The sequence below is a fragment of the Lotus japonicus genome, chromosome 3 (genome assembly GCF_012489685.1).
Source record: "Lotus japonicus ecotype B-129 chromosome 3, LjGifu_v1.2".
Taxonomy (NCBI): domain Eukaryota; kingdom Viridiplantae; phylum Streptophyta; class Magnoliopsida; order Fabales; family Fabaceae; genus Lotus; species Lotus japonicus.
In genome coordinates, this window is record NC_080043.1 from 59,491,265 (window position 1) to 59,562,688 (window position 71,424).

The 71,424-nt window shown below is 39.9% G+C and overlaps 4 protein-coding genes and 2 long non-coding RNA genes across 8 annotated transcripts; 1 reads left to right on the top strand and 5 right to left on the bottom strand.

The window, feature by feature from the left end:
* The first annotated feature begins 3,718 nt into the window (after positions 1 to 3,718).
* Positions 3,719 to 6,013, top strand: LOC130744435 (uncharacterized). Of its 3 annotated transcripts, XR_009021500.1 has the most exons (5): positions 3,719 to 4,141; positions 4,628 to 4,703; positions 4,812 to 4,856; positions 4,967 to 5,208; positions 5,608 to 6,013. It is a non-coding gene; the product is annotated as an uncharacterized LOC130744435 (long non-coding RNA). The 3 variants fall into 3 exon arrangements; XR_009021499.1 differs by lacking the exon at positions 4,812 to 4,856 and having other exon boundaries at positions 3,721 to 4,141; XR_009021498.1 differs by lacking the exons at positions 4,628 to 4,703; positions 4,812 to 4,856 and having other exon boundaries at positions 3,730 to 4,141.
* Positions 6,014 to 19,336: 13,323 nt separating this feature from the next.
* Positions 19,337 to 19,888, bottom strand: LOC130744428 (pre-mRNA-splicing factor sap145-like). The gene is made up of 3 exons (XM_057596614.1): positions 19,794 to 19,888; positions 19,577 to 19,696; positions 19,337 to 19,483 (listed from the first exon to the last, which is right to left on the bottom strand). Exons 1-3 carry the CDS (start codon positions 19,878 to 19,880, stop codon positions 19,337 to 19,339), a joined length of 354 nt encoding a protein of 117 aa, XP_057452597.1. The 5' UTR covers positions 19,881 to 19,888.
* A 2,504-nt stretch (positions 19,889 to 22,392) lies between these two features.
* On the bottom strand, positions 22,393 to 23,202 carry LOC130742482 (alpha carbonic anhydrase 4-like). The gene has a single exon (XM_057594587.1). The coding sequence runs from the start codon at positions 23,200 to 23,202 to the stop codon at positions 22,393 to 22,395; it is 810 nt and encodes a 269-aa protein (XP_057450570.1).
* Positions 23,203 to 24,192: 990 nt separating this feature from the next.
* LOC130744452 (uncharacterized) lies at positions 24,193 to 26,527 on the bottom strand. The gene is made up of 2 exons (XM_057596636.1): positions 25,793 to 26,527; positions 24,193 to 25,665 (listed from the first exon to the last, which is right to left on the bottom strand). Exons 1-2 carry the CDS (start codon positions 26,487 to 26,489, stop codon positions 24,440 to 24,442), a joined length of 1,923 nt encoding a protein of 640 aa, XP_057452619.1. The 5' UTR covers positions 26,490 to 26,527; the 3' UTR covers positions 24,193 to 24,439.
* A 78-nt stretch (positions 26,528 to 26,605) lies between these two features.
* Positions 26,606 to 32,991, bottom strand: LOC130744429 (uncharacterized). Its single transcript, XM_057596616.1, has 10 exons — positions 32,861 to 32,991; positions 32,557 to 32,720; positions 32,099 to 32,322; positions 31,787 to 31,989; positions 31,255 to 31,699; positions 30,809 to 31,168; positions 30,555 to 30,733; positions 27,439 to 30,420; positions 26,702 to 27,176; positions 26,606 to 26,613 (listed from the first exon to the last, which is right to left on the bottom strand). Exons 3-10 carry the CDS (start codon positions 32,298 to 32,300, stop codon positions 26,606 to 26,608), a joined length of 4,854 nt encoding a protein of 1,617 aa, XP_057452599.1. The 5' UTR covers positions 32,301 to 32,322; positions 32,557 to 32,720; positions 32,861 to 32,991.
* Positions 32,992 to 42,612: 9,621 nt separating this feature from the next.
* On the bottom strand, positions 42,613 to 44,288 carry LOC130749599 (uncharacterized). Its single transcript, XR_009022980.1, has 2 exons — positions 43,090 to 44,288; positions 42,613 to 42,979 (listed from the first exon to the last, which is right to left on the bottom strand). It is a non-coding gene; the product is annotated as an uncharacterized LOC130749599 (long non-coding RNA).
* Between the last annotated feature and the right edge of the window lie 27,136 nt (positions 44,289 to 71,424).

Consider the following 71,424-nt stretch of genomic DNA (forward strand, 5'->3'; position numbering starts at 1 on the left):
GGCTCAGTTTTCTATTCAGCTTCCCCGGCTGCAACCCGTTCTTGAAGGCACGCGCACAAGCATGCAGCTCTGATTCCACAATCTTGACGGACGCCGCGCTGAATCGTTTCACGTACTACTTCAGAGTGTCGCCCTCGGACTGGCGGACATTAAACTGATCCTCAATTGTTACCTGCTTGGTTTTACTGGCGGAAATCTGGACGAGGAACTTTGATGAGAAATCACAAAAATTCGTGATCGATCCTCGGGGTAGAGTTGTGAACCACGCCATGGTTGTGCCTTTGAATGTAGTTGGAAACATTCTACACTTTACTGCGTCGGAAGCGGCACTAATTACCATTTTTGTGTTAAAAACTAGAAGATGCTCCTTGGGATCAGCTTTCCCGCTATATGTCTCAAGGACAATATTCTTCATGTTATCCGGGATAGCCACCTCCCTCACCGCCGCCGAGAACGGTTCAAATTCAGCCACGGCTTCTGCTTCGCGCTCCCCTTCATCCTGTTGCTCGTAACGATAATATTCCAACTGTTCCTGTAAGTAATCGTTTCGCTGTCGTATATCATCGAATCTACGGACCAAGCGCCTCCAATCTTGTCCAGAGATCGGTGCTTGAGGTGCCGGAATCTCCTCTTCCGAAGCTCCGGGGGAATGCATCGGTGACCTCTGCTGCTCCGGTGAAGTTGGCGGAGAAGGTATTGGAGGCGTTGGAGAAGGAGGAGGTGGAGGTGGAGGCGGAGGAGTTAACTGATCTGTTTCTTCACGGTGAACCTGCTCGTGTTGCGGCCCGTCTCTCACGCGACGTGGAGGTGAACCGCGCTGCCGCGCCTGATCTTCGTCGCGTCGTCGACGACGTGTCTCCATCGATCTTTGCTAGTGAGACGAAGAACTCGACCAAAAATCTAAAAACCGAAGAAAATCACACAGAGAATCGAACTTCTCTGGATCAAATCACAATCCATGTAGTCCGGGAATCGAACTCTACCGTTCCCCACAGACGGCGCCAAATGTTCTATGCAAGAACATAGAGATGAGGTATAGTACCTAGAGTGTAAGGAACGTGATGTGAGATTCCTAGAGAGAATGAGAGCGTAACCGCTTTAGAGAGAGAAAGTAACTGAATTTCAATCTTGTTATTTCTCAAATGAGCTAAGAGTCCTTTACAATTGGTATTCATCCTCTATTTATAGATGTGGAGTTGGGCTTGACGCCTCTAACCTTTCCTATTGGGCCGGTTGGGCCTCGGGGAGGAGGCCCAAATCCCTGGTCCGCTCATCGCCCTAAGTTGGCGCTCCTGGGCGAGGGACCCTGGGGTCTCGAAAATCGTCCTCAAACTTCAAAATTAGCAAAAAACGGCCTCCAACTATACATGTTGTTGCACTTATGGTTTGCCGTTTGCCTTCCGTGAGAAAACTAAGGTGATAAGCTAATGTGGCTCCCTCACGCGTGTCTCACTTTCTTCAGAGAGCTTGATGACTGGACAAGTCACCTGCTTCTCACATGACTCTAAAAGGGTTCCATAGTGAAGAAGACGATGGAGGAGAGAGATGACCGTTGGAGCCTTCCAGAGTTACGTGAGAAACATGTGACTTGTCCAGTCATCAAGCTCTTTGATGAAAGTCACGTGAGACGCGCGTGAGGGAGCCACATCAGCTTCTCACGTTAGTTTTCTCACTGAAGGCAAACGGTAGACCAAAAGTGCAACAACAGGTATAGTTGGAGGACATTTTTTGCTAATTTTAAAGTTTGGGGACGATTTTCACAAGAATGCAATAGTTGGGCGACCAAAAGTGCAATTAAGCCAAACAAAACTAGAGACATGCATAGAAACAAGAGAGTATCATAAGCTTCAAAACAAGTTAAGATTGAAGTCTAACACTGAAGATGAAAAAGACAACTTCGTAAAATGATATTGAAAAGAATTTACGATTCTAATTACCACTACTAGAAAACACTCAAATTAGGACGGAATTTTGCGACGGAAAATAATTCCGTCCCAAAATAATTAAGTTGTGACGGATTTGGCGACACTTTCTCGTCGCTAAGTTTTTTTAGAACATTAATTTATCATTTTGGGACGGAATATGAATTTTGTCACAATTTAGGGACGAAATTAGGTAAATCGTCGCAAATTTGCGACGAACAAATCAATTCCGTCCCAATTGAAATATTTATTTTGGAGGGAAACAAGGCGCCAATTTTGGGGACGCAATAATTTAATTATTCCGTCCCAATTTGTGACGGAATTAGCAATAATTATCTGTCACAAATGTTTTTTGAAAATATAATCTTTTTTTGGGACGAAGTTTGTATTCTGTCACAATTTAGTGACGCAGTTATATACACCGTCGCAATGTGGGGACGCAATTTATATTCTGTCCCAACTTTGAATATTTAGTTTTGGAGGGAAACTAAGGCGCCAATATTGGGACGCAATAATTTAATTATTCCGTCCCAAATGGTGACGGAGTTAGCAATAATTATGCATCACAAATGTTTTTTGGAAATATAATCTTTTTTTTGGGACGGAGTTTGTATTCCGTCACAATTTAGTGACACAGTTGTATATACCCATCCTTGAACTTTGAGCATTATGGGGAAGGTAAAAAATGAAGTGTAGATATTTTAGTGAGTATGATGGATGTAGATGCTCTTATTTCACTTAACTCGCGGGTTGCATTCGCTGATCAAGATTTCTTACATATTAAAAATTTAATTAAAAGTGCAAAGAGAATAAGTTTTTAATATTGTTATTTGATGATATAAATATTTTTTTTTATATTTTACATTTTTTAATAACTAATAAATATTTATTTTTTATTTTACTTTTTATTTTTATTACTTGGTCAGTAGCATACAAGCGTGTTAAGCCTACTTATATTTTAGAAAACATAAAGATTGAGATCATAAAATTGGTGTGTCGTCTCATTCTATTTTATCTTTACATTCTTATTTGCATTAATTAAACTACTATTTTAATTAATTATTTTTTAGTAGTAGATTACTTGATCGAAGTAATGATGTATGGTTATAGTAAATGGATACTTCATTGGACCGCTCCTCTTTAGAAGAACTTTGTCTTCTCATATTTTATTGATCATGTAAGCACCGAAGGTGGGTGGTTACACGCAAGGGAACCATACCCAAAGGTTCGAGTATCAGAGACATTAAGATGTTTGGAGTGTCAAGATCAAAGATAGTGTTTAATCCGTAGCAATGAGATGCTTGACCTACCCTATGAGGTGTACTCGTGATTTGGACGAGCTTAAAAGTTTCAAGGCATGTGTTCGGGGTTCTCCCCAAGCATGGGTTTGAGGAATGCTTCCCCAAAAAATTTCATTATTTCCACCCCTCTACAAACCCTAAAATTGTTATTGACTCACTCAACAATATTTTAAAAAAATTAATTCCTAAAATGCCCTTAAATAAAAATAATCACCATCTAATATTGTGTTGGTTTAACACGCATTAATTAAAAAATGCTATCAACTGTTATGTTTATTTCTCAAGCTCTCTCCCCCTCTTTGTATTAAGGGTTGAAGTACACATTGTACTCCATTTAATGCATTATTTTAGCTTATTAAAAAAAATAACTTACATATTAACACCATTTCCCTACTGGGAAAAAAAACACAATTTCTGAATTTCTCAACACTTTCATTTGTAGTGGGTGTGTGAGAGTTGCTAGAGCTCTTTTAAAAAAATATCTGAAAATTGCCTCAAAAGCCCTAAACCCTAATTCTATCTTATCCTTCACCTATCATCCTCTGCTGTCACATCGCCCTTCTTCTTCTCTCTTCCTCTGCTCTCGATTCCACCACCTCCACTTTTGCCTCGCCTTCCACCTCGATTCTGCCGCCCCTCACCCTTGTCGTCTCCGTCTACAATGGCCGCAAGTGGCTCACCTGAGGCTTCTGCGCCGCCAAGCTAATGGGTCGTATCCTCTTCACTGTTCACCTCAACAACGCCCTATGTCGCCCCAACACCATCAACATCGGGTTGCTCATGCTTGCTAGGATCCGCGGTTCGTGTTCCAGTTCATTGACCAATCAGAGTGCAGCTCTATGGTTTCCCAGATTAAGGGGAATATCAGACAACCCGTTTGCAAGTCGAGTTCGGTTCTAGACGAACCTACAGATCCCCGTGAGTGGAATTTAGTTCAAAATTACTCACTCTATCTGCTATTGTGACCCATGTGTGTGAACCTTTCCGTTTTTGATTTCTTCATTTTCCTTTGTTTTTAATATTGTAATAGGACTGTGACTGCTTGTAAAATGTATACTGATAATCCATATTAACCCATCAGATACATGCATGTGTGTAATTTCATTCCTCCTTTCTGAATTTATTTTATTTAATATATGTAAGTATTACGGCTCAATGTTCAATTCTTAAAATGGGTGATTAGTATTGGGCAATAGTGTTTTGGTCATCCAGTTCTACTTTTTTAGGACTGTAAAGGAATGAAATAGACCACTTCATTGCCATCAATTCCATCAGATCATGATGCAGTCCCGAGTAAAATGGATTTGAGCATAAGTTAGTGACATTTGGGGTTATTGAACTAGTTCACTAGAAATGCATAAATCAAATTGCATTTTTGTTTAAACTATTTTGTCTTCATTTTAGGTGGTTCAAAACTGCAACTATTGGTGCAGCTTGCTTCAAATCTCTGGCATTAAGGTCTAGATCATTTTCTGTCATTGTAAGGATTTGTCTTTCTAGATTTGGTCTTTGACCCTTTGCAGTACTTCATTAATTCCATTGGTGCTCTCATAATTCTCTGATTCTATGATTTTTTATGAGTACTCAGGCTATGTCTCTGTCTTGGGTCATTTGCAAAGTTGAGTTAACAGAAGTAATGATGAACACTCCCACAATGGGGGACTTCTTCTATGCTCTCATCTTTCTATGCTTTCACTTGATTAACATGAAAAATGAAGCTTAACCTCAACTTTCATGTTTCAGCTTGTGCACTCATCTTTCATGGTTCATGATCATCAAAGCAATGATGGCTGCCCATGATATCCTGCTGGAGGACCTGAGAAGAATTAGGAAAGGAATTAACCAAGCTACTGGTGATTTTGACTGGAATTACTTTTAAACCAGTTGTAACCAAATCATTCAATGATACTTCACCAGCACATGCGGAAATTACTGATGATGAAGCACCACTTCAACTGTCTAACAGCGTGCAAATCAGTGCTGAGGTCTGACATTCTAGCAACATTAATGCTTCATTATCTGTTCTTTCTTGATATTTTAGACTTATTTCTCGTTTGATACTTTCTTCTTCCTTCAACAGTAATCTAAACAATATATCAATCATATTATTGTGGATTCCTTTCAACTTTTTCTTGGGATGATATATTAAACTCCAGTCTGTTGGGAATCAGCTCTTATATCTATGGAATACATTTCTGCAATTCCAAGATTTTATTTAAGTTTATTTTAGAGTAATTACAATCCATTTTGCCTGATAATTTTGGTGTATAATGCGTCATTCATGCTTGCATTGCTTGTTCGATTGGGTCTTTTCTTATTTAATTTTGATCAGCCTATCTTAGTTTGCTGGTTGTTTCCTAAAACATGTTTATTTGTTTCTTCAGATATGGAGCTTTACCATGAAGTCTGTGTGCTGTAAACATAAGGCAACAGGGGAGCATGCTATGAGACGATGTGAGTTCTTCCATGTGTAGAATTTGCTCCTTTAATTGCCAAATCTTTGGGTAGGAGATAAGCTTGTAATGTGAACCTATGTAGTTCCTTCATAAGTTTCTTTTGGTATTTTGGCTAACTGATTGTGTCTATCTATTCATCATAATTTTGAACACAAAATGTGGCATATTGTGGATCCACCTCATCAATTTTTCTTAGATATATAATTATATATCGGTGTTTGAGATAAATTAAAGCAAATAAGTGGACTGATGTTTGCCCAAGGAAAGGATTTGTTGTCATATTTGCATTTTGGTATCAGTTTATACTGCACATTGATTGGACTGACCCGAATAATTTTTTTTTTTAAAAAGTTCAAATTAGCGACGGAATATTCCGTCCCCAAACATACTTCACAGCTCAGTGACGGAATATGCCCATCGCACAATTTGGGACGGACTATGTTATTTTCCATTCCGTCACAGGAAAATATTTTTTCTGTCACCCATTCCGTCACAATAGCATTACCATAAAAAATGTAACTTACTGTATTCCGTCCCAAAAGTGCGTGTAAGGCCCAAGTTTTAACGCTTTGGATAAGTGAATAAAATAAATAAGTTATTTGATTAAGATAAATTTGGGAAGGAAAGAGGTTCAGGAAAAGTCCAAGAATGTATCGAAAAACCGAAAGAGTTATAGCACGACTAACATACGCTTAATCCTAGGTCGAAGGTATTAGTGAATAGTTAATTTACGCTTTAGGACACGATGGAAACTAATTCCAAAAATCCTCAGAGAAATGTTAGAACTTCTCTTTTCCGTCCTTAAACAACCATTTCGATGCGAAATCCTGGAATGTACGAACGTCAAATTCCAATTCTCGGAAGTTTGCCGAAACGGAATCCCTGATAGTTCGGAAAACCTAAGATCGACAGACGATGAAGACTTTTTCTATCCGGAAACTCAAACGAAGATTCCACCCGCGTTCTCCTACATCTCTCATCATTCCTAATCTTTCTTCAGAAGGAAGTTTTCTCATCCGACGATCACTGCAAAAAGTAGTTTTTCGGGATAAACCGACTTACACCGACTTATGCCGATTTTGGATCTTTTGGTTTAATTCCAAGAATTCTATTTTGAGTTCTGGAATTCTGTCGCCAGAACCTATCTTAGAATGCGCAGAGGAACGCGCAGGAAAAATCGGAATCGCAAAAAAATCATTTTTCCGTTTTTTTCCAAAACCTATAAATAGTTGAAAAATTAGATTTTTTTCACAAAACCCATTTTCCCCACCCCCCAAAGCCGCGAGTTTCTAGAGAGAGAGAGAGATCCGGATCTTCGTCGATTCTTGCCCGTTTGCTTCACCGTTCGTCACTAATCGAAGACCTCGAGGTAGGTAATCTATACTCTCCTTCGAATCGTCGTTTCTGTCCATTTCTCCTGCGACTTTCTGAGTTCAAAATTTTGAGGTTTTTGAAAAACTGTTCAAATCAGTTGATTTCAGCGTCTAAACTTCTTCCCTGCATGCTCCTGAGCGTGTTCTGCGGATTAGATTTTGTCAAATGTCGACGAAATGCCGCCGGGATCAATTTCTACCCTAAATACCCATTTTTCGCCAAAGTCGCAACCTTTACGCTCTAATCTATCGACTTGGCTTAGTGCTAGTAGGATTTGTCGTCATAAACGTCGTTGTGGACGTCCCCATCCAATTTGTTTTTCAAAAATCCAATTTTGAAATTCTGAGCTAAAAATAATGACCAAACTACCCCTATATCAGTTTTCGATCCGAAAATTTTTCCGAGCCTAGAACCGTCTTAGTTACGGCTTATGTTAACCTAGGAACCAAGTTTGATCGAAGAAAAATCGACCCTCCCAATTAAGGAAAGTGGCCGAGAGCTATATCAAGGGGGGAGGAGAATCCGATTTTTCGAAAACTTGTCTTAACGCGTTAGATTGTCGTACCACGGAGGTAGTAGTGTACTGTGTAACCCTAGGACTCTTTGATTGCTGAGTTTCTGACTCTTGGTGTTGATTTCTGTGATTTTTGCTTAAGGTTCGTTTGAGGAGATTCCAAGAAACCAAGGAGAAGAGCTTGAAGAACATTTGGAGGAGGAAGCTGGAAGACCCACCGGTGAGGGCTACTCTCTGAATTACTAGATAATGCTTTAGGTGTCGATGAAATTCGACTTGATTTATGTGTTATGCACCTAATTGCTAAATGTCTGAAATGATTTCTGAGGCTTCGGCCGAACTTGTTGAGTACTTGATGCCATGATATTGTGTGCTAAATGATTCACATGCTATGTGCTACATGGTTAACTTAGGATGTGTTGGAATATGCTGTTTATGTCTTTTGGTTGAGCTGTTTCAATGATGCTATTCCACTTGTACCTGAGATTCTGAAAAGTGAGGATTACGGGCAGGTCATGCCGAATTTTTATGAGATTTTGAGAGAGTTTTAAAAGGACGAACGGAGTTCGGACCTTGTCATGCTCCAATGGATCGAGACCTTCTCAGGGAATTACTTGGGTTTATGGGAACTTTGAACTCATAGGGAATACGATAAGACTAAAAAGAGCTATTTTTATAAAGAAATTCATAAGATATTAAACAACCTCTAAACCTTTAAATAAAGATAACAATCTCGGATGCAAGCTTTGGATTGAAGTTTAGTTTTGGAAAATGAGAAGTGTCGTCGGATCCAAGTGTTGGGAAGATTTCGAGTTTTGGGTATGTTGATACTCATTCGCTCTGGGAGCAGTTTGTTTAGCCATCCAAGGGATGAGCCGAGAAGCTTCACGGAGGTGTGAGACCTTGTGAATGCGTGATACTCCACTGAGGCGTGAGACCTTGTGGAAAGCATGGATCTTCACTGAGGCGTGAGACCTCGTGAACAGCATGATACTTCATTGAAGCGTGAGACTTCGTGCAAGTGTGTAAATTCACTGAGGCGTGAGACCTTGTGAAAGCATAAAACTTCACTGAAGCGTGAGACTTTGTGAATGTGTGAGACTCCACAGAAGCGTGAGACTTCGTGAGAGCATTGATGACTCGAAGAGTTGTCGTGAGTGGTTGCACTCTTTTGTTTATGATTAATTGTATTTTGTCGCAGAATCGACATTTACCTTAGGGTATTCTTTTAGAGACTTTAAGTTAATCTAGAACACGTGGCGACGTGTCGGGTGAGGTCGGAGACGTTGTTTGGCTAATCACTTGCATTCATGCACTCATTTTGAGGTTAATACACGGCGTGATACCGGACCTCGGTGGATTCCAAAATGGTCATAAGACCCGGATTTCCATATTTAGGACACTACGGTGGTCCTCAGTAGCAGACGGAATGGCAGACCTACGGGTTCACTGCTGATCTGACTACTTTTGTGTGGTGTAAGAGACACGCGAGCAGGAAGGTACCCACCGTGGCTGGTGTTAGGGCCGTCTCGTTGATGTCCATCCTTCTTCCGGAATGCATTTTGTTACCCAGCATTGCATTTCATGCAACATACATGCTAACTTAGTTGCTGAGTGTGATTGGTAACTGTTTATCCTATTTTTGAGGCATGCTACTTGTTTTTATGGCTCTTTATATTTATTGTGATACATGCAACCCTAGGAAGCTATCCCAAAACTTATAAGCCTGAGAGGCTAGTATTTATTATCCTATAATTATATCTGGTTTTATTAATTATATAATTCTTTGGAGTTGACCCTCGCGTCTGCTGTGTGTGTTTGGGCGGACTACGCCATTTGTCAGATGAGTATGGGGGATTGGTTTACCATGGTCAGCCCGTCAGGGGGGACCAGGTACGAGATGCTTGACCAAGACGACCCAGGTGCATGGGTGGTCGATCCCGAGGGCCACCGTGCGACCTACACCGGTCGGATCATGGAGGACCGTGTCGATCGATTCGGACGCTTGACGGAGGGAGTGATGAGGAGGCACATAGTGAGCTTCAACCTGCCTCCAGGAGTACACTGTGGACCCGGCTTGGGAGTACCTCCACCGCCACCATCTCCTCCAGATGATGAGGACCCTTCTGAGGAGTTGCCAGTAGGTGGGGCTTCGACGGAGTCTAGTCCGTCTACTGCTGCTGCTGTCGTTGCGGATCTCGTTCCGGGCCCCGAGCCCGAGAGTCCAGTGCGGGAGCGCATTAGGGTGGACAGAGAGGGCAGTGTTGAGTACGTCGACCTAGTCGTCCTGGATGCAGATTCGGATGACGACCGCGCTAGCATGTAGGATCGAGTGCTAGTGTGGGCTCCTCGGGTAGGGATAGTGTAGGAGTTGTGTCGATGCTCTGACCGTCATGCTTCCGTTTTGGGGACAGGGTAGTTTCCCTACCGGTAGCTTTTGTGTGGTTTCCTATGGAGATCACAGAGAGCTGGTTGGATTTAGGGGGTCTTTTCTTAGGCCGCTGGGCCAACTTGCTCTCAGTTTTTGTAGGTTAGTGTTGCGGACACAGTATCTTCATCTTGGACTGTACATATTGCCTTCGGGCGTTACTCTTTTCTGTCACCCGACACGAGGCATGTATATATAGTTGTATAGTAGTTCCTTTTATCTTCTGTTGGGGAGTTTTATTGCTTTTTGTCTTTAGTTATATTGTCGAAAAAAAATAATTCACGTTTTTCCGCTTAAAGTATTTTCTTTTGGTTACTAAAGTGACGCCACCGAAATCGGGGTGTTACATTTGTGGTATCAGAGCTTAGTCGAGTCTTTCGGGAGTCTTTGGGGAATAGGTCTTCTGTGCTAGGTTGTGTGACTCTGCAAAGAGTAAAAATTGATTGTCTGCCAAGCGATTTTTCGCTTAGAATTGTTTGAAGTTATTGCTTAATCATATTGTATAGTTATTTTGGATGCTATCTTATGATGAGCACTAACTGTTTGTTAATTTAGCAGAACATGGTGAACGCTAACCAACTAGCTGAGATGATGGCCACTATGGCCCAAGCTGTGACTGCACAGGCAAACGATAATGCTATGAGGCGTGCTGCTGAGGAGGCACGTGATCAGCACCAACGCCAGAGGGAAGTGACAATGGATCAGAACAGAGGCCTGAATGATTTTAGGAGACAGGATCCACCTAAGTTCTCGGGGGGTACGGACCCGGACAAAGCGGATCTCTGGATCCAGGAGATTGAAAAGATCTTCGGTGTATTGCAGACTGCTGAGGGGGCCAAGGTGGGAATGGCAACCTTTCTACTGTTGGGTGATGCTGAGTACTGGTGGAGAGGCGCCAGAGGAATGATGGAAGCAAACAACCTGGAAGTGAACTGGACTTCGTTTCGTGCTGCTTTTCTGGAAAAGTATTTTCCAGATAGTGCGCGGGACGAGCGTGAGTCGCAATTCCTGACACTTCGTCAGGGTAGCATGTCCATCCCGGAATATGCTGCCAAGCTGGAATCGTTGGCCAAGCACTTTCGATTCTTCCGCAATGGGGTCGATGAACCCTACATGTGCAAGTGCTTTGTGAATGGGCTGAGGCCCGATATTGAAGACTCGGTGAAACCGTTGGGGATCACTCGTTTTCAGACTTTGGTTGAGAAAGCCACTGAGGTGGAGATAATGAAGAACAGGAGACTGAACCGTGTTGGGACAGGAGGGCCGATGAGGTCGGGCTCTCAAAATTTTCAAGGCAGAGGGAGATTTCAGAGTAGGAAGCCGTATCAACGTCCTGCAGGTAGAGGAATTGCTTCAGGATCTTATAGGCCCATGGTGGGTACTGCTGGAGGTTCTGGAGGTCAGACTGTGAACAGGGAGATGACCTGTTACAGATGTGGGCAGCCTGGGCACTATGCCAATGCTTGTACTGACATGAGGCCCAAATGCTTTAACTGTAACAAGTTGGGGCATACTGCTGCTCAATGCAGAGCACCTAAGACAGAACCAGCTGTAAACACTGCTCGTGGGAAGCGTCCTGCTGCCAAGGCAAGAGTCTACACCATGGATGGTGAAGAAGCTGAAGATGTTGATGGTCTGATCAGGGGAGATTGCGAGATTGACGGTAATCTCCTAACTGTACTTTTTGATTCCGGAGCAACGCACTCTTTTATCTCTAGGGAATGTGCTACTAGATTAAAACTTCCCGTTACTGCTTTGAGTTTCGATCTTATAGTTACCACACCTGCCAAAACTCTGCTTGCCAATACTGCATGCATGTATTGCCCAGTAACCTATAGGGATAAAGTTTACCATGCTAACCTAGTGTGCCTAACTCTCAAGAACCTAGATGTTATCCTAGGGATGGACTGGTTGTCTCACTACCATTGTCTTCTGGACTGTAGCCGAAAGAGAGTGGTATTTCCTGACTCGGACCTTTCCGAGTATCTATCCGCCAATCATATTAATGTCTCTCTGAATGAAGGATCTCAAGAGTATTCAGTTTTGTTGAGCTTGGAGAGTAAAGGAAATTCGGAAGTGAGTAATATTCCAGTTGTGAGGGACTTCGCGGATGTTTTTCCTGTCGATGTACCTGGTTTGCCGCCTGTACGCGACATTGAGTTTGCTATTGACATCGTACCGGGAACAGGACCGATTTCGATTGCACCATATCGGATGGCACCTGCGGAATTGGTGGAGTTGAAGTCTCAACTTGAGGATCTTCTGTCGAAAGGATTCATCCGACCAAGCGTTTCACCTTGGGGAGCACCCGTCTTATTGGTGAAGAAGAAGGATGGGAAATCTAGACTTTGTGTCGACTATCGACAACTGAACAAAGTAACCGTCAAGAATAGGTATCCGCTACCCAGAATTGATGATTTGATGGATCAACTACGAGGAGCTGCGATATTCTCAAAGATAGACCTGAAGTCGGGTTACCATCAAATTAGAGTAAAGACTGAGGATATCCAGAAGACGGCATTCCGGACTCGTTATGGACACTATGAGTATCTAGTGATGCCATTTGGGGTGACAAACGCACCTGCTATCTTCATGGATTACATGAACAGGACATTCCATCCGTTCTTGGATCGATTCATCGTGGTGTTTATCGACGACATTCTGATCTACTCAAAGAACGTTGAAGATCATGAAGGGCACTTGCGTCAGGTTTTACAAGTGTTGAGAGAGACAAAGTTGTACGCCAACCCTTCTAAGTGTGAATTTTGGCTCGAAGAGGTAAAATTCTTGGGCCATGTGATTTCTAAAGAAGGTATAGCTGTGGATCCAGCAAAGGTAGAGACGGTGTTGTCATGGGAACGGCCAAAGACCGTGACTGAGATCAGGAGTTTTGTCGGTTTGGCGGGATACTATCGTCGCTTCATTGAGAATTTCGCCAAGATCGTTGGACCCTTGACTCAACTCACGAGAAAGGATCAACCTTTTGCATGGACCGAAGCGTGCGAAACTAGTTTTCAGACAATGAAGGAACGTTTGACGACGTCACCTGTACTCGTCTTACCGCAACCAGAGGAACCGTATGAAGTGTACTGTGATGCTTCGCATCAAGGTTTGGGATGTGTGCTGATGCAGCATCGGAAAGTGGTGGCTTATGCTTCACGACAACTGAAGACTCATGAGAAGAACTATCCGACTCATGACTTAGAACTTGCTGCCATTGTGTTTTCGTTGAAGATCTGGAGACATCACTTATATGGATGCAATTTCACCATATTTAGCGATCACAAGAGCTTGAAGTACTTGTTTGACCAGAAGGAGTTGAACATGAGACAACGACGTTGGATGGAGTTTCTCAAGGATTACGATTTTACCTTACAATACCATCCTGGAAAAGCTAATGTTGTTGCTGATGCATTGAGCAGGAAAATGCATATCTCGTCAATGATGGTGAAGGAGCTACAACTGCTGGAACAATTCCGAGATTTGAGTTTGGACGTAAGATTATCCGAGGGAGAACTGAGGTTCGGGATGATCAGGATTACCAATGGATTGATGGAAGAAATCCGAGACCAACAGTTACAAGATGAATTTTTACTCGGAAAAAGGAATTTGGTAATTCAGGGTAAGGACCCGGAATTCAAGGTAGGAAGTGACAATATCCTACGGTGTAAGGGTAGAGTTTGCGTACCCAACAACCCTGACCTAAGGAGGTTGATACTGGACGAAGGTCACAAAAGTAAGCTGAGCATTCACCCTGGAATGAAAAAGATGCACCAGGACTTGAAGGTGAATTTTTGGTGGCCAGGAATGAAAAGACAAGTGGCAGAATATGTAGCTGCATGTTTGACCTGTCAAAAGGCGAAGGTGGAACATCAGAAATCTGCGGGTATGCTACAAAGCTTGGATGTACCTCAATGGAAATGGGATAGCATATCGATGGATTTTGTCGTGGCATTACCAAGAACTCAAAGAGGATATGACTCGATTTGGGTAATCGTGGATCGACTGACTAAGTCGGCTCATTTCATACCGGTGAGAACTACGTACAACGTGGATAAGCTATCAGAGATTTATATAGCTGAGATTGTGCGACTTCATGGAGTGCCAACAAGTATCGTTTCCGATAGAGACCCGAAGTTTACTTCACATCTGTGGGGAGCTCTTCATGAGGCTTTGGGAACGAGGCTGAGATTAAGCTCTGCTTATCATCCACAGACTGATGGGCAAACTGAGAGAACTATCCAATCATTGGAGGATTTGCTACGAGCTTGCGTGTTAGACAATAAGGGCAGTTGGGACACCCTATTGCCACTGATTGAATTCACATATAACAACAGTTTTCATACGACCATAGGTATGGCACCGTATGAGGCATTGTATGGCCGCAAGTGTAGAACACCTTTATGTTGGTATCAAGATGGAGAGAATTTGTTAGTAGGACCGGAACTTCTGCAACAGACAACTGAGAAGATTAAACAGATCAGGGAAAAGATGAAGGCTTCTCAGAGTAGACAGAAGAGCTATGCAGATCAAAGGCGCAGAACCCTGGAATTTGAAGAAGGGGATCATGTGTTTTTGCGAGTTACCCAGACTACAGGAGTTGGTCGAGCAATCAAGTCAAGAAAGCTGACGCCAAAGTTCATTGGACCTTATCAGATTACTCGTCGTGTAGGACCGGTAGCTTATCAGATCGCACTACCGCCTTTTCTATCAAACGTTCACGATGTATTCCATGTGTCACAACTGCGGAAGTATATTGCTGATCCGATGCACGTCATCGAGCTGGATGACATTGAGTTGAAGGATAACTTGTCTTTCGAGACACCGCCAATCAGCATTGGTGACACAAGGGTAAAGCAGTTGAGGGGTAAAGAGATCGAGTTAGTGAAGGTTATTTGGAACAAGGACACCGGTGATGCAACGTGGGAGCTGAAGGAAAAGATCAAGGAACAGTATCCAGAACTTTTTACTGACCCTTAAGTTTCGAGGTCGAAACTTTCTTTTTGGAGGGTAGTAATGTAAGGCCCAAGTTTTAACGCTTTGGATAAGTGAATAAAATAAATAAGTTATTTGATTAAGATAAATTTGGGAAGGAAAGAGGTTCAGGAAAAGTCCAAGAATGTATCGAAAAACCGAAAGAGTTATAGCACGACTAACATACGCTTAATCCTAGGTCGAAGGTATTAGTGAATAGTTAATTTACGCTTTAGGACACGATGGAAACTAATTCCAAAAATCCTCAGAGAAATGTTAGAACTTCTCTTTTCCGTCCTTAAACAACCATTTCGATGCGAAATCCTGGAATGTACGAACGTCAAATTCCAATTCTCGGAAGTTTGCCGAAACGGAATCCCTGATAGTTCGGAAAACCTAAGATCGACAGACGATGAAGACTTTTTCTATCCGGAAACTCAAACGAAGATTCCACCCGCGTTCTCCTACATCTCTCATCATTCCTAATCTTTCTTCAGAAGGAAGTTTTCTCATCCGACGATCACTGCAAAAAGTAGTTTTTCGGGATAAACCGACTTACACCGACTTATGCCGATTTTGGATCTTTTGGTTTAATTCCAAGAATTCTATTTTGAGTTCTGGAATTCTGTCGCCAGAACCTATCTTAGAATGCGCAGAGGAACGCGCAGGAAAAATCGGAATCGCAAAAAAATCATTTTTCCGTTTTTTTCCAAAACCTATAAATAGTTGAAAAATTAGATTTTTTTCACAAAACCCATTTTCCCCACCCCCCAAAGCCGCGAGTTTCTAGAGAGAGAGAGAGATCCGGATCTTCGTCGATTCTTGCCCGTTTGCTTCACCGTTCGTCACTAATCGAAGACCTCGAGGTAGGTAATCTATACTCTCCTTCGAATCGTCGTTTCTGTCCATTTCTCCTGCGACTTTCTGAGTTCAAAATTTTGAGGTTTTTGAAAAACTGTTCAAATCAGTTGATTTCAGCGTCTAAACTTCTTCCCTGCATGCTCCTGAGCGTGTTCTGCGGATTAGATTTTGTCAAATGTCGACGAAATGCCGCCGGGATCAATTTCTACCCTAAATACCCATTTTTCGCCAAAGTCGCAACCTTTACGCTCTAATCTATCGACTTGGCTTAGTGCTAGTAGGATTTGTCGTCATAAACGTCGTTGTGGACGTCCCCATCCAATTTGTTTTTCAAAAATCCAATTTTGAAATTCTGAGCTAAAAATAATGACCAAACTACCCCTATATCAGTTTTCGATCCGAAAATTTTTCCGAGCCTAGAACCGTCTTAGTTACGGCTTATGTTAACCTAGGAACCAAGTTTGATCGAAGAAAAATCGACCCTCCCAATTAAGGAAAGTGGCCGAGAGCTATATCAAGGGGGGAGGAGAATCCGATTTTTCGAAAACTTGTCTTAACGCGTTAGATTGTCGTACCACGGAGGTAGTAGTGTACTGTGTAACCCTAGGACTCTTTGATTGCTGAGTTTCTGACTCTTGGTGTTGATTTCTGTGATTTTTGCTTAAGGTTCGTTTGAGGAGATTCCAAGAAACCAAGGAGAAGAGCTTGAAGAACATTTGGAGGAGGAAGCTGGAAGACCCACCGGTGAGGGCTACTCTCTGAATTACTAGATAATGCTTTAGGTGTCGATGAAATTCGACTTGATTTATGTGTTATGCACCTAATTGCTAAATGTCTGAAATGATTTCTGAGGCTTCGGCCGAACTTGTTGAGTACTTGATGCCATGATATTGTGTGCTAAATGATTCACATGCTATGTGCTACATGGTTAACTTAGGATGTGTTGGAATATGCTGTTTATGTCTTTTGGTTGAGCTGTTTCAATGATGCTATTCCACTTGTACCTGAGATTCTGAAAAGTGAGGATTACGGGCAGGTCATGCCGAATTTTTATGAGATTTTGAGAGAGTTTTAAAAGGACGAACGGAGTTCGGACCTTGTCATGCTCCAATGGATCGAGACCTTCTCAGGGAATTACTTGGGTTTATGGGAACTTTGAACTCATAGGGAATACGATAAGACTAAAAAGAGCTATTTTTATAAAGAAATTCATAAGATATTAAACAACCTCTAAACCTTTAAATAAAGATAACAATCTCGGATGCAAGCTTTGGATTGAAGTTTAGTTTTGGAAAATGAGAAGTGTCGTCGGATCCAAGTGTTGGGAAGATTTCGAGTTTTGGGTATGTTGATACTCATTCGCTCTGGGAGCAGTTTGTTTAGCCATCCAAGGGATGAGCCGAGAAGCTTCACGGAGGTGTGAGACCTTGTGAATGCGTGATACTCCACTGAGGCGTGAGACCTTGTGGAAAGCATGGATCTTCACTGAGGCGTGAGACCTCGTGAACAGCATGATACTTCATTGAAGCGTGAGACTTCGTGCAAGTGTGTAAATTCACTGAGGCGTGAGACCTTGTGAAAGCATAAAACTTCACTGAAGCGTGAGACTTTGTGAATGTGTGAGACTCCACAGAAGCGTGAGACTTCGTGAGAGCATTGATGACTCGAAGAGTTGTCGTGAGTGGTTGCACTCTTTTGTTTATGATTAATTGTATTTTGTCGCAGAATCGACATTTACCTTAGGGTATTCTTTTAGAGACTTTAAGTTAATCTAGAACACGTGGCGACGTGTCGGGTGAGGTCGGAGACGTTGTTTGGCTAATCACTTGCATTCATGCACTCATTTTGAGGTTAATACACGGCGTGATACCGGACCTCGGTGGATTCCAAAATGGTCATAAGACCCGGATTTCCATATTTAGGACACTACGGTGGTCCTCAGTAGCAGACGGAATGGCAGACCTACGGGTTCACTGCTGATCTGACTACTTTTGTGTGGTGTAAGAGACACGCGAGCAGGAAGGTACCCACCGTGGCTGGTGTTAGGGCCGTCTCGTTGATGTCCATCCTTCTTCCGGAATGCATTTTGTTACCCAGCATTGCATTTCATGCAACATACATGCTAACTTAGTTGCTGAGTGTGATTGGTAACTGTTTATCCTATTTTTGAGGCATGCTACTTGTTTTTATGGCTCTTTATATTTATTGTGATACATGCAACCCTAGGAAGCTATCCCAAAACTTATAAGCCTGAGAGGCTAGTATTTATTATCCTATAATTATATCTGGTTTTATTAATTATATAATTCTTTGGAGTTGACCCTCGCGTCTGCTGTGTGTGTTTGGGCGGACTACGCCATTTGTCAGATGAGTATGGGGGATTGGTTTACCATGGTCAGCCCGTCAGGGGGGACCAGGTACGAGATGCTTGACCAAGACGACCCAGGTGCATGGGTGGTCGATCCCGAGGGCCACCGTGCGACCTACACCGGTCGGATCATGGAGGACCGTGTCGATCGATTCGGACGCTTGACGGAGGGAGTGATGAGGAGGCACATAGTGAGCTTCAACCTGCCTCCAGGAGTACACTGTGGACCCGGCTTGGGAGTACCTCCACCGCCACCATCTCCTCCAGATGATGAGGACCCTTCTGAGGAGTTGCCAGTAGGTGGGGCTTCGACGGAGTCTAGTCCGTCTACTGCTGCTGCTGTCGTTGCGGATCTCGTTCCGGGCCCCGAGCCCGAGAGTCCAGTGCGGGAGCGCATTAGGGTGGACAGAGAGGGCAGTGTTGAGTACGTCGACCTAGTCGTCCTGGATGCAGATTCGGATGACGACCGCGCTAGCATGTAGGATCGAGTGCTAGTGTGGGCTCCTCGGGTAGGGATAGTGTAGGAGTTGTGTCGATGCTCTGACCGTCATGCTTCCGTTTTGGGGACAGGGTAGTTTCCCTACCGGTAGCTTTTGTGTGGTTTCCTATGGAGATCACAGAGAGCTGGTTGGATTTAGGGGGTCTTTTCTTAGGCCGCTGGGCCAACTTGCTCTCAGTTTTTGTAGGTTAGTGTTGCGGACACAGTATCTTCATCTTGGACTGTACATATTGCCTTCGGGCGTTACTCTTTTCTGTCACCCGACACGAGGCATGTATATATAGTTGTATAGTAGTTCCTTTTATCTTCTGTTGGGGAGTTTTATTGCTTTTTGTCTTTAGTTATATTGTCGAAAAAAAATAATTCACGTTTTTCCGCTTAAAGTATTTTCTTTTGGTTACTAAAGTGACGCCACCGAAATCGGGGTGTTACAGTGCGACGGGTTGATATTTTCCGTCACAAATTTTTTATTATTTCCGTCACAAATTCCGTCACATTTTTTTATTTGTTCGTCCCTATTTCCGTCCCGATAGTGCGACGGAGTAATATATTCCGTCCCAATTTTTTTGCGACGAGCGATAAAGCGACGCAATTTTTTGCGTCACAATTCCGTCCCAAAATATTTTAGGGACGGAATTTTTAACTGTTATGCGACGGATTTGTCCGTCCCAAATTAGTGTTTTTGTGGTAGTAGTGTACAGAGAACTTCTGATTAAACCAAACCTCATAGTTGGGATGATCTTGTTGTTGAACATCGAAAACATCTCCATACAGTGGGCGTCCATACTGTTTAGATGAAGAGAAGTAAATTGGTTAATCAAAAAGGGGAATTCAAAAGAACAAATGATGAAATAAAAAGTGGATATATAAAAATAATACTTCATCAACTGGAGGCTTGCCCCATCCACCAGGATGATAACCGAAGCTAGCTCCCGGGGGGATGGGAGCATTCAGTCCAGGAATCTTCAGGGAAGGGTATGATGGTGGAGGGTCGTATCTCTGAAAACAAAACAAAAAACGTACGTGTTTAATGTCGTCAAATTAAAGGGACAATAATAGAATCATAAGAATATTCCACCAAAAGACACTCATATACCTGCATATTAATAAGCCATGGAGGAGGGGCACCTTCAGGCATACCAAGAGCTTCTTTCAATTCATGTGATAATATGCCAGGTTTCATCTCCCTCAACTTAAGTTGTACATCAACCAATGTAATTATATCCAATAAGATCCTTCCCCCCTCTCTCTCTCTATTTATATATATATATAAATTCTAAACCAAATATAAACTTGGTGAAGCTGCCGGGAACTCTGACTCTCAAGTCTCACCCAGATCAAAGAACACACTTCATTAAAGTAGAATGAATAACAATTCTTAGATCAATAATCTATAAAGAGAAATACTCAAACACTGCCATTGGAAGTAGAAATTCAATTCCTATAGAAGTTCAAAATCAACTTGGTAAAAAATACTTTGTATTATGCGCATAGAAATTAGTCTTCCATACTAATCTTTCTCATTATTAACCCTTTTGCATATTGTTGCAGGAACCATTGAATTGAATTCAGAGAGTGAAAACAAGCAACCGAAATGATGTTGTAACCGAATGTCCTTATTGCTGTAATATTATGCTTTTATTGAATTCAATTGAGTTTCAATTAAAATGTGTTGTTTCAATTGGGTAACCGTAAATTGAATTTTCGGTCCAACGAAATTTCTTTTCATATTTGAAGTTACAATCATAAGTTTTTATTTTCAATTTTGAAACCAAACTATTGCCAATGAAAGAAATACATAATCAATTTTCGCAGTGCAGCGCACGGGTAAAAAACTCTAGAGTTTCAAAATTATTACTTTATAACAAACCCTAGAAATACAGAATCAATTTTCGCCGTGCAGCGCACGGGTAAAATGGCCCAACTCATATGCTATCCTAGATTTTTGTAACGGAACTTTGAAATCTCATCTTCTATACAATCATAGTCAAAATATATGATTTTGGTGGAGTAGCAGTAATATAATATATGGATGTGGAATGTATGAATGTGGAGTGTACAATAACCTTCTGAGTTTTTGCTGGAGTAGCAGTAGTATAATATCAACAAACAATGTAGACATGACTCAAACAACGCACAATGTAGGGGAATTGCTCAATCTTAAATCATGCAAAAACATATGTACTGAATCTTATAGCCATACATGAAGGAACTTAATTGTCATTAGATTACAATTCATCATCCCACATATTATATTAGAATAAATTGATATGTTTATTACAACAGTAAACTTCGTCGTGCAGCGCACGGGTGAAAAGTACTAGTGAAATAAGAGTACTTTAGCATACATCAGATCTTTTCATATTTCCTCTCTCATTTTTCTTTTTTAAATACGTATATCACCTATTTAAGTTTTTTTCTTTTCGAATCCTCGTTACAATATTCCATTTTTTTTTAATTTGTTATGTTTTGAATCAATATACTAAAACCATTTTAATCTTCTAAATGTATATACGAAAACATAAAATAAATTGGGTTAAAATATATAACAGTCCTTGAACTTTGAATGAAATCTGAAAACCGTCCCTCGCCGGAAAATTATCTGAAATTCATCCTCGTATTATCAAAAACAAATTTGACCCATCCCTTCGGCCGCCTTAGCTCCGGCAAGAGCCCTTTTTTTTATTTTTACCCATCCCTTAACTTTGAGCGAAATCTGAAAACCGTCCCTTTTTTTATTTTTATTTTTTAAAATTAAAATTCCCTAATTTCTAAGAATTAAATCTACCTAATTTGAAAATTCCCTAATTTCTAAGAATTAAAATTCCCTGATTTGAAATCTGAACTTTGAGCGAAATCTGAAAATTCCCTAATTTCTAAGAATTAAAATTGAATTTTTTTTCTAACAACAACAAGAAGAAGACGATGTTGTTGTTGGTGGAGGAAATGAGATGAAGATGAAGATGAAGAAAGAAGAAAAGAAGAGAAACAAGATCTAAAGGAGAGAGAACTTGGGAATTGTGGTTAAATTGGGATGAGTTAGGGTTAGATTAAGGGATTTGTGGTTAAATTGGGAATTCAGGCTTAGATTAAAGGGTATTAGATTTAATTCTTAGAAATTAGAGAATTTTAATTTAAACAAATAAAAATAAAAATAAAAAAAATGACGGTTTTCAGATTTCGCTCAAAGTTCAAGGATGGGTAAAAATAAAAAATGGCTCTTGCCGGAGCTAAGGCGGCCGGAGGGATGGAACAAATTTGTTTTTGATAGTACGAGGACGGATTTCAGATAATTTTCCGGCGAGGGACGGTTTTCAAATTTCGCTCAAAGTTCAGGGACGGTTATATATTTTAACCCAAATAAATTTTTTTGAGTTAATTTCAAAATCAATCCTGTAAAACTATTTGATATGAATTGTTTTGATGGAAAAAAAATTTTCCAGCATAATTATGTATATTTATTTTCTCATCAATATGATGTGATTACCACTAGAACAGCCGCAAAGTAACTTATACTAAGAAAACAAGCACACACAAAATACAATTTGTTTAATACAAGCTCATCATCATCCTAGTGTGCTTGTCCACGGAGGTCGATCTTAACATCTGATATATGACCATTTATTTCTCCATACAAAAAGTCCTTCTTCTTGTCTACTAATTTGCTGCCAACTGTAAGCAGTAAGAATTTCCCTTCACACCACATTTGGAGTATATAACCAAACTTTTCTTTCATTAAGCTCCTGGGTTGGCCTTGCATTGTTCTCAAATCCATGATGAACAACTTCTTTTAAGGCCTTTAACTGCTCCCTTGAGACTGTCCTAACCTTTTTCACTATTGTCCAAATAACACCTTCAGAGCATGGGGGTGTTGTCAGAGAACCAACATATCTATAATACTTTCTGCTTCCAAACTTGATGAGTCCTGGGTTAAGTATTCCCAAATCTATATCCTTGTTGTCTCCACTTGATTTTATGTTGTCGAGAAGCTTTGAAAGCAAGGGATCCGGCTGGCTAATTGTATACCATATTCCAATAACAACTCTCTCTCCTTTAGAGTTTTGATGGACTGCATGCATTTCCATGTCAAACTTTGATCCACTCAACGTGTGCTCTGAAGGTGTATGCCAATGACTTTGCACGAAGTTGTAGTAAGTTCCATTTATGTTAAGCTTCCCTGCATCTCCATCCCACTGGAGCATGATGTCATGACCCCTATTCTTTAAGGTAGCAGGAGCTACTTTGTAATCTTTTTGAAGTTTTCCAAGTTGAGGAAACCCCTCTGCATTTTTAATATCAATTGGAGATTGAGATTTTCCATTTCTACAAATTTCCCACTCTGGTTTTAGACTCCCCCAATTCTCTGGTCCATTTCTAGCTCCTTTAGTGTAGATGTATTCTTCATCTTTAGATTCAGAAGCTATTGTGATGAGGAACAAAGAGGAACATAGAATCGTCACTAGGAAGACCAATGAGAACAAGGTGTGGTTGGTGGGGAGGGTCATGGTGGTGTGACTATTGATCTTGATGTGGTGAATTTACTGTCTATATTAAATAATAATAAATTCAGAACGTGTGTAGGAGATAAAGTAAAATTTTATATTAAGAAGAATTAAAATTATTTTAACTTGGATTATTAATAGAAAATTATATGGAAGATAATGATAAAAAAATTTGACTTTTATTTTTTTCATTCCATCGGAAGATTAAAAGAAACTTTATTGAATGAAAGAAACTACATGAGAACTACACTCTCATGCAATAAGGAAGCACAAAACAGAGCCAAACACCAAACAATAAAACCCCACCCCCTTGGAAGGACAACCTTAGAGCTTATGCTTCATCAAAACCTTAAAAGGAAAAACTCATTTGGGAAAAAAGCATAGTAAGGATAAAATTATGAAATGATAAATATAAAATCTAAATATTTATACATAATAATTTATTGAATATTTAAACTATAGAATAATAATTATAACCACTATTTATTGTTTCGAAGATATTAAAAGTAAAATATTTTGATTCAGAAATAATTTTTTATATTTATCATTCTTTTATATATATAAAAATTAATATGCACGGGAGCTAATATTAAGACAGCTTATTTGAAGTGATTTCTTAGTATAAGCATTTATGAAAATGGGTAATTGCATTCATCCCCTTGAGATTTGTCTCAATGACACACACCCTCTAGTTTGTGAAAAACATTCACATCTCCTCCTCCATTCTTCATTAGTGCTCTATTCTTCATTGGTCACCCAGTTACCTATTCTCCTTCCCTTCCATTTAGTTTTGCTAATATTGCACAAAACACACTGGCCACTCAGAAAGTCTCAATAAATCAACTATGACCCCAATCAAACATGGTGTTAAACTTTATAATAACATTATTGGTTACTGAAACTTGAGAAAGATAATAATTTACTACTAATATGATTATATGAACTTGCATTATTATGTGGTGATATGTTATTACATCGTTAAAAAGTTCAAGATATGATTATAGTGTTTAAATTTAGTTTAATGATGTAATAACAAACACTACAAATGAATACAAACAATTAATGACATGTATAGATTTGACCGACACGCGCATTAGCATAAAAACCGCCACTAATGCATATGTTATTCGTATATCGAGTAAAAACCATATGTCTACCTACCCGAACTCTTTTGCATTGTGTACTCAATACAAACTTAAAAAGTGAACAATCAAACACACTCCGAGGAGGAGGCTAATATTTATCTTGACCTAACTATTTCTCCTTTCATGGCAAGAGACAAGGCACCAAGATTAGCCTCACTTTCCACTTCCACACCAGGCATGACCACAGCTCTACTCCCTACAAACCCATCTTCACCAATTTTGATCTCTCCAAACTTCACCATTCCTTCACCTTCATAAATGTGTCCAAGCAACAAAGCTTCTCTTCCCACACACCCCCCACTCTCAATCTTCACCATTTCAGGGTTCAACAAAGCTCCCATGCTATCCACATACCCTGCACGATCCATGTCAATGTCTGCACCCATCAGCTTCATCCATAGTACAAACCAAAACGACCCACTTGTCATGTCCATGAAAAAGTCTCCAATTACGGTTCTAATGGCTTGCCATGTGCTATCCATGAGGACCCTTTTGCTCCAAATGGGTACTGTTTCACCAGCTTTCTTCTTCCCCACGAAAACCCATTTGGCTGCAACACATGCTAGTGCAGCCATGAAACCTGAGAGAATCCAGAACAGGGGAAGCAGCCAATGCAGTGGGAGATTCTTCACATTGTTAAGGTAAAGAACCAAGTTCAGAGGAGCATAAATTGCTAAACCCACCACCATGTGCGGTAAAGCTGTTTGTAGAAATGGCTGAGTGAAAAGCCCTGAGAAAATTTGGGACCTGGTTCTTGTCAAGGTTACTTTTTTTAGCAACGGTTCCTTTTCAGGCAATGCTGCTGCTGATGATGCTGCTGCTGCTGCCATTGGACAACAGGACAGGTCTACCTTCACGTTGGATTGCTGTACGAGGTTTCTCCAGGATTCTGGGAGTGGCTGTCTGTTACGCACGTGCTGGCAAATCTCGTAGATCAATGAACGACCATGATCAATTGAAGCACTCTGTGTGATGGAGTTAGCAGGGACGACATCTAACTCATGGCTTCTGAGATAAGGATTGAACTCAAGTTTCTCTGACTCTTCTCTGGAAAGATTTTCAGTGATGTTAATCTCTCCAACATCAATGTAAGGGAACTCTTTTTCATCCCATGGTTTGGTGCAGTCAAGTGCAGCATCACGTGTGGATTCATCATCTGGCACTGGTTGAAGCTGCACCTGGAAAACATAGCGAACTCCACCGGGGGAATTCACTCGCTTTTGAAAATCATCAGCAAGGAATAGCAAAGGACGCGTGTCCTTTTCATCCCTTGGAATTGCACCTGTCTCTGGTGGAAGAATCCCAGTTGGCTCAACCTTACCTGTAGGAAAAAGTTCGGTTAACACACCAATTACACATACACCAGCGACATATAGGAATAGAGGAGAAATAAATAAAAGATATGATGGACGATAAAAATAGTGTGTGAGTGAATAAAAATCCTTTACCTGTATCCTCAGTGATACTTGTGTCATGAGGCCTTAACTTGAATTTGACATACATTTCCTGTCCATTCTGGAACCGCATGAGCCTGCAAATGTTTGAGTGGTAATGCAATTCAGCATATGAGTCACCATTCCGAAGGGAAGTCCACACGGCTTCACGAACATGTGGGGCTAACTTGACCATCTCTTCCCTCGCAGCAAGTCCACACACAAGCCAAGTTGCAAAATCACCAAGGGTGCGTGCATAGAATGCCTTGCCTGTTTTCAGTGTCAAATCAATGATAGGAGGGTGAGAACTGGGTTCATCAGAAAGTATCCTCAAAGCTGCGCCACGTGCATCAATCCTGGCATCATCATCAGCACTTAAGCTATTGCTGTGACGTACCATGACAGGGTAGCTTTTTCCAGGGTGAAAAATCTTGTGCTGTGGAACACCTTCAAGTTTGTCATATATTTTCAAGTGCCCCTTTCCACTTACACCAATGCGATGGAAGTATCTTGCTTTAGCATTCATTGTTGTGACAGCCAAATTTGCAGCCAAATTTCCAACCACTTTCTTGTATCCCATGTCCATCTCCTCGATCCGTTCATCCAAATTACTTCCCGAGTTCCTTGTAGAGATTCTGGTTTGAGATCCAATGTACACGCTACCCTCATGAAGTATGGAGTTCATTGGAGCAACTGAAAGTGCACCAAGCATGACATTCTTTTCTACAAGAGAACCAGGGAGGATTAGGCTTTGACTCCCAGCAACTGAATTCTCCTGAACCTCTATCTTCCCACAAGCATATCCATTGGAATAATGGAAACCAGTGATTATGCGGCTAAAATCACCAAGATGGACACCATGACCAATTGACATAAGCTCTGGGTTTGAAACTGGATTGATGGCTCTAATGGAACAATGCTTGCCAATTTTTGCACCCAAAAGGCGTAGATATATGCAGAAGGCTTCTGTTCCTGAGAGAAGCTTTGCAAATCTAAGGTGGCAGGAAAGGGTTAATTGATTTCGAAGCCAGGTTTTAAAGTGGGTTTGCTTTTGACCAAGTTTGAGCAAACGAGTCAAGGCACAGGTGAGAGAGATGAGTATGAGACCATGAAGCAAGTATGCGCAGGTAAATAAAATGGTGAAGGCAATGGGATTTGATGTTATATTAGAAAACATGGTTGCATAGGCAATTATGGTAAATGGGATCCAGTGGAAAGTCCCACATATGCAAACAAATGAAAATTGTTGGAATGATGCAGGTTTCTGGAAGAATCTTATATATAGGAAGTAAGCAATAGCTGCAGCAAGGGAGCTGAGAAAGCCAACAAGGTAGATCCCCAAAAAGTGGTACATGGCATCAGACTGAGTTTTGCTGGTAGTAACAGGAAGCCCTGTATTCTGCAATAAAATGAGAAGAAATTAGTTATAGTTCAAGCTTCCATTACTATCAGTCATTAATTTAACATCATGAGCTATTACATGGAATGAAGTTTTGAGCTATAAAGGAGGACAAATTCTCTTTTTCATAAGTAGTAGCAGTAATAAAACATAAGCTAGAAATTAAGTAAATTACATTGGTAAAAAGAATTCAGTTATTTGAAAAACCTGCATGCATGAGAATCTAAATTATTTGGCAGAGCTAGTCTTACTCTTAACTGACCTCTTTAACATTATTAAGCTTGGCAGGTTTGAGCACATGTTGGCCTCCTTCAACCTTTTGCAGGGGTTGTACCTCAGCTCCTTCTCTAATAACACTTCCTTTTTGAATAACAGCATAAGGTCCAATTGAAGAATTTTTGCCGATCCTAATTGGAAGGAAACTTAGAAGTCCATTCTTCACCTCATGGCTTTGAACCAAAGCTCCTTCGGCAATGACAACTTCATCTCCAATTGAAACCAGAGACGGGTCGGTGATGTCAACTGTGTCAAGCAAAACTGATGATCCAATTCTTGCTCCAAGCATCTCAAACCAGTATTTCAGAAACACTGTTCCTTTGAGGTGTGTTGCCAGAACTTTTGAGGAGATTTCCTGGGTTTTATAAAGCGCCCACCACTTGACAAAATCCATTGAATATATGGATATTTCAGGGGTAAGGGCATAGTTTGGCCTCAAGAAAGTATTACCAAAAAATGAAATGCAAACGCAAGTAGAAGCAATGCAAAGGATCCAAGAAAAGGGTGCCAAAGTCAGTGAAATCAGATAATTTAACCAGGGGAACCCATATACTGGTTGACTAACATTTGTAATGAAGCTTACAAAAGCAGTGATGGACAGATAAGCAGGTGAGACCAGCATGATGGAAATGTAAATGAGTGCTAGGAGTTGAAGAAAATGGATACCCCATTGGCGAGACTTGGTCACATCAACAACAAATTCAGTAGAATCAGTTTCAGCTTCTTCAACATGGGATGGATTGCTCATAAGTTGAGGTTGAGACTTCAATAGAAGATTCTCTGAGAAGTTTGCTAGTTCTTGAATGCTGGATGCGGTGAAAACATCTATAGCAGCAACTGGCACTCCTAGGAAATCTGAGAGTTTTTGAGTTGCTTTGACCACACCAATTGAATCCATTCCATAGGTTGACATGTTGTCCGTGACTGAGATGTTGCTGATAGAGATTCCAGCCTGTTCAGAAATAAGCCTTTTCAAGAACTCCACAATTTCCTTGTTACCGATACACGGACTAGGTAGAAGTGTTGTACTTCTCACTAGCTGAGCCCTTGGTGTTCTTCCTTCTGTACATGTTCCTGTAGTATATGACCTTACCAGTGTTTTTTTTGACAAAGTAGGCTGTGATACCAAGTTTAGTGTTCCATCTGCGAACTGTTTGAGACATTCAAATCTTTTGATTTTGCCTGAGGTAGTTTTGCTGATTGTTCTAGGCTTGATCAGCTTGACAGAAGCAATACTGACTCCATGTTCTTCTACCACACGAGTCTGAATATGCTCAATCACATCTTTGTTAACCGGTTTACCATCCCTCAGTTCTGCAATCACAACCAAACCAACCTGGTCAGAGCCATCTGGCAAAGGAACCCCCTTTGCTGATAAGATTTCTTCAGAGACTCCAATTACAGCACAGCATCCAGGACGAATAAATTCAGATGAACTCTCCACCGTCTTTTCAACATCTGAGGAGTAGATGTTTCTTCCAGCAACGATGATAAGATCCTTGATCCTTCCAGTGATGAATAGCTTTCCATCTATGATTCTTCCCAAGTCTCCAGTTCTTGTGTAGATACGTCCGGGGTGGTTCTTGAGCTCATTCTTGAATGTTTTCTGACTCAGTTCTTCCTTTCCCCAGTATCCTATTCCTGCACTTGGACTACTGATCCAAATTTCTCCTTCCTTTCCATCTTCCTGAAGCTCTTCACCGAGCTCTGGATCAGCTATTCTGATGTCAATATCTGCGTCACCCGGGTGAATATATCCACAACAAACTCTTCCCTGCCAATCAACGAGAATAGGATTGCCTTCTCCAAATGCACAACTGACAAACACACAATTTTCTGCTAAGCCATATCCAGGAGCCATCACTTTTTCAGAAAACCCAAAAGGTCTGGTTAGATCAAGAAACCTTTTCAGGGTCTTCTGTCTCACTGGTTCAGCAGCAACCATGATAAAAACCATGGAAGAAAGGTCAAAACTCTGAAGCTTATCCTTTTCAGACTCTAACCTTCTAACCACCAACTCAAAAGCAAAGTTAGGGCCAGCACTATGAGTTGCTTGATATTTGCTGATGATTTCAAGCCACAAGAGTGGTTTCTTGATAAATGTCATTGGTGAAAACAAGAATGCAGTTCCACCACTAACAAGAGCTGTGAAAAGTCCTCCAATCAGCCCCATGTCATGATACTGAGGAAGCCAGCTCACTAGCACTGTCCTTGAGGTGCTCTTGTATCTACTTCTCATCAGCTTCACATTGTGAATAAGCCCTCCATGGGTAATCATGACTCCTTTAGCATCACCGGTTGAGCCTGAGGTAAATTGTAAGAAACTTATGTCAGCAGGCTTCGATTCACATTGATCATCTAGACCTTCCATATCAGAACATTTTGAGCTATTGACCCAAGAATCAGTGTGCAGCCATGGAAGATTTGGCCATCTAGCTGAGGATTTTCCATTTTTCCCAGTCAGTGACATAAAAGTTTTCACTAAACCCACGCGAACTGCTGAGTGGTAAGCTACTGTTGATAAAATTGCCACTATGCCACATGACTTGGCAATATTCTCAATTTTCTGAAGTGCTTGTCCACCTCTTTGCATGGGATCTGGGGGAATAACTGGGACTGGTAGAACTTTAGCTCTTAGGCATCCAAAGAAAGCATCAATGAAATCCAGACCAGGAACATAGACAAGGAGGACCCTGTCACCAGGCTTGATCATTGGCTTTTGGCTTGATAAGAGCTTATGTGCAATGCAAGAAGCATTTAAGTGTTGTTCTCTATATGTCCTCTTGCCTGTTACTGTCCCTTCTTCATTTATCCATGAATAAAGAGTTCTATTTTCAGTGACTGGATGAGTTCCCCAATGTTTTAAATAGCTATTCAAAGTAGGCAAATTGGGAAATTTCACTCCAGGCAATTCATGAAGTTCTGGAGGCTCCTTTTTCTGGAACTCGGTTTGCAAAGGGAACAAACTCTGCATAAGACATGCTTCTAGTGAGTACAGGTCTCTTTGGAAAACATGACTAGCCAAAGTATGTAAAAGCCAATTTATTCAAATCATTTTTTTTTCAAACAATGACTGTTTATAATATACAAATGTAAAAGTACCTTGGTATAAGGAAACACTGGCAAATCACTGCTATTTGCAAAGTTCTTGCAGACCATAGCCATGGCATAAGATGAATTTCTCTCTGTGAGCTCAAATGCCATAAGCCCACCGACATAATAAGTATTCCTTGAACCTTGAAGCTCTGATTCCAACTTTCCATAGAATCCATTTTTCATGTCTGCATTTAAACTTCAAAATTTAGAATAATTTTTACTTGAAAGAAGAAAATTGAATTTAAGAAGTACTATAATACCTTGGCTGCTAACGTGAGGAAAATACTTAAAGCGACGTTGAAGAATGAAACTCTCAACTTCTCCCCCAATGGCTTCTATTGCCTTGATTGCAAGCTCAGTGACTGTTGGACCCTTAATATCAACAGAGTTGCCATAGGACCAGAACAGGAATACATCAGTGTCAGCATAAAACTTTTGCATGGCAACTGGATTTCCAATTGTGCTGGGATCTTCCATATATTCACTGAAATAATAAAATCCAACTGGCATGTGTTCCAGCCCTTTGATCTTGAAAACAGTGGTGTAGTAGTCATTTGTCTCTACTTTGCTAAACAATTCCTTCTCAAGGTCACTTGCATCCATTACTTCTGCTTCAGATTCTGCCACAAGTCGTACCTCATTAGTATCTTCCTAGAGCAATCAACAATAACAATTTGTAATTATGATGCAGTTAAAGTCTACATACCTATACAAGTTGAAGGCACTGATCTGTAAGTTCTTCCATATTTTAGTGGAAAGTTACCAGAGATTATGATCTTATCAAACTCCATAGACTCAACTTCATTTGAGCTCTTGACATTAACAGTGACACTGTCGGAACTCCTTCTGATGGCCGACACTTCAGCGTTACAGTGAAGTTTCACAGGAAGTGATTCAACAATCCTCTGCCAAAGACTTGTATATCCACCTTTGAATCGTCGAATTTTCCCTGCCATGGATGTTCTGGTAAATTCATGAATGTAGGCATAAGGCATATCTTGAGTAAACCCATATCCTGAAGCTGTGTAACCATAAGCCACAGATTTAGGAATGGATTTGAGTCCATGATGTTGAAGATACACTGGAGTTAAGTCTGAAGCAATTTCACTGACAGCATGGACCCCAAAATGACCAGAATTCTTCACCTTTTCCTGTCAATAGCACAAATTAAATTAATAACAACATTCAACTTTCAAAGGTCAGGCCATAGGAACTAAGGAGTTTTCTTTATGACTAACTTGGATGTTCAAGGTGAGTGACATAACAGACACATAATCATCAGCAACTTTAATATCTTGATATTGTCCTGAGGAACAGTCAATAACAGCAAGCTTGTGTGAGTCCATTTCTTCTAGTGCTGACCCTGTCTCTTTTGCCAAGTGAAAGATAACTGGAGCACTGCTTGCTGCCAGAACTTGTCCACCCAGATCATAAACTTTTCCTGTATAAGAATATTTTTGTTAAAACTAACTCAGTTGAATCAGATAGTACTATTAACATTTAGTACCCGTTTGGATACTTCGTATCTACACATACTCATAATATTATACCTTCAAAGTCAACCGATTCACACATGCCACCAACTGTATGGTGTTTCTCCAAGACGGTGATATTATTATAACCAAGCCTGGCCAGTGCATAAGCAGCTGATAAGCCACTTGGACCAGCACCCACTATTCCAATTCTGGTGCTTACTGGCAAGGAAGGATGTAGCTTGGAGAATTGGTCCTCCATTGATCTTTCTGGATCCATCTCTGAATTCAAAACCTCCAATCTGTGAATTTGACATCAGTTTTGAAAAACTCACGTCAATGATTGCATTCAACTTTTGTTGTACTTAAACACACACACATGATACATGCTTCAGAAGCAAGGTTAAGATATTGTCAAATCTACATGACATGGATCCTTTTGATGTTTTCTTTGCTTAAGGTTGCTAGGAGTTTAGAAAAGACAGGTTTTATCAGTTTTAGATATGAAAGCAGCGAAGTTATTAACCGAGATATACCTTAGAGATGAGAAATGGGCAGTGTATTATCAATCTTGGTGATTGGTGAAGACTTGTTAATCAGCTTGGAGCATTGCATGCAGCACTTTCTGTAATTGCAATGTCATTGTAGCGTAAACTGGTAAGCTTGAATTGAACAATACATGAAACAAGCTCTCAGCATGCTGTAGGAAAACATCAGACAGAAGATGAGAATCATGAGACATGTTGGTGTTGATATGATCAGACATGGTTATTAGTGAAAGTAGAAATGGTTATATAGAAGAAAAAAAGGAAAGGGAAGAAAAGTAGTTATATTAGTTACCTCAGTGATGATGGTAGTGCATATTTGATTATTCCTAGTGGTGTGAATGCCAAATGGCATGAGATGGAAGAGTTAAATTGTGAGCAAAAAAGAGAAAGAAACGGTGAGAAAGAAAAGAAGACGAGGTCCCAGTTGAGCTCACTGAATGAAACTGCTGAGATCATTGCAGTAGTATATAAAATGAAGGGTACAAGCTTCTGAAAGTCCAACACTAAATGTAACGACAAGTTGGTACTACTATTCTGTTCAACCGCTCTCGATAACTACTAGAGTATTACTCTGTGGACGTTCATAGGAAAAGGGGGATATTAATTACTTTGGAAGAATCAGCTTGATGCTGACAATTTGAGCTCTATAGAAAAGGGCTCACAAGATGGCTTGGTTTGAGTTTGGATAAAATAGAATTGTAATAGGTCAAATTTAATTGGTTTGGTTTGGGTTGTTTTTGTTAAAAAAAATTAAATTTATTAGTAAATTCGAATCAATTAATCAAATCAACCTGATTGAATTTTAATTAGGTTGGTTCGAGTTATCGAGTTGATATATACAAGTAAATATTTATGTTTAACATTCTTATTCACATATATTATTATTTTTTTATAAAATTTTGAACTTCATGCCATTAGAGGTAGGGGTATCAAAATTTTGAATTTACCTCATCTATATTTTGCCAAACCTTTATCAACGACCACAACCATTGGTAATTTAGAAACTTATCAATGACTCATACTAAATTACCGACGGTTTGACCTTCAATGACTAATTTTTTTGTTTTAGAAAAAGGAAACCATAAACTGTTACAATATGAATCTAAGGTTGGTTCAACAAGATTTGACAAGGAAGAAGGTCTGAGCGTACTTATAGGAGAAAAGAAGATTAACTGAGTAACTGAAGATGTGCTCGTTAGCACCTTTTAGAAACCAAAGCTTATCACCTTACGAGATATGCCTATTTTACTTTTTTGACCATTGTATTTAAATTTCCTTGCATTTCATATTTCATGAATTTAAAATTCAATAAAGCTGTCGAGAAGTTTCAGAGATCTCTCTTGTCTTTCTGTTGTTATTGCAGATAATTGATCGCGAGCTAGATCATAAGAACTCGGCTTAAGCCTGGTCCAGAATGGTCAATAAATAATTGGGTTCAATCACAGATACTTGGTTTTAGCATCACCATGATGATTTCCAAAAGAAGATGAGATAATGAGTCTAGTCCAGATCACAAGGGCTCGGCCTGAGCCTTGTCCACTTTGATCTATAAAGAATTGATTTCAATCACATATCAGACTCAGTTTTAGCCTTGATAAGATGATTTTCCAATGAGATAAACATATATAGAAAATCTATGTAAGAAGCACAGTCTTCCACCTTGGTGTTAAAGACATATAAGCGATCCATCTAAGGAACACAATCTTTCATCTCGGTGATAAATACATGTAGGAGTCCATGTAAGGAACACGGACTTTCATCTCAATGATAAAGATATAAAAGCAATCCATGTGAGGAACACAATTTTTTATCTCAATTATAAATGCACATAAGCGATCCTTGTAAGGAACACAAAATTCCATCTCGAAGAAGATATAAAGAGATGAAGGCATATAAGAAATCCATGAAAGGGTTTAAGTCTCCATTTATACGAAGGTATAAAGGAAGATGAACACAATCTTTTATCTCGGAAAAGATATGAGGGCAATTCATGAAAAGAACGTAAACTTTTATCTCTGAAAAAATAAATGTTGAAAGTTCATGAAAACTTAAACAAAGTTTTAACAACTAAATGAGCACTGAACATTATGTTTGTTGACTAGGATTACCAAAGCAAGAATCATCTCGTCCAACATTTAGTCGAGCGGAACAAAGCTCACACATTTAATAAACAACTGCAATGTTACTCAAATATCATTTCGGCTCACCGCTTCAATTGCAGGTCTTACCATATATGCCTATAAATGCATCTTTGATTGTTCATTTACAAAAGTATTACTCAGTTTTAGATTTTTTCTTTGATCTATAAGCTGACTTAAGCGTCAGTGTGTCATTTGAAGATATCCACCATCGTACTCTGCCAAACTCTGTCGTGGACATCGCTATCATCACCAGAGCATTCAACCCACCTCGTTGATATCAAAGGTGCTTCAAGTTTTATTTCTAGAATAACAGTTACAAAAATACTAGCTCACATTTCTTAAAATTAAGGAGACTCGACTTATGTACATCAAAGCAAAAACAACACTCATATGTGTTATTTCTTTCTCTCTAACCCTCTTTCTGTCACATCACATCGCATATTACATTTATCGTTTATATATATTTTTTTTTCATATCTGATTTTAAATGTCTACATATTATGTTGACCAAACATTTTTTAAAATTATCACTGTACATATACCAATAAATAAGGCTTAAATAACCTTTTGGTCCTTGAAATTGTAAAGGGAATCAAATCTGGTCCTTATAAAATTTCCGCATCAAATTGGGTCCCAAAAATTATTTTTTTAATCTAATTAACTCCTTTTGCTCAATTTTGACCGGTCAACAGTCCAGTGGCAAGCCTAGTCAGCTAAGGACGGCCACGTGGATTTTTTCACATCAATTTTAGTCCCTTAAAAAGTATTTTAATCAATTTTAGTTTCTGTTCTTCCACCTTCATGTTCTTCCACTTTCACCTTCTTCCTCTTCCTCCATAACTCAAATCACATAAATTCAAAAGGAAGAACAAGGTGAATGTGATAAACATATAGTTTTTTTTAGGGTTTTGAATTTCTAGGTTTAAGGATTTGAGTTATGGAGGAAGAGGAAGAAGGTGGAAGAGGAAGGTGGAAGAACAAGGACTAAAATTGATAAAATAATTTTTAAGGGACTAAAATTGATGTGAAAAAAGTGCATGTGGCCATCCTTAGCTGACTAGGCTTTCCACTGGACCATTTGTTACACCTTGTTATCTCCCACTTAAATTAATATTTGAAAATTGAATTGATTTCTCCAACAACTTTTGTAATAAGTAATCAGACACCTGTTGATTTAGAATCTGTTATGCAGTAGAAAGTAGAAACCCAACAAACTCTCATTATCACAGTCACAGGTAAAGACGATTAACCAGAGTTATACTCCTGAAGATTCGAATATCTGTCATCACAATGTGCTTCCTTGTTCATTTGATGCATTAAAACTAACGTACATAACAGCCAGGCCTTTTCGAAGCTCATGATTGAGTGCTGTCCATTATTCTTGTCTTTCCTACTTCAGGCATTGAATTTGTATACATTATACGTACATTAACAGCCCATGATTTAAGTGTGTGTTCATCATTAAATTTAAAGTATGTTTGTTTCAAATTAAAAAAATAATGATTTATAGTTGTGATAAAAAAAGAGTTTATTTTTTAGAGATTTTTGAAAATCATAATCTAATTTGTGTTTAGTTTTTTTTTATGGAATTTGTGTTTAGTTATACTAACCTCATTTCTATGTCAAAAAAAAACCTCATTTCAAAAAAGAGCTATACTAACCAAAATTACTATTTTCGTCTCTGTCTCATATATCATAATAAATTAAAGTAGTTTTTTAAAATAATCTATTTCCAGCTTTTTCAGAAATAATGATTTTTTTTTATAAACTAAAACAAACATCTTAAAATTTTAAGAATTTATTGGACATATTTTTTACACAAACATCCAATGATAGGTTACCAAATCAGAAAATAAGCATTTAATTTAATTAAATAAAAAGGATCATAAATGCATTTGAATATGTGACATTCAGTTATTGGACGTCTGTGTAAAAGTGTTTTATGTAAGGCCCGAGTTTTTAAGTTCATGCTAAGTGAATAAACTTCTTATTCACGATTAGGGTTGATGTAATGTGAAGGGAAACCTGAACGAAAGTTTATTAAATGAAATAAATTTATGAAGGAGGAAGTTCAGGAAAAGTCAAAGGATCGTATCGAAGTCGATAAAAGTTATAGCACGATCGTTATACGCTTAAACCTAGGTCAGAAACCCTAGTATATAGCTAATTTTCACTTTTAGGCACGCTGGCAGTTAATTCCAAAAATCTTCAGAGAAATGTTAGAATTTCTCTTCTTCCATATATAACAATCGTTTCGAGGCGAAACTCTAGGATCTACGAACGTCCGATTCCAATCATCGGAAGTTTGCCGAAACCGAATCCCTGGTATTTCAAAACCCTAGAATTTCTCGACAATGAAGACTTTATCTATTCAGAGCTTCAAATGAATATTCCACACGCGTACACCCATTTCTCTTGATGATTTCAATCTTTCTTCAGAAGGAAGTTTTCTATTCCGACATTCGAGGCAAAAAGCAACTTATCGGGTAAAATAGTTTTACACCGACTTTGCACCGACTTTGCATTAGTTTCCAAAAAATACAAGGAGACATCTTCTTAGCTTGGGAATTCCTTTGCCAAAACCTATCTTAGAATTCATGGTGAATGACGCCAGAAAAATCGGATTCGCGGAACTTTCATTTTCCCGCGAATTTCCACCTTCTATATATAGCAAACAAAGGAAGAAAAAACACAATTTTCCTCCATTTTCTCTCCTCTAAACCGCGGCCAAGAACAAGGAAGAAGGAAGAAGAGTTTTTCTTCATCGTTTGCTTGATCGTCGATCAATCAGTTGCTACTTCAAGGTTTCGAGGTATAGTCGCTAATCCTTACCTCCGTCGCTTTTTCCATAGCTTTTCTGTAGAGTTTTCTGAGCGGATAGTTTATGGGTTTTTGCAAAACTATCCTGAATCTTTCATTTCTGATTCCAAACCTCTTCTATGTATGCCCAAGATCACTTCTGCCGGATTAGATTTTCCGTTATGTCGCCGGAATTCCGCCGGAATCAATTTGAACCTAAAATACCCATTTTATGTAGTTTTTGAGTAAAGTTCCAACCTCTAGGCTGAAAACTATCGCCTTAGCTTAGTGCTAGTAGGATTAGTTGTCATAAACGTCGTTGGTGACGTCCCTGCAAAATTTTATTTTTGGGATTTCAGTTTTGAAAATCCTAAGTTAAAAATCATGACCAAAATACCCCTGCGACAGTTTTTGATCCGATAATTTTTCCGAGTTCAGAATACCCTTAGTTACGGCTTATGAAAGCATAGGAACCAAGTTTGATCGAAGAAAAATCGAACCCTACAATTACCTATAGTGGCCGAGAGCTATAAGGGGGGAGGAGGAAATTTCCTTTTCCGAAAACTTGTCTTTTCGCGCTAGATTATCGTACCTTAGAGTATAGATTACTTCGAGTAACCTTAGTAAGTATCGATAGCTTAGTTTTCGATAGATTCTGATAGTATTTCTGTGATTTTGTTTTAAAGGAACTTTTGAGGAATTTCCCGAGGAGCAACACTTTGAGTGCGAGGAAGCACTAGTTGATCATTCTGGAGAACTTTCAAGTGAGGGCTTCTCACTGAATCTCTAGTTAATGCTTAGGGTCGATGTTTCGACATTGTTTACTGTTTATGCACTGGGATTGTGTGTGATTGAAAATGTTTTCTGAGGCTTCGGCTGACAATGTAGATGATTCATCTACTGAATGTTTTTGAAGATTGACTTACATGCTATGTGCTATGTGGGTAATCTAGGATGTGTGGTGCATGCTTTATATGCTAAGTGCTAAGTGTTTATGATGCGATTTATTGATATATGACATGTTGTTGATTGTGATGATTTAAATATGCTTTACACTGAAAATCTGAGATTCTGAATGGTGAGAATAGCGGGCAGGTCATGCCGATTTTATTTTGAGAGTTTTGAGAAAGTTTGATAGGACGAACGAGGTTCGGGCCTTGTATAGGGTTTATGGATCGAGACATTCTCTGGAGTCATTTGGGGATTCGAAGATCCCGAGAACTTATAGGAATTGCGATAAGACTAAAAATGATATTATTTTGAAAAGAAAATCCATAAGACATTAAACAACCTCTAAATCTTTAAGTAAGGGTAATAATCTCGAAAGGAGGCTTTGGATGAAAATCATAGTTTGGAAAACGAGAAGTGTCGTCGGATCCAAGTGTTGAGTCTGTTGTTGTTGTGCTGTTGGAGCAGCGTTGGTTGTTGTGCTGTTGGAGCAGCGTTGGTTGTTGTGCTGTTGGAGCAGCGTTGGTTGTTGTGCTGTTGGAGCAGCGATGTTGTTGGGCTATCCTGGGGATAAGTCCGGGGAACCGTTAGTTCCCGAGTATGTGATACTCTTGTGCTGTTGGAGCAGCGATGTGTGTTGTGAAGTGTGTCTTTTGTCGCAGAATCGACTTTACCTTAGGGTAAGCTTTTAGAGACTTTAACTTCCCTAGAACACGTGGCGACGTGTCGAGTGAGGACGGAGACGTTGTTTGACTAATCATTTTGCATACATGCAACATTAATGAGGTATTAACACAGGACGTACTCTGGACCTCGTCGGTTTCCAAAATGGTCATAAGACCCGGAATGCCGTGAAAGAGCGTTTGTAGACGTCTCTTGTAGCAGACCGAAATGGCAGACCTACGGGTTACGGCTGATCTGGCTACCTTGGTTTGGTGTAAGAGACACGCGGGCGGAAATGGTCCCACCGTTGCTGGTGCTAGGATTGATCCGTTGATGTCCATCCCAGAGGCACGCGAGCGGAAATGGTCCCACCGTTGCTGGTGCTAGGATTGACTCGTTGTTGTCCATACCTTTGCTTGGTGTAAGAGGCACGCGGGCAGAAATGGTCCCACCGTTGCTGGTGCTAGGATTGATCCGTTTTGATGCCCATCCGTTTCCGGATTGCATATTGGTTGACTGGGTTAACCTGCATACATATCACGCAACATGCATACTGACTTAGTTGATGAGTGTGGTTGCTATTTGATACACTTACTTGGAACATGCTAAATGTTATTATTGTCATTATGATTTGGTGGAACATGCAACCCTAGGAATGATATCTCTAGTTATAAGCCTAAGTGGCTATATATTATTTGTACCTATTGGGTTTATTATCTACATAGTTCTTTAGAGTTGACCCTCGCGTCTTCTGTGTGTGTTTTGGCGGACAACGCCTTTTGTCAGATGAGTATTGCGGACTGGTTCACCATGGTTTACCCTTCGGGGGAAACTAGGTTGGGATGCTGGAACAGGAGCGCGTCGCGGTAGCGAGAGGATGACGGATGGTGTACATAGACTAGGTCGTTCTGGATTTCGAATTCGGACGACGATCATGCTAGCATGTAGGTTTTGGTGCTGGTGTGAGCTCCTCAAGATGGGATTAGTGTAGGAGTAGAGTCTTAGCTCTGAACATCATTTGTTTCTTTTGGGACAGGGTAGCTTCCCACCTATAGCTTTTGTGTGGTTTCTTAACAGGAATCACAGAGAGTTGGTTGGACTTAGGAGGTCTTGCTTCAGGCCGATGGGCCAGCTGATTTTCAGTTTTGAGGGATGGTGTTGCGGACACTTCACCTTTATTTTCAGTCTGTACATATTGCCTTCGGGCGCTACACTTTTCTTTCCGTCACTGGAGGTTTACTCGTGACGAGGTTAGTACTACAGCGGGGGCTGTTTATGTATTATATATTAGTTCTGATTTTGTTATTGTTGGGTTTTATTTAATTCAGTCTCGTCTTAGTTATTATCAAAAAAAAATATTCACGTTTTTCCGCATTAAGTTTACTTTTGGTTACTAAAGTGACGCCACCGAAATCGGGGTGTTACATTTTACACTGACACTGCACAACTATTAAACTCAAATTTTAAAAATATAATTTTTAATTTAAACTAACACTCAATTTATTTCTAATCAAATTTGATCTTAATTGATTGAATTATTATAACTTTATTTTTATTTCATTAATTATGAAAGCTCCAATACAAGTCAACTCTAAGGTAGTGTTTGGTTATAGAACACAACGTGACATAATAGAATGAGAGGGGATAGAAACGATGTAACATGATTATAATGTTCTGTGTGTTGTGTTTAATAATTCTAAATCATTGAAATACAACAATAATTTTATTAGTCTAGTCTTCCACTGTTTTCTGCAGGCCGTTGGTTTTTCGTTTTCGCTATGACAAAAAAAAAAAGATTGCAGAAACCATACAAAGAGGAATTAATTAGATGCATTGATAAATGGTTCCTTTTTAGTGAAAAAGACCCATTCTACAATAAATATAAATATTCATGCTTGATTTGGTCTTCGCAAAATTTCCAAGGTAATGGATGTCCTATTATTAGGTGTTTGCCTATTGGCAAAGAAAGGGTCAAGATTTCTCTGGCAAATCATTTGCTTTCCTTAAAGAAAGAAAAAAGTTATTTCAAGATAAAGTTTGAGATAAATCACCCTAATCTTAAATTAACTAATAATATTTAATAAAAATTTCATATTTTATTTATTTATTTGTAATCATATTGATTCATTAGGTGAGATAACATTATCCTCATGTGTGGTTTTTAGGCTTTGTTTAGCATAACTTACTTCGAACTTAAAAGCTACTTTTAAGTTAAAGTTAAAAATAAAAACTTCTTAAAAAGTAGAATGGCTAATTGTCAATTTTTATTTTTATTTTATAACTTAAAAGCTACTTTTAAGTTTAAGTTAAGAGGAGAATTCAAAAAAAAAAGTTTAAGTTAAGAGGAGGGACGCTAATATTCGTTGTCCCATGTGTGAGGTGGACTGTTTGGAGTTAGTGCAGACCTTGCAGGGTGGGAGGTTCCATTTCCATGAGCTTGCGTCTGAACTTGGAGCACTTAATGATTTGATTCAGCGTACTTGGGATATTCAGGTAGTGCATATCTCTAGGACTGCACATGATGCTGCTGACTGTCTAGCTGGGTTAGGAGCTGCTCGCCAATGTGCATCGCTTCAGTTGGAGGGTCCTTCTCCTGAACTTGATCCCATCTTGGCTAAGGATTTGTTAGCCTTGTAGTTTTATTTAGTCTTTTTACTCTTTCGATGTACCAAAAAAAAAAGTTAAGAGGAGGGATCTATTGATTCCAGGAGTCAATTAAAAAACTTACTCCAAATCCTAACCTTTGATATTAATAGAAATTAAAGGTTGGGATTAAATGCCTAAAATCTCTCACGTGACTATTCACTCGATGTATCTTTGCGAGAAAAAACAGAACGGAACAGTCGAACAAGAGACTCTAGTTTATGAGAAATCACGTTTCCAATCCTTGATTGTAATTTTCTTTATACATTATACACTGGAACACAAACACGAAACTGGGTATCCCATGAATTGTCATCTCAGTATAGAGCACAGTGCAGGGCTGTAAACTTATGATTCCTCCGATTAATGTAAATTTCTTAATTGGTGAAGGGGATCCAGAGGAAATGCACCATTGGCTTAGAACAATTTTGGCAGAACAAAAACCTTTGTCCAACAGGATAATTAATTTTTGTTTAAGATCCTTTCAAGATTGTCATCCGTTGTAATCATAGTTACGTTGGGGAGAATTAAGCATCTGACGGAAAGAAGGTGATAGTTTTTAGGTTTAGAGGTTGAAGATTAAGAATGAGGAGGCGATGTTTTCAATTTCATAATTTCACAAAAAGAATAGCAAGGAAACAGAGATAGGGTTTTCACGTGATTGTTTTTAAGTATTAATCACAACCTTTAATTTCTAGTAGTATCAAAGGTTAGGATTTGGAGTAAGTTTTTTAACTGACTCCTGGAGTCAATAAATCCATCCTCGTTAATTAAAAGTTGTTTGGTAAATGTGATCATTGGCCATGCTATTTGTGCTTAGAGGATTTAAAAAAAAAACTTGATATCAATATGCATGAAACCTCTTCAATATCAATATGGTTGAGTCCTTGTGACAGACCGGAGAGCTTCAAAGCTATAAAGACGTCGTAGATTAGCTCTCCCTTCTTGGTTCCTTTGATACATCTCCGATTGTAGTAAAAATATCGGTAGTGAAAATGTAGACACCACAATTTATCAAATCACTAAAATCACTATGAAAATTAAAAGGCTTAATCCTCAAATTGGTCCCTGTCTTTGTGTCGCCGTCTGAACTAGGTCCCTCATCGGAAAAATTTGTGCAAAAGGTCCTTATCATTGCAAAACGTTTGGAGCAGGTCTCGCCGGAGCCCAGGGCTCCGGCGAGTGATGGAGTGGAATGCTGACTGTGTTGATGAGGCCTAGGTGGAAATATAAAAATAAAAATAAAAATTACACATCATAAAATTAAATTTAATTACTTTCAAAAAAAATTAATTAACAAAAAGTAAAACTGATTAACAAAACTAACCCCAAATTAATTATAAAAAATCAAATTCCCCCAAAACTAACCCAGAAATTCATCACATCATCTCCTCCTCCTTCATCTTCTTCTTCTTCTCCAACTAAAACCCCAACCCCAACCCCACCACCACCTGCAACCGAAACCTCCTCCTTAGATTTTCGCACCTCTCATTCTAAGATGCGTGTGAAACTTGGATCTGGATTGAACAACCCTCCAACACCATTAGAACCCCCGATGCAAGAGAAAAGATGGCGAGATTCAAGAGGGGGAAGGTGAGAGAGGGAGACGACGCAAAGATCGCAAGAAAGGCACCAGCGTTTGCAAAGGATATGGGTTCTTTTCGTGACTTCGGTTCTCCTGCGACCTGGGTTCTTGTGTACAATCTGGGTTATGGTTATCTTTCCCTTGAATCTCTCTTTCTTTCTTTGGATTTTCTTTCTTTTGCTTGGGTTCCTCGGTTGGTTTTTTGGTTCGGAAGATAAAGAGGCAGGGTTGAGGTTGTTTGTTGGGTTGGGGTTGATGAGATTCAGAGGTGCCCAGATCTGAGAACTAGCACTGGTGTGGTTTTCCAGTAGATTTCTGTTCATACATGTGACTGTTGTGCTCAGTGAATCGAACCCCCTTTATGGTCAGAGTTTTGCGTCTTGTTAGATTGTGTCTAAAGGTGGTGTCTTGGGTGGATAATTGCAACCTGCTGAAATTTTTATTCCTTTGAAATTGAAGTTTTGGTGCTCCCGAGAGTTGCTAGGACTGAAATTTTGCTTGGATACAAGTTTTAAAATGTTTACTTTTAATTGTGGGGAACTTGCATGTGACTACTTCTACCACTGTTACTTGGCTCGTTATGCTCATTTGAGGTTCTAGATCTTGGTTTTTTAATTTGGGTATTGAAAAAATGAGATGAAGATGATGGGATGGAGAAGAAGATGTTGTTGAGATGATAAAGATGATGAAGGAGATGAAGATTTTTTTATTCTCTGGAAATAGAAAAAAAATAATGATGTATAATTTAATTTAATTAGTTTGGGTTTTTATTTTAATTTAATTTTCTAATTTGTATTTTTTTTATTTTAAATCCACGTAAGCTTCATTAATCCAGTCAGCGTGTCATTTATCACTCGCCGGAGCTTCGGGCTCCGGCGAGGACTGGCTGCATACGTTTTTCATTCACGAGGACCTTTTGCACAAATTTTTCCGGTCAGGGACCTACCTCAGACGGCGACACAAAGACAAGGACTAATATGAGGATTAAGCCAAATTAAAATGAGTTAATCGTCAAATTAGTCTTTGCACTTGTAAGCAAATTTGATTTTAGTCCCTAGGAGGAAAAATGACGTTTAATGGCGGTCATTTTTACAATAACAAACGGTTTTTACCGCCACTGAACGACATTTCTCTTCTGAGGAACTAAAATCAAATCGCTTACAAACTCAGGCACTAATTTAATCATTAACCAAATCGAAACCCAATCCACTTCTTAAAAAAAATCCCATTTCCACCACCATTGATCTTATTCTCATTCCCAATTTCAGAGGAACTACTCTTGTTGTTGTGCATCCAAACCTTGAAGGCCTCTCTGGACACACCAATGCCATCGCAGAATTTCTAGATTGTGTCTTCCTATGCTCTCTGTAATCTCCAACCCAATTCTCGGATATTTTGAGCATCTTCCCCTTATGCTCTTCACTGAATTTGGTCTTGCACCTTTTCTTCTTGCTCGGGTTCTCTATTCTCGCCCCTTCATCGGGATTTCTGAGGGCTAATTGTAGGTGCGGCAGCACCGATTTTTATTTCTGACTGCGGAGGTGGTGGGAGGGTGGGAAATGATGAGAGAGTGGCCTACCACAAAGAAGATGAGTCCCTTGTTCTCGTAGAGGAAGACGACGATGGTACGTTGAGGAGGAAAACAAAGAAAGAACGTTTGCTCTTGGAGAGCCATAAAGGATACAACGAGGGTTTCAAGAGGAAGAGAGTAAAACCATGATAGAGGCCAAGGATTTCACAAGACAAGGATTAGAATAAAGCTCCTTTTTTGCTTCTTCTTCACATCTAATTCCTCATTTCGGCTTTTTTACCGTTAGTTAATTGCATCAATTTTTCTTTACTTTTAGGTTTTTTTGATCTCTTGTCCATGTATATTGTAATTCTTCCTCCATTGAGATTAATATGCCATGTTGACAGCTCAATTCAACTCTTTAATCACACATGTTTATTGATAAGTGCAAAATTTACCTAAATTCTCATTAGATATTTGACACTTATTTGTTCTAAACATGTGAATTATTATTCGAATATCCACGACAACTCTAAGGCACGAGTACGACAACTCTAAGGCACGAGGATGCAAACCTAGTTGTTTTATTTTCTAAACTTAACATACCACAATCTTATGGAATAAAAATAATAATAAAAGCCATTCATAGATACACTTGTCGTGGGGTGTCGTGCATGAAACACTCATGCCATCAAGCACTATTGTTGTTGAAATGGTGTTGCACACCTGAGGTAGTTTGGAGAACTTTGGATTGAAGGAAAGTAGGTGATGAGCACCCCAGACAAAGTGCTAAGCACCCAGATGAAGTGTTGAACTCTCAGAATGTGGTGCTAAGCACCATATACTCTCATTTTCATATAAGAATCCATTTTCTCATTAGATTTGGGATTCAACGAATTTTCAGAGATAATCACTTGGGAAAAGAGGGGGTCTTGAGGAAAGAAAGGAAGGAAAGAAGATAGAGGGCTCTTGTACCTTCCGTCAAGGTGGGGGCACGCTAACGACGACCCATATCATCTTCTTCTTCTTCTCATTTTCTTCTTGAAATTCTCGTTCGCCTTAGACAGATGTGTTACACAATGTTCTAGACATTGTGTAGAACATGCACACAATAAAACACAGCGTTAAACGTAATGCACAAATAAAAACAACTACAAAGTAAATAACACAAGAGATGGTAACCCAGTTCAGTGCAACGTCACCTACGTCTGGAGAGCTTCAACCCGAGAAAGATAATCCACTATTATAGAGATTCAAGTACATAAAGGTCTTAATTGAACAACCACTGTTCGCAACCTTTCTACTTATTTCTACTAATGGATTATTACTTAGAACTCCCCTTAAGTATGAGACCCCTCTCACTTTCTCACCACAATCACTGCCACAACGATTGAATCACAAGGACAATATAGTTATAGAGAAACACTCTCAACGAAACACAACAACTCAGTGCTTTTATAATCAATGGAAGCACAAGAGTTGATTAAAATAACACACACAATGAACTCACCAAGAAAACCCTGAATACAATTAACACAATTGTAAATCTCTCTCGTGTCCCAGCTAGGGTTTCTTGAATAACTTAAATAGATGCCCCATTGTCGGTGTCTTCAATGGGCTGAGCATCAATGAGTCCATGTAGCAAAAACAGAAGTGAATCTTCGAAATATCTCCTTCAAAAAGAAACTCACCAAGACCAATTCAACATAACAACTTGGTCTACACGAATTAAAACTATTTCTCCAAATAGGTTAATTCTTCCCGTCACAAAAGATATGTTCAGCTTATAAGCGCGTGGTATCACCGACAAATCTTCTCATTAAAAGCTCTACGTGAAAATGTAAAGATCTCATAGCAACCCGAATCACAATGTCCTACCAGATGCTTAGGACATGGGGTTACACAACAGACAAAGACAATGTTGTTTGTCACAACATGAAACACATTAACCAACTTAGACAAAATGCACCCAACACTTAGAAAATCTTCATCAAGACAAAATACTCAACACTTCTTGTAATTAGCTTTAAAGCTTCTATGGAAATGGATAGCTAAACCTTTTTGTGTTGGAATTGAAAATAATCTTTTAACTTCTATGTATTCATCTTGATTTTCATGTATAAATTCTTGTTCTTTTTGATGATTTGAGTCAGTTATCTTGTTCTTAATGCTAGTTTTAGAATGATCAACTAGAACTTGATCTTGGATTTGATAACTTAGTGGGAACTAATTTCATGAATCTGAAATAGATAATGTCATTTATTGAATCTAAGATCTAGGAATATGGTTAGTTCAATAGTCAAATAACACCTTAGTTTAATGTTACTTGTTTTCTGAATTATACAAGGAATTGATGATTAGTTAGTGAGTTGATGATCTTTTTCATGAGGAAACTATGAAGAAGTTAAGACATTGTGTGACAAAATCCAAGATAGAGCATGGTTTATATGTGAGATCATAGAATACTTAGAAGTTAATTAGTAAAGTTTCATTCCAACCGTTTTCCCAACTTGTTTACAACCCATTTTTATTACTGCTTTCCTTAAATTTTGCAACGTTTGACAAAACAATCAATCTTATGGAAACCTATTTCTTTAGTAATTTTACTAGAGAACGAAATCTGTATTAGAAATTCTCGGTGGATACGACAAAAACTCTTTACTATACCACAATTGAGTCTTGAAAGATTCGAAAGAAGAGTGGTAAAAAAAATCTTTCAACATTTTCTCACTCTCTACGTGGTAGCTCTATCTTTCATCGATTGTAATTTCCTTGAATAATACATACCTAAGGTAACATAACATATTTATCTTGAATGATAAGCATATGAAAATTCAAATATTTTATGGAAATTGTGACATAAAATAAGTAATAAATAACTTTATTATCATATGGTGACAACATCCATGTATATATGTATACTATCATGTCATAATACACCATGCTCTAAAACTAATAACTAATTTCAAACTATGATAGATTTCCTATTTATATTACTTGAACCGAGTGTTTGTTTTTAAGTATTTGTCTAATTCCACTTTATTCATATTGCATTTTTTGCTAATCATGTGTTCTTGCATTGGGTTATATATTGCTAGACTTATTTTCTATTTATTAAACTAGTTTTTTTTTACCCGTGCGTTGCACGGGGGTAGACTTTTAAATTTTGTCTTGTGTTTTGTTATTTTTTTTTATTATTTATTCGTATGAAAATGAGAAAAAAATAATATTTTTTTCTAATTAGGTGTATTTTGTGGAAGTGTTAATTTATCTTTTTGGTTGTGTGTTTTTTTTTGTGTCGTTTGTCCTTGTTTATCTAATTGATGTTTTAGATTTATTATTTTGATATAACAATTTTATTGTACTTTACAAATAAAAGTAGTATTTTTTGTAAGATTTTATTTAATATTAAGTTTGTCTTTTTGAGACTCATAACTCATATGAAATAAATAATAACAATTTTTTAAAAATAATTTAAGTTAATAGTATAAGTCCTAACGACACTGATGAAGGAAGATCAAGAGAAAGAATTAGGAGAGTTTTTTAATTGAATGATCTTTAACTTTTAAGGTTCTTTAAGAATATCAATTATTAGTTGAATAATATTTTAACTAATATACACTTATATGTTTTTTTTAGTGACATCATATTTAAAATTAATTTTATCCTATGACATTCCATAATCTATAATCAGGAGTTACAAAAGCAACAAATAAAACAACCAAGAATATAAAAAGTTTGTACAAAAGGTTTCATAATAAAAATATCAACGGTTAGGATTAGAAGTAATGAATGACCAAGATTGATTTCATATTAATTTACTCATAAATTTACGTATATGACCATGGGAAAATTTCCACTCATGTGTATTAAAGTATTAAATTACATTTTTACCCTCATGGTTGTAAAAACTTCTCATTTATATTATAGATTAATTAATGATTCCTTTTTGAATTTCATAACTCATATGAAATAAATAATAATAATTTATTTTAAAGTAATTTTCAATTGATAGTAGAAGTCTATAGAATTACATTGACGAAGGAAGTTCAAGAGGAAGGGATAGGGAAGTTTTTTTTTATTGAGTGACCTTTAACTTTTAAGGTTTATTATTAATATTAATTATTAGTTGATTAATAATTCAACAAATCTTAACTAATAATATGTGTCTTATGGAATTCATAACTACTATCATATTTAATATTATTTTTGACCTATGATATTTTATAACTCATATAAGTTAAACAATAATAAAAAAAATTAAAATAATTTGAGCTTAATAGTAGAAAGTTATATACAAACATTGACGGAGAAAGTTCAAGGGGAATATCGAACGGCTGAGATTAAAAGTCTGCTAAATATCGAACGGTTTTAAAAAATCTCATATGAAATATTATGTATAATTACTTTTTTTTTTGAAAAATAAAGGATTATATATTAATATCCACAAAAAACCCCTAAGAACATAGGTAAAAAGTTCATAGGTAAAAACAAATATATGAAACATTGTTTATTGATAGACTATTTTACCCTCTAGGTTTCTAAACTTATCCATTATATTATATACAAATAAATATAATTACCTTTTTGAATTTTAGAATTCCTATAAAATAAATAATAATAAATTTATTTAAAATAATTTTCAATTAATAGTAGAAGTCTATAAAATGACAATGATGAAGGAAGTTCAAAAGGGACACAAGAGTTTTTTTTATTGAGTGACCTTTAACTTTTAAGGTTTATTCTTAATATTAATTATTAGTTGATTAATATTTCAACAAATCTAAACTAATAAATGTTCTTATGAAATTCATAACTAATATCATATTTAATATTAATTTTTACCTAACACATTCCATAACTCATATAAATTAAATAAATAAAAATTCATTTAAAATAGCTTTGAGTTTAATGGCAGAAAGTTATATACTAACATGATGGAGGAAGTTCAAGGGGAATATTAAACGGTGAAGATTAAAGGTCTGCTGAATATCGAACGGGTTCTGAAAAATCACATATGAAATCATTTGATCAACTAAGTTGATAATAAATTAATCAAAATAAAAAAGCAAGAAACTTACATTGGTTGAAGACATTAGTACTTAAATATATGAAATGAACAAATAAAATTATCAAACGTTAAGGTGAAACCTAAAGTTGAACATCATCAAGTAAACTACAACTTCCTTCGTTGAGAGTATGACTTGCAAGCATAATTAAATGCTAAGGGAAAAAAGAGTATTTCATCAAGCAAGAAGTTAAAAAAGGAAATACATAAACCAAGAACAAAAGAATGCAAATGATGGCAAAGTTGGTTTTGAAGTGAGAAAGATTATTGAGATATGAAACTGAAAATAATCAAATGACTAAAGCATAGGAGACTGAGTATGTGGTGCAAAGGACTGGTACAATGGTGTTTCTCTATTGTGTGTGTGCTTTGATGTGAGGAAAACTTGTTTAAGAGATTTTATAGGGAGATGGTTGAAGTTGAAGAGGTGGGTGATAAGTTGGAACTTGAGAAGGTGGAAGAATAAGAAACTATGTGAATTTAATTTGTTAGAAGGTGGAAGATTTTTGAAGCTCAAAAGGTTGATGAGAAGTTGTAATTGCTGAATATGGAAGATGAAGAGAAATTAACGTTTGAAAGAAGGGCAAAAGTCAATAATATTGAGATGCAATCAACGGCCCTAATCCAATCTAACGAAAATAAGTAGTATTTTTACACAAATGTTCATGCTTAATTTGAGAGTTATGTACAATGAATTGTTCAATGACAAAGTTACCCTCAAGGTAGCAAAAACTCTTCCTTTATAGATAGTATAGATATTAGATTTATTTAGAATTTATTGTCCTCTTCTTCGACATAAAATGTTTTTCATAAATAGCATCCTATGTTCAGATCGCGATTAGTTATTTATTTTGATGTGTTTTAAGATGATCTTATAACCTTTTTTGCCTTTCTAAACATGAATATATGATAAAATAGGTTCATTAGCATATAGTACCTCTAATCTTATAATTGATCTCATTAGGTATCCTTCTTCTAAAGTACAAGATTAGGTTGAGTATGTTTTTCGAAAGACAAATATCTCATTTCCTATATTTTAAACTGTTTGTGAGGAACCTGCACATGCTCCCAGGTTTCAATCAATAGTGTAGATAGATAATACTTGTCTCATTTCCCATACAATTTTCTCTCATCTAAAAGATGCTAAGGAGGATGACTTTGGAGTTTATACAAGATCATATGTTCAACAAGATGTCTCTAGAATTAGAGATGATTTAGGACCTCCTATTTATGAGGTTTGTTGTTGTATAATACTAAACACTGTTTTCTCAAACTGGTAACTATTTCAATATATGTTAGATTGCTTATTTATATTGATTTATGTAGTACAATGTTTACCTTTAGTGTTTGTCTAATGTTGCTTGATTCAAATTTCATTTTTTAATCATATCCATAAATTCTCCAGGTTCTTCAGGTGAATATATACATGCCCATTTTTTTTAGCCTTTATTCACGTGAATATATGCATTCTCATTCTTAATGTCGATATCCATATCAGCTAGTATTATATTGTGAGTTAATAATATATTTCTGGACTGGGCGAGCCCCTAGAGGGGCAACGCCTAGCGTGTAGCCCGCCCCGGGGCAGGGCCCTAACCTTAAGATGGGCCTTGGCTTCGAAGGTCCAATTGGCCCAAGAGATAGTGCCCAAACTCTATAAATAGGGGGGAGTTACCAATTGTGGGGGACCTTGGCTCATTTGATGAAATCATACATGAAATTCAGCATTCTCTCTCTCATTCTCATTCTCTCTCTAGCACAATTCTCCACTCTCTAGGTACTATACCTTTCTTCAATGTTCATTGCTAGAACATTTGGCGCCGTCTGTGGGGACTGTAAACTTTCTACTCCCATTCACGTGGATTGATTGTGCAGGAAGTTATCTCTGTTGGTGATTAGGCAATTCTCTGGTCTTTTGATTTTGATTCTGTAACCGGTGTTCGTTTTCCGATCGAGTTTGCATCGTTCTTGGTTTGGATGGAGACTCAACGCAGGAGGCAGCATCATTCACCAGTGCGACAGCGAATTTCGCCGCCTCGGCGGCCTCATCGTGTGATCCTGGATTCTCCGGTACGAACGGCGGGAGTACAGCCGCCTTCTCCTCCTCCGTCACCACCACCTCCTCCATCGCCTTCACAGGTTGGATCTCTGGAGCGCTCACCAGAGAATTCACCTGCTCCGGAGCAACAACCGGCGGTGACACAGGAGCAATGGCGCCATCTGATGCGCAACATTGGCAACATCCAACAGAGGAATGAGCATCTACAGGCTCAGTTGGATTTCTACCGTCGCGAGAAGCGGGACGATGGAAGCAGAGAAACAGATTCCGTGGCTGAATTCCGTCCGTTCTCGGAGGATGTTGAGAGTGTGGCGATTCCGGATAATATGAAAACGTTAGTTCTGGATTCTTACAGCGGAGATTCCGATCCGAAGGATCATCTTCTGTATTTCAATACGAAGATGGTGATAATTGCGGCGTCAGATGCGGTGAAGTGCAGAATGTTTCCATCGACGTTCAAATCGACGGCGATGGCGTGGTTCACAACTTTGCCGCGCGGATCGATTTCAAATTTCAGAGACTTCTCATCCAAGTTTCTAGTGCAATTCTCGGCGAATAAGAATCAGCCGGTGACGATCAATGACCTATATAATATTCGCCAGCAAGAAGGAGAGTCACTAAAAGAGTACATGGCAAGGTACAACGCAGCGTCGGTCAAGGTTGAGGACGAGGAGCCTCGAGCTTGTGCTCTAGCATTTAAAAACGGTTTGCTACCGGGAGGGTTGAACAGCAAATTGACACGTAAGCCGGCGCGTTCGATGGAGGAGATGCGTGCTCGCGCCAGCACTTATATTCTTGATGAGGAGGACGACGCTTTCAAAAGAAAGCGCGCGAAGTTGGAAAAAGGCGACACGTCGCCCAAGCGCGCGAAAAAAGATAAGAATGGCGAAGATAAGGGGGATAACAAGCAGCAAAGGCAAGATAAAGGGAAGGCGGCATTGAGGCCGACCAAGGAACAGTTGTATTCACGGCGTGATGATTATGAACAACGCCGGCCATGGCAATCCAAGTCCCATCGCCAGCGGGAGGAAGCTGACATGGTAATGAATACTGAATTAACGGATATGCTCCGCGGGGCGAGGGGCGCAAATCTAGTGGATGAGCCAGAGGCCCCTAAGTATCAATCACGGGACGCCAATCCCAAGAAGTGGTGTGAATTCCATCGGTCCGCCGGGCACGGCACAGACGACTGCTGGACTTTGCAGCGGGAAATTGATAAGTTGATTCGGGCGGGATATCAAGGAAATCGCCAAGGCCAGTGGCGCAACAACGGCGATCACAACAAAACGCATAAGCGAGAAGAGGAGAGAGTGGACACTAAGGGCAAGAAAAAGCAAGAATCAGCGGCTATCGCCACAAGAGGAGCTGATGACACGTTCGCTCAACACTCAGGACCGCCCGTTGGGACCATAAACACCATCGCTGGGGGATTTGGCGGCGGTGGCGACACCCATGCGGCGCGGAAACGCCATGTTCGTGCGGCTAATTCTGTTCATGAGGTCGTTTTTGGATTCGTACACCCTGACATAACAATCTCGATGGCAGACTTTGAGGGGATAAAGCCTCATAAGGATGACCCGATCGTAGTGCAGTTAAGGATGAACAGTTTCAACGTTAGAAGGGTACTCCTGGATCAGGGTAGTTCGGCTGATATTATCTATGGTGATGCATTCGACAAGTTGGGACTAACTGACAATGATCTGACTCCATATGCGGGAACCTTGGTAGGTTTCGCGGGGGAGCAAGTAATGGTGCGAGGATACATTGATCTAGACACAATATTCGGGGAAGATGAGTGTGCCAGGGTTTTGAAGGTAAGGTATCTGGTTCTCCAGGTGGTGGCATCTTACAATGTCATTATTGGGCGAAATACATTAAATCGCCTTTGTGCTGTAATTTCAACAGCCCATTTGGCGGTCAAGTATCTGCTAAGCAGTGGAAAGGTTGGAAAGCTGAAGGTGGACCAGAAGATGGCGAGGGAGTGTTACAATAATTGCCTTAACTTGTACGGCAAGAAGAGTGCGTTGGTCGGTCATAGATGTTATGAAATTGAAGCTTCGGATGAAAATCTTGACCCACGTGGCGAGGGGCGGGTAAACAGGCCCACGCCAATTGAGGACACGAAGGCGCTGAAGTTTGGCGATCGCACTTTAAAGATTGGGACCAGACTGACGGAAGAGCAGGAGACGCGCCTCACAAAGCTGCTTGGGGAGAACTTAGATTTGTTTGCTTGGAGCTGCAAAGACATGCCTGGAATTGATCCAAACTTCATCTGCCATCGATTAGCATTGAATCCAAGTGTCAAGCCAGTTTCACAACTCAGGCGGCGCTTGGGAGGAGACAAGGGAAAGGCGATTCAACAGGAAGTTGACAAGTTGCTGGCGGCAGAGTTCATCAAGGAAGTGAAGTATCCGACGTGGTTGGCGAACGTCGTAATGGTGACGAAGGCGAACGGGAAGTGGCGAATGTGTGTAGATTACACAGATTTAAACAAAGCATGTCCAAAAGATTCGTATCCCCTTCCCAGCATTGATAGCCTCGTTGATGGTGCCTCGGGCAACGAACTGCTTAGCTTGATGGATGCTTATTCTGGCTATCATTAAATCCGCATGCACCCGGCAGACGAGGACAAAACGGCTTTCATGACCGCCAGAGTCAATTATTGCTATCGCACCATGCCGTTTGGACTAAAGAATGCTGGGGCGACCTACCAAAGATTGATGGATAGGGTTTTTGCTGGGCAGGTGGGGAGAAACATGGAAGTTTACGTCGATGATATGATCGTTAAGTCAGTACGTGGTTTGGATCATCATCAAGATCTGGAAGAAGCATTCGACGAGATCAGGAAGCACAATATGCGCCTTAACCCGGAGAAGTGTTCTTTTGGTGTTCAGGGTGGCAAGTTTCTGGGATTCATGATCACATCCAGGGGAATAGAGATAAACCCGGACAAATGCAAGGCGATTCAGCAGATGAAAAGTCCCTCTAATGTGAAAGAAGTCCAACGTTTAACCGGGCGAATAACAACTCTATCTCATTTTCTCCCTAAGTCTGGCGATAGATCTTTCCCATTTTTCAAGTGTCTTCGAAAAAATGCTGCATTCGAGTGGACAACGGAGTGTAAGGAAGCTTTTGTTCGCCTCAAAGAACTCCTGTCATCACCGCCGATCTTGTCAAAACCAATGCAGGGGCACCCGCTGCACTTGTATTTTGCTGTGAGTGATAGTGCTCTGAGTTCTGTGATATTGCAGGAGGTGGATGGCGAACATCGAGTTATTTATTTCGTTAGCCACACACTCCAGGGCGCAGAGGTCAGATACCAGAAAATCGAGAAGGCAGCATTGGCGGTCCTCGTCACCGCCCGGCGGTTAAGACCTTACTTTCAGAGTTTTCCAGTAAGGGTGCGAACGGATTTACCCCTGAGACAAGTGTTGCAAAAACCGGATTTGTCAGGCAGATTGGTCGCCTGGTCGGTTGAATTGTCCGAATATGGGTTGCAATATGATAAACGAGGCAAGGTTGGCGCACAGTCGCTGGCTGATTTTGTGGTGGAATTGACCCCAGATCGGTTTGAAAGAGTAGACACTCAGTGGACTCTCTTTGTAGATGGATCCTCCAATAGCAGTGGCAGTGGCGCGGGAGTAACGTTGGAAGGACCAGGAGATCTAGTACTGGAACAATCGCTGAAATTCGAGTTCAAGGCCACAAACAACCAGGCAGAGTATGAGGCTCTCATCGCCGGGTTGAAGTTGACGTGTGAAGTAAAGATTGGAAGCTTGTTGATAAGAACGGACTCGCAGTTGGTGGAGAACCAAGTGAAGGGTACTTTCCAGGTCAAAGATCCTAATCTGATCAAGTACCTAGAGCGAGTGCGATATTTAATGACACTTTTTCAAGAGGTTGTGGTGGAATATGTTCCTCGGACTGAAAACCAGCGGGCGGACGCGTTGGCCAAATTGGCGAGCACGCGGAAGCCCGGCAACAATAGAAGTGTGATTCAGGAAACGCTGGCGTTCCCCAGCATTGAAGGCGAGCTCATGGCATGCGTGGACAGGGGAGCGACGTGGATGGGACCTATATTGTCCATCTTAGCGGGGGACCCAGCGGAAGTGGAGCAATGCACGAAGGAACAACGGCGAGAGGCGAGCCACTATACTCTCATCGACGGACATTTGTATCGCCGTGGTTTTGCGGCGCCATTGTTAAAATGCGTACCGCCGGAAAAATACGAGGCGATAATGTCTGAGGTGCACGAGGGAGTGTGCGCAAGCCACATTGGGGGGAGATATTTGGCTTGCAAGGTGTTGAGGGCGGGATTCTACTGGCCTACCCTCATGAAAGACTGCATGGACTTTGTGAAAAAATGCAAAAAATGTCAAGTGTTTGCTGATTTATCTAAGGCACCGCCAAAGGAGCTGGTAACGATGAGCGCCCCATGGCCCTTCGCCATGTGGGGGGTGGATCTAGTAGGGCCTTTTCCGATCGCCAGGTCGCAAATGAAGTTTATATTGGTAGCGGTGGATTATTTCACTAAATGGATTGAGGCCGAGCCCCTGGCCAAAATAACCTCTACGAAGATAGTCAACTTCTACTGGAAGCGAATTGTTTGCAGGTTCGGGATCCCAAGGGCGATCGTATCCGACAATGGGACCCAGTTTTCAAGCAACCAAACTAGAGAATTTTGCAGGGAAATGGGCATACAGGTGAGGTTTGCCTCTGTGGAGCATCCGCAAGCGAACGGGCAAGTGGAATCTGCAAACAGGGTAATCCTGCGTGGATTAAGGCGACGGCTCAAGGAGGCTAAGGGAGCTTGGCTTGAGGAACTCCCGGTGGTGCTAAGCTCATACAACACCACTGTGCAATCCACTACAAGGGAAACCCCCTTTAGAATGACCTATGGGGTTGATGCTATGTTGCCAGTGGAGATTGACAACTTCACATGGCGAACCCAGCCAGATTTTGAAGGGGAGAATCAAGCCAATATGGCGGCGGAGTTGGACCTTTTGTCGGAAACGCGTGACGAGGCGCACATTCGGGAAACAGCGATGAAGCAGCGCGTGGCGGCAAAGTTCAACAGCAGGGTTCGCGTCCGAGATATGCGGGTCGGCGACCTGGTCCTTAAGTGGCGATCGGGAACCCCGGGAAACAAGCTCACGCCTAACTGGGAAGGGCCCTACCTGTAAGACCCGAAATTTAATAGAACGTTTATTTATTTAATCTCCTTAATCATGACAACGCGTATTATTTATTAATTTATTTCAATATTTTTATTTTATAGAGTTTTATTTAAATAAAAGAATAAAATTATAATTATTTTTGTGTGTGTTATTTCATTTTAATCTTAAGAATTTCTATTGGTTAATTATCCCTTTCTTTATAAAGATGACCTGCTCTAATAGGTTACCTTCTCATAATTACCTATGTTAGCCAATCACCAAAGAATATTCTTTATTCTTTTCCCTCAACCACTCAATTAATTCATTCTCATCTTCCCACACCATCCACTCTCTTCCCAACCACTCATTCAAAATTCAAATTCCCAATAACTTTTTATCTCTCCTTCACGTGGTCCCCACTTCCCTAATAAGCATTGATCTTTCTCTCTCCCTCCACTCACTCTCTCAACCGTCCCCACTCTTTCTCCCTCTTTAGTCATTAAATTAATTTTCTTCCTCCTCACCTTTCCTTGCACGTGAGCCACCCCCATTAGATGAAACCATTTTCCTTTCACCACATGCATGTACCATACATGATGTATGAACACACCATTGGTCCCACATACTCACACAAAGGATGCACATGCCACTCATTAAAAATCTGAACCATATCCCCCTCACACACACTCAACGGGAATTTGGTTTGGCACCCCACCTATTGGGTTTCGCACCCCACTTTATTAAAAACGGGAATTTAAATTCCGATTTTAATACGAAAAAAACGGAAATTAAAAAACCGTTATGTATTTTAGCATATGTGGCACATTTTCAACCGTTCATTGCATATAAAAAACAAATCGGAATTTTAAATTCCGTTTTGAAAACGGAAATTAAATTTCCGTATTGAATACATGGGGTGCCAAACCCAATAGGTGGGGTGCCAAACCCAAATCCCACACTCAACCCTTTCTCTCTTTCTCCCACAAAAGAAAAATATCTTTTCTTCTTCCTCATTCTATTTCTTCTGCAACATCTTTCCTTTCTCCTCACCACCATAGTGCCTTCCTGCAACAACACCACCACCACGTGCCAAAACCGCGAGCACCACCACCTCCATGCCTCCTTCACGCAGCAACCACCACTGTCCCTGTTCTGTTTTTCCTCTCCATGAGAGCCACCACCAAAACCCTAGCCGCCACCTTTTTCCTCCGATCTCCGGCGAGCTCCGTTCTGAGAAAGGAGGCCAATTTCTTGAAGCTTTCGACCTCCTCTTTCCAAATCCAAAGTCAGATCATTGTTTAGAGGTGATACTTTGTCAATTTCAATATCCCCTTTTCAAAACCCTAACTTCTGTCTTGTTCATATCCTAAGTTCCATTCTCTGAGTTATGTGCCTTATTATTCAGTTTCAATAGCTACTGGAGGAAGGGGAGAGCACGACCAGACCAGAGGAAGAGAAGCTCAGTCCCATGACCATGAGACTTGAGGTAGAAGGAGAAAGACATAAACTTTGTGCTTAAAAGCTTTGTATCAATAGGGTCCCTTATGCGTCTGATGTGTGTGGTGTGAGTTAGTGTTTTGGTTGTTCAATAGCAAAGGGTATGAGAATTTCAATTGTATTAGCTCCTTAGTCCTTACTGTATTATACATGATAGATTTATGAGAAGAGGAAAATAGGATTTTAGCTTATCTAGCTGTTAACTAATTAAGTTGGAAAATGGAAAATTTGACTTTCAACTTTTGAAAGAGAACTTATAATTCGTTTTGTTTTGCTTAAAAAGTTTTGGTATAGCACTTGAAAATACATGTCTTCATGTACCATTGATGGTTGTAGCAAAAATACTTTAAAATAAGAATAATTCTTCGCAACTTTTACTTGTTCCAGGACTCCTTGTTACTGCCACATTTTTAGGGGCATAATGAGGGTGCCAGATTTTTAGGGGCATAATGAGATTTCAATTCTAATTAATTTGAGGCTGATTTCTATCATGAAAAGGGACTACTATATATATATATATTGAGTTCTTTAAACCACAATCCCTATTTTAATATTAACTGTACTTTAGAGTGTGTACTTTGGAATTGTAATTTTGGAAACCGTATGTTGAGATGGAAGTATGTTAATTGTCCATTCTTTTTAATCTTTTGAATTTCAACCCAGAAATGAAATTAAAGAAATCCCTTTTAGGCTATTGAACTATTATGTGGGTTAGTAGCTTTCCAATCAATTATATTTGCCCTGTCCTTAGAATCTTAATAACTGAAAATGATTTTGAAATTTACTTAGGAGAAGTCTCATGTTGATTCAAGGTTCTAATTTTGCTTTCACGTGAATATAGTAGGCAGGTGACCAATTGATAAATAATTTTTGCAAAATTGGCATTGGATTAGAAAAGGAAAAATTCTTATGTTTTGTATTCTAAATCATTTGTATTACCACTTCAAATTCTTTGATCTAAGGTGTAAACTTTTAGCAAATGCAATTCGTGAATCAGTAGATGATGACATACATGATTAGAATATTAAAGATAGTACTTAGTAGTACAATGCTTAATTTAAAATGGCAGTTTTATTTCTTCATTAGTCTTAGTTCTTAAGGTTCTCTTAAATATGCTATAAGTACATTAAATTTTGGACTCTAAAACATACATCACGATCTTTTGGGAAAAATAATTCTGAAACTTGTTACCTTGTGTGTTAGGGCACGGCCGAGAGCTCTTTAAGCTCTAGGAAGCCTTGGTTTACCTTGAAAACTCGTATTTCAATGGGTTAAATGTTTAAGGAATTATGTATGAGTAGTTGGTTTTAAAGTTGATTTACTAAGTCAAAAACTTTTTGAAGTATGGAATATTGTTTGGTTGTCATTATGACGACTTGTCTTGATTTCTGTGATTGATCCTAATGGGTTATAACCATTATGGGGATTAAGTTTAGCATACGTTCGCTTCGAGTTAATTGCCTGAAGTTGTAGCTTTAGACTTGGAAAGTAGGTAGCTCAATTAGTAATTACGTTATGTGTACTTATGAAGGGTACGAATAACGGAAGCGCTTGGCGACGAAGCCAAAGGACAAAAGGAAGCGAGCTAACACGTGAAAACAAAGATATGATTGGATTGAATTTGAGTCGCAGCTTAGTAAGGAAAGCGCCTAAGGTGAGGGCAACTTACTTACTAGCTATTTGTATTGTAGGCGTCGATAACTTCAACTTGAATATTGCTTGATATTGAAGATTGCATTGAATGTTGTTTATCGCTTTGAACTGGAAAATGATTTCTGGAGGCTTCGGCCTAGTGAACTAATATGAGACGTGTGTCTCCGTTTTCTGAGAGGCTTCGGCCGTTTACTGGTTTCTGTCTTATCGCTTTCTAGTGGATATGACAGGGTTATGTTTTGCAGCACTGCATTAATGTTTCATCGCTCAATAGAGCTTGATGTATTTGTGTTTATGATTAAATTGTGCTGACTATATTCGTGCATTTAATGCGACTTTCGGAGTGTGGATTACACTTATCTTCGTCATGGCAATGACGGGTTTGTTTTGGGAATGTTTGATAGGTCGAACCAAGGTTCGAGCCTTTATTGTTTTAGGATCGAGACCTTCCCGGGGAATTACTTGGGTTTATTGGGATCTTTTTACTTATAGGGTTTTGGAACAAAAGAGAAACGAAACTTGACTTCATAAATGAAATTCATAATGCATTAACCAAAGATAGAACATCTTCAAATAGTAATAACAATTTCTTGGAAAAGACTTAGGATCTGAATTAAGTTTGAAAACGGGAAGTGTCGGCGATCCTAGCGTTGTGACTGGGACAGTCACTGAGTGTGGATGACACTCCTTGCTCCTTGAGCATTTGGTTCAGTCTTCAAGAGGATGAGCTGTTGTGACGAGAAGTCACAGAATGCAAGCAGCATTCTCTCTAATCGTTGATGAGTTGTTTGGCCATCGAGATGGTGAGCCAGGGTAACTTGAAAGGTCACTGAGTGCGAGATGCATTCTTTTGCTCGTGGAGCAGTTTGATTGGCCATCGTGACGGTGAGCCAAAGTGACTAGGAAAGTTACCAAGTGCGACTAGCACATCTTTGTTTGCCTTAGGGTATTGTAGAGACAATGTACTCTAGCTAGACACGCGTACCTTGGTGAGGACGTTTCGTTGTTTGGCTAACCATATTGCATTCATGCATACATTTCTTGGAAAGTGTGCTGCTTTCCGAAGGACGATCTCAGATTGGACTTCATCGGAGCGAGATGCTTCATTGAAGCGAGATGCTTCACAGGAGCGTGCTACTTCACAGGAGCGAGATGCTTCATAAAAGCGAGATGCTTTAGCGGAGCGAGATGCTTGGCTCGTCCCATCCATCGAGATGGTGACATTTTATCCGGATCATCTTTTGAGCATGACATTGCATTGGCACGCCATGCACCTAACTATATTTGTTGATGTGTTGAAGATCCAATTGTCATTTGTGATTTGATGTTGATAAATATGCTATGTATATACCTTAGGGTAGGCAATACATAAGTTATACGTATATATACAATATATATATATATACTCCCTTTTTTCGCATGTTGATTGTATATCTATTGTATATTGTAAGTTGACCCTCGCGCCTTGGCTTTGTTTGTATGTTTGTGTTTGGGCGGTCGGCCTGCTGCCAGACGACGAAAGTTGGTGATATGAGCAGATGCTACTTCATGTGGAAGGACTATAGAAGACTCGAAGAATAGAGTCGGGTGTAAGGCTAGAGCCTTTGGGTAGAATAGCTTACCGTTATTGGTTTAAGCTTGTAGGATAATTTTATGATTCGCATTTGAGGTTTTGGGTAGGTTCCGGTGCATTGCTTTCCTATGGTTACCCAGTGTGGAAATCATAGGGAGTATATCGGATCTATGGAGTCATTGCATAGTGGGTCCGTTGTTAGATCTTATTCTATTTGTCCTGTCCTTTATGTTGTGCCTTGGTCAAGGCCAGATGTAAATTATTTACGGTTGGGAGTATGCATTACATGTTTTAGAAATGCTTCGAAAAGGAAAAAAAAATACTCACATTTATAAATCCCTTTTGGAAAAGATTGCATATTTACTTTAACATGTTACTACCGTGGCACCCGAAAATCGGGGTGTTACACTACCGCATTATTAAAGTTCTTGGTAATGAGGCCTATCACTTAGAAGAGCTTGATGGAAGGCGGCTACCTCGGTCGTTCAATGGTTTGAGCTTGCGTTACTATTATAGTTGATCGCAGGCGAGAAAGCGGACAAGACGGAGTCGCCGGAGCCAGATATTTTTGAAATTTTCTGAAAAGTGTTTTCAAATTCCCAAATGTATTGCAATAACAAAGCGTGCTCTTTTTCTCCGAAAGGAGTTTTTTAATGAGGCGCTCCATCAATAAAATAAAGCGAAAATTCACGAAATTCGTGTCCAAAAATTCCAGGGATTCCCTGACGATCGGAATCGCCGATCGACATAAAGAATTACGGCGATCACTAAGTGGGACAGGCTTGATCCCCAAAGGGGCCTGCTGGAACCCTGAAGGTGGCGGCGATTCCACAAATGGCCTTTGACGCCTGGGAATCACCCCCCGGAAAGTCTAACGTGATCGCCGGTCCCGTAAACGATATGCTGGATAAGTCTCGCCAGAATACGACGAGCGCCGTTAACTAGGCAAAAGTCTTGGGACTTCCAAATGGCCATTGGGACCCAAGCATTGTAAGCCCCGAGCGGGCAAAGCCCCGGGCGAAGCCCTCGAGAATGGAGGCCGTTTCTTCCTTTGGGGGAAACGTCTAAAGTCTTGGTGGTGGAATACCAAGCAACAAGTCCTAGTTAAAATTAATGCACGAAGTCGTTAGGCGTAATTCAATCATATGACGCGTGAAAAAATAGCGCAAGATATAAGGTCGGCGAATGAATAAGGTGGAAGGCGAGTGCTTGGACATTCGGGATGTTGAGTATTTTTTTACTCCGGCGTGGTGGGGCGTTAAGCTATGAAATTCATTCATGGAATTCATTCTTAAATTTTTTAAGCAATAAGAAGGCGGTGACCAAAAAATGTACGGCGAAAGTATTCCAACATGATTTACAAAATATCCAACGGAGATATGAAAAGCTATGGCGAAGGGTTGCTTAAACATAGATGAATGGCGGAAAAGTACACTTCAAAGGGACAGTAAAAGCTAAATGACTTAAAAATTACATTATTCGTTGTTTCCTTCTTCTTCCTCTTCCTCTTCTTCTTCAGTCGCTGTCCAGAGGTGTTGGTCAATCAGGGGAGGATCGTCAGGACCAACCAGTCCTTCAGCGGTTATCTCTTTCATTACTCCCATGGCGCTAAAGTCAAAGTTCGGGTACAAATGTTGGGCCTGATCTTTGGCGAGGTAGAAACCGCGCTCGCAGTTGTCAAGGGCAATGTCAGCTGCTTGTTCCCTCGCCTCAGTGGCTTTGGTTTTCTCCGTCGCCAGCTCGTCCTCGAGCGCTTTGATTTTTGCCAGTTGGGAAGCAATCTCGGCATCTTTCGTGGCGAGGGCCTCGGCGTGAGCGCCGGTCGTTTTCTTGATTTCCTCAGATGTGGCCTGCATCACCGCCTCCATGTCAGACCTCGCCAGGGCCAGGGACTCGGCAGACTTTTTCTCTTGCTCCGCCAGCGTCTTCTTCACTAACTCCAGCTCAGCGCGCAATGTTGCGAGCTCCGACTCCTTAGCAACCAGCGCTTCGCCGCTGGCGATCAGGTCCTTCTCAGTTTGCTCTTTTTCCTTTTTGCAAGCTTGAAGACTTGCATCAAGGTCATCCGCTTCTTCCTTCATCAACGCCAGCTGATCCTCCAGTTCGCCGATTTTAATTCTCGCCGAGCCAATCAACTTGTCGGTTATAACTTTGTCTTTTCCTGCCTGCGTCGCCAGTTTGTCGAAGCGCTTTTCCCAAGCAGCGGCGGCTTTTTGATGTTGAGCGCTCTCGGCCTTCAACCGCTCGGCTTCGGCGGTGGCGGCGTTGAACTTCTCAAATGCATGGGCAAAGATGCACCCAGCGCGCAGGAGACAAGCAAGAGTTTCCTCCTTGGTTTCATTAATGCCCCGACTCAAGACTTATTTCTCTATGACTTCGCGGTTGAGGCCGGTAAGCAAGAATTCAGAAGGTTCAATGGCGTTGGGAAGCATGTTGAAGTAGTTGGAGGAACCGCTCTCTTTACCAGGAGCTCGCTCGATCTGGGTAGCGGCGACATTAGAAGATCCCTCTTCGCGGCGAGGTGGAGAAGACGCGGGGCGCCCATCATCTGTTGGGGGTGGGCTAGGAGGTGCGTCCTGGCGGGGGGGGGGGATTGGGGGGGTTCTATTTTCTTTCATTTTCTCCCCGGCAGGAGCATCAGACGACGCCGCGGCTGTTGTGGCATTAGCGGTGGCAGATTTCTCAACGGCTGAGGGTTGGGAGATGTTGGCGTTTGTGTCAGTAGTTGGCGACTGATCAGCAGGGGTAATTGTAGCGCCGGTGGAGGCAGCTGTAGCGCCAATAGTAGTGGACTTGGCGGCGGCTGTGGAGGCCACGTCCGCAGTAGTAGATTTGGGGGCCGGGACAGTGATTGTCTCGGTAGCTGTGGCGGCGGAGGCTTTAGCAACACTTTTGCCTTAAGACGCAGCTGCAGTGGTGGGCTGAGCGCCAGGGTTGGAAGGGCCGGCGACGGAGGAGGTTTTGACCAATTTTCTCCTCTTAGGGGCTTTGGCACCCTCACCTTGGTTCTCGGCGCCGCCCCGCTTTTTCACGTCGCCCTCAGCGTTGAACTTTGGGGAAAAGCGAGCCATTCTCCTCTCGCGGGCTTTCAGGAGTTCGGCGTTTGTGAAGTTCATATCTTCTGCAACAATGAAAAAACCTCAGTAACAACATAAGAGGCGAGAAAGAAAATGTCGATAATAGAAGTAAGCCATGGACGACCTAAGTATTTGGGAGTCCTTGAGGAGTCAGCGCCCTCAAGGACTGTTGAGCAGTCAAGGATGGGGAGTGGGGCAAGGAGATTCAGAAAAGCCTTGTCGTTGGCGGACAAGGATTCCTCGGAAGGATCAGTAATCCCATTGGGCTTTTCCGTCTAGTAAAGAGGGAAAAGGGCGGTCCCGTCCCTAAGGGTGAAGGCTTCCGGATAGGCGGGGTGAACCGCCACGCGAAAGTACTTCCGTGCGAAGGAGGTCTTCGCGTTACTTTTGTGGGGATTCACGCACTTCCGGCCGGCCCGGGCCTTTAAGGAAATCCATCCTTTGTTTTTGATGGATTTGGGGTCAACATCATAGAGGTAGAAGAAACTGGTGGGGGATGGGGCGATGCCAACCGCGGCGCATAGGATTTCAAAGCATCGAATGAAGGCCCAAGCGTTGGGGTGAAGTTGGCAGGGCGCCGCATTGATGTCGCGGAGGACGGTTTGGATAAAAGGTGAAAAAGGGAGCCTGATTCCAAGCTCGCTAAACATGTATTCGTACGCAAAGAAAAAGTGAGATCTCTTTACGTCGCCGTCTAGCTTGTGAGCCCAGGGGCGGTCCTCAGGAAGGCAAATCCAGATCCTGAGTTTGGAGTTAAACTCGTCATCATTGGACAAGCCACCCAAGGAACCCACGAATTCCACAATGAGGTTGCTATCTTGGAAGATGGAAGGTTGGTCTATGGCCTCATGTTTGGGGGCTACTTGGACTGGAAGGGGCAGAGTGGCGAAGGTTTTTAGCCGGTAAGCAGGGATCTCCGGGACCTCTAAACGGAGGCCGCCGGCTGCGGTGGAATCAGGGTCGCTTTCAGAGGAGGAAGTGGGGTGATTAGGGGAGGTAGGGTTTGAAGCCATTTTAGAAACCAGCGAGGTGAAAGACAGGAGAAGATGAGTATGTGTATGATGCAAAGATAAGGGCAGTAGGACTCACCGGAGTAAGATGTGAAGAGTGGGTAGCGGAAGGGGTGATAAGCGATGGCTCCGGAACGGAAGTTGGCAGAAGGAGTCTGGTAAGCGATTAGGGAGGTGAAGAGGGGTTTCGGAAAGGGATGATTGTAGGGAAGAAGGGTTTTTATAGGGAAAGGGGGGAGTCTGGAAGGGTGACGCGTGTTGGACGCGTGTGGAAGGCTGGAGGTCATGATGGTTTTTGGGGAAGTGGGTTGCGTGTAATGGGGAGTTATCGCGCACGATGGGACGGTTATGAAAAGTGAGGTGACGTTTCCGGAGAAAGAGGGAAATTGATGTAATTGACGCATCACGTGGGGCAGTTGAGGATTCGAAGGGTTTTTGAAATAGGGGAAAGCGCGAAAGGCCTCGCCACTATAATAGCCAAACATCATCGCCCGATAGGTGATACCAGCAACAAAGTTTAGTCGCTCGCCGGGAATACTGCCAATCAACGTTTGGGTGATCGGCACGTGACCAATGCCTGCCACCTTTCCCGCCGGTGGACGATCATGCACCTGTTCCAGCTGACCGCCAGTACGGAGCGATCGCTCTCGCCGCTTGTGGACTGGTCGGCTCAGGTCGCTCGCCGCCTGTGGACTTGTGGACTTGTCAGCTCAGGTTGCTCGCCAAGTCAGTGGACTGGATGACTAAAGATGCTAGTTTCCTTTTGCTCACGCCATGTTGGCGACGTAGTTTGCTTTTCCTTTCTTAAGCCATGTTGGCAGCTCAAATCCCAGTGTATTATAGGACATATGTAAAGGCATTTAAAAGACACAATTAGCTCTCATACTTCGAGCTCGGTGTCTTGTGGACTAGTGGATTGGGCGAGCCCCTAGAGGGGCAACGCCTAGCGTGTAGCCCGCCCCGGGGCAGGGCCCTAACCTTAAGATGGGCCTTGGCTTCGGAGGCCCAATTGGCCCAAGAGATAGTGCCCAAACTCTATAAATAGGGGGAGTTACCAATTGTGGGGGACATTGGCTCATTTGATGAAATCATACTTGAAATTCAGCATTCTCTCTCTCATTCTCATTCTCTCTCTAGCACAATTCTCCACTCTCTAGGTACTATACCTTTCTTCAATGTTCATTGCTAGAACAATTTCAATTGAGAGTCTTTATGTTTCTACTTGTGATTCTTTTTTCAAAAGAATCGGATTTCTAAGAACATCTTGTATGAATATGACGTTAAGATGAAGGTAGAAATGCCTACTTACCAGACTAGTAAGCAAGAAGGGTTGCTTGGCCTTTATGTATCATCTGTAGTTGTCAATGGTATAAACTATACCGGTGATACTACTATAAATAAGAAAGACGCTGAGTAGTCAGCCGCATGTGTCGTTGCTACAAACTAATAAATCTCATAAAAAATATGTGCAGCTAACTACTCAACATCTTTCTTATTTATAGTAGCATCATCGGTGTAGTTTGTACCATTGACAACCACAGATGATACATAAAGGCCAAGCAACCCTTTATGCCAACTAGTCTGATAAGTAAGCATTCATACCTTCATTTTAACCGCATATTCATACAAGAGTCTCTTAGAAAGTTGATTATTCTTCTGTAAAACAATCACAAGAACTAGCAACATAAGGACTCTCAATTGAAATTCATTATTAACTCACATTATAAAACTAGCTTATATGATATCGTCATTAAGAATGATAATTCATATATTCACACGCAGAAAGGCTAAATAAAAAATGGACATGTATATATTCACCTGGAGAACACATGGATATGATAACAAAAAATGAATTTGAATCAAGCAGCATTAGCCGAACACTCAAGGGTAAACGTTGTACTACATCAAGCAATATAAATAAGAAATTAACATATATTGAAATGATTACCAGTTTGAGAAAACAGTATTTAATATTATACAATAACAAACCTCCAAAACAAGAGAGTCTTAATCATATCTAATTTTAGAGACATCTTGCTGAATATACGATCTTGCATGAAGTGCTTCCAAATAAACTCTAGAGTCAACTTCCTCAGTATCTTTCAAATGAAAGAAAGTTGTATGGGAAATGAGACATGTATTATCTACCCACACTATTGATTGAAACCTGGGAGCATGTGCAGGTCCCCCCCCCAAAACAATTTAAAATATTGGAAATGCGATATTTATCTTTTAAACAACATACTCAATCTAATCTTTTACTTTGAAAGAAGGATGCCTAATGAGATCAATCAATAAGATTAGAGGTACTCTATGCTAATGAAGTTATTTGATCATGTATTCATGTTTAAAAAGGAAAAGTAAATTGATAAGGATCACCTTAAAACACATCAAAATAAATAACCAATAAGAGTCTGAATATAGGATGCTATGTATGAAAAATATTTTATGCCAAAGAAGATGATAAAAATGTGAATAAATCTAAATAAATAGAAAATAAATTTCACAATATATAACTCAATACAAGAACATATGATTAATTAGAAAACTTAATCTGAATCAAGTGTAATTAAACAAATACTCAACTCAAGAGAAAAAACTTAATTCAGGTTACAAATAGGAAATCTATCTTGAAATTAGTTATTAGTTTTAAAGCATGTTGTATTATGACTTGATAGTATTCATATATACATGGATGTTATCACCATATGGTAATGAAGTGATTTATTACTTATTTTATGTCACAATTCTCAATACATTGTTTGAATTTTCATAAGTGTATCAGTAAAGATAAATATGTCATGTTACCTTAGGTATGTAGAAATCAAGGAAATCACAGTTGATGAAAAATAAAGCGACCCCGTAGAGAGTGAGTAAATATGGGTGATTGAAGAGTTGAGTTGATCTTTCAACATGGCTTATTAATTTAGATGGAAGATGAATCACGATAAACTTGGACTAAAGATCGAAAGAACCTAAATAAAGAAATATTGATGCAATTGACGAACAATAAAAAAAAAATCAAATTGGGGAATTATATGTGAAGAAGAAGTAAAATTGTTTCATTAAGATGTAAGTGAAGGTAACTACCTAATCGGATTGAAGATTGGTAGATCTGCATCAGATCTGAAGATTTGATGGAGAGAGTGAAATGAGTGTCTTTGTTGCAGCCACGCTATTTAACGGTTGGAGTTTCAAGTTTTATTGAAAATCCTGGCAACTAGTTATGTGCATGAGAGTGAGTAAAGGTGGCAAAAGATATAAGAAAAGAGAAAATTCTAGAGCTCTATCATTTCCTTCCACGTGATTTTAGTGGAATCTCCAATTAGAGGACGAGGTTTGAGCTTGGCCTCCTTCTCTCCTTAGAGGTAGAGGTTCTTTCGCAGCTTTTAGTCGAGTCACATTTGGAGCTCGATCTTCGCCGATCGCACCATGAAAACGAGAGAGAGCAAAAGATCTTGACAAAGATTTGAGTATGTTGTGACGAATGGGGTTTCGGTGTTCTCAAATTTCTATCTAGTCTGGTTGAGAGGGATGGGATTTAGGGTTTGGTCATCACGAATAAGGAAGTTATTCCCGTGTGGTGTTAGATCGACCATGTAGTACACTCGTAGATCCTTATAAAGACTTTGTGTACATCTCTTTGGATGTTTCTAGATTGTCTTTTGGGCCTTGTTGAAATGTATTAGTTACTAGTTTATAAACCCGTGCTTTGCACGGTGATTCTGTTGCAAGCATTCTCGTAACCCAAATGAATTAATTCAAATAAATTTGTCAATTGAAAAGGCACAAGTTGACAGAATATAAGGCATTAGATCCACACATGGCATTGATAAGAAATAAAAATAGCATTACTTGTCCAAATACTTAGAAAAATGCAGCAAATACAAACCAACTTGACAATAAAAAAAGTACAAACATTACAGTCATCACTAATAATGGTGGAAAATTACATCAACATCAGCAAATATTTCACAGGTAAAGAAAAAACTCAACACGTCCCCTTCCTTCAAATCATGTGCCTTGCAAAAAGCCCTCCAACCTCTGCCAAATTTTGCGTATCTCCTAAAAGGTACACCAATGATAGAACAATCACCTCTGTATCCAGTAGGTCCTCTAATAACCCACTGGTAAACTTGTCCCATACGAAGATATTCATACACATGCAACGGCAGGTTCTGAAATCCAAACAAAACTGTAATTATAAATCTGTAACAACAAACTTGTTAATAAAACTATTTATATCTTACCAGCTGACTTCCCGTAGCTTGATTTTGTGACAGTTTGCAAGTGAAAAAACATGGATAACAAATCCAAGAAGTTGGCAGACGCTTTTTCTGAGTTGTGCACTCGACATGGTCCAATATATCACTCAATACAACAGGAGGAGGGGGGATTATAGTTGGAGGTCCTGGTGGAGGAAGGTAACAGACTTCCTGAATACATTCATTATAGATGAACAAATCAAAGTTGGAAAAACCCTGATATTTGAGCAGAAACCAACTCATCCCTTCAAGCGTATAATACTTTCGAATTTGAATCAAGCCAGAGGACAGATAAGGTGTGTTCACATCATTCACATATGACACCAAGTGGACCTTTCCAAAGGGATCAACCAAGTTGCACAACCCTGCAAGTTCATCACCATAATGGACAACAAAAGGTCGTGCAACCAAAGCTGTATCCTGCACATTACAGAAGTGTTTTTCAATAACATAATTGATAAGATGGAAGTGGGAAAACAGATATGATACAGAACGTATATATTAAACCTGTTCTGGTTGACACATAATAGCAATGGCATCTTTGCACCATAAATTGTCATCTCCCAGATTCATTTCCATCAAAGTACCACAACTCTGTTTCCAGTAAGTTATTTTGCTTCGAGAAACCAATGTTAAAGTTAAATAAGCAATGGATACTACACATAAAGAAGAGGTACCTAGTAAAGACACATAATAATGGCTTGCACAGACTAAAGCTCACCTATAAGTTATTAAGGACTTGGCTCGTTTGTATCCATACGAACTGTTCTGCTTTTACCTTGATGGTAATATGTGGGGCGTGTTGTCAGATACATGATATAATAAACTTGTCTGCCCCAATAAAGCTTTACTTCTCACATTTCCAAATGCTATATTTGTCAACTGTTAGAGCCAGACATGAACAAAACGGGAACCTCCTGAGAGTAATAATCCTTTCAAATATTTTAATTATGAAAATCATATATAATAAGATGGTGTCCTGTGTTTCCAGAATTCACGCTGTCCATGTATACATATCGAAAGAGTACATTTAGTTGTAATATTTTGACTACAAATTGTTAAGAAACAGTTGTGTTAAATTTGTATTGCTGTATTATAAACAAAGGAATTTATAACAACATCTGGAACATACAACTTGACTATACCAAATTTACATATTACAAAGATCATTTATAATAATTAATCATTATGATCACATACATAAGTAAG

Excerpts from the sequence above, each read along its gene's own strand:
- LOC130744428 (XM_057596614.1), bottom strand. The coding sequence starts at position 19,880 with ATGAAACCTGGCATATTATCACATGAATTGAAAGAAGCTCTTGGTATG. Across the intron at positions 19,697-19,793 it reads CATGGCTTATTAATATGCAG|AGATACGACCCTCCACCATC; the intron begins GTATATGAGTGT and ends TTTTGTTTTCAG. Across the intron at positions 19,484-19,576 it reads GCAAGCCTCCAGTTGATGAA|TATGGACGCCCACTGTATGG; the intron begins GTATTATTTTTA and ends TCATCTAAACAG.
- LOC130744429 (XM_057596616.1), bottom strand. The coding sequence starts at position 32,300 with ATGGATCCAGAAAGATCAATGGAGGACCAATTCTCCAAGCTACATCCT. Across the intron at positions 30,421-30,554 it reads CAGTGTTTCCTTATACCAAG|AGTTTGTTCCCTTTGCAAAC; the intron begins GTACTTTTACAT and ends TGTCTTATGCAG. Across the intron at positions 27,177-27,438 it reads AGCTTAATAATGTTAAAGAG|AATACAGGGCTTCCTGTTAC; the intron begins GTCAGTTAAGAG and ends ATTTTATTGCAG.
- LOC130742482 (XM_057594587.1), bottom strand. The coding sequence starts at position 23,202 with ATGACCCTCCCCACCAACCACACCTTGTTCTCATTGGTCTTCCTAGTG.
- LOC130744452 (XM_057596636.1), bottom strand. The coding sequence starts at position 26,489 with ATGCTTGGTGCACTTTCAGTTGCTCCAATGAACTCCATACTTCATGAG. Across the intron at positions 25,666-25,792 it reads AAGTATCACTGAGGATACAG|GTAAGGTTGAGCCAACTGGG; the intron begins GTAAAGGATTTT and ends TTTTTCCTACAG.